Source organism: Pinus tabuliformis, chromosome Q, assembly GCF_031772625.1.
Source record: "Pinus tabuliformis cultivar Carrire ecotype Pingquan chromosome Q, CPIR1, whole genome shotgun sequence".
Taxonomy (NCBI): domain Eukaryota; kingdom Viridiplantae; phylum Streptophyta; class Pinopsida; order Pinales; family Pinaceae; genus Pinus; species Pinus tabuliformis.
The window spans coordinates 31,633,707-31,705,795 of NC_142296.1; the positions used below are offsets into that span (position 1 = coordinate 31,633,707).

A 72,089-nucleotide genomic window follows, 5' to 3' on the forward strand; every position below is an offset into this window, starting at 1 on the left:
TATCACATTCAAAAGAGTAAGGTTGGGAAGCATATAGAATATATATATATATATATATATATATATATATATATATATATATATATATATATATATATATATATATATATATATATATATATATATATATATATATGTATATCTATATATACATAGATATACATACATATATATATATACACTGTGATTGGGCATATATGAGATCATAATTTTCTCCCTTGAGAATAACCCCGTTATTTTTATTAGGAATGGTAGTAACCATGTCTTTAGAAATTAAGGGAAAGAGGTATTTCAAATGCTAATCCAATAGGATTTTATCTTTGACCTTTATATTACACAAGCTCCATTAATTCCACTCTGGGATATGACTTGTGATATGGCTAGATGTGATTTGGAAAAATTATAAGGGGATTTCCAATCCTATGTCAAGACACACTAGTAATTGGAAGAAGGTTTGGAAAAAAATAGTTAAGAATGCAACAGTATTATGTGAACTATTGCCTCATTGGTATACCACTTGATCAATGGTCTAGTGAGGGCTCTTTGGAGTAACCTAAGCCATTGATGCAGGAGGTTGATCAAAAATAAGGTGTTCGTCTTGAAAATAGACTATTGGTTAATTTATAACCAATTAGATGTGTCAAGCAGATTCTGTACGTGGCTTACTTATCCTGAGGGTCCCGTTTTTTCCTAAACACGTCGGTCCCATGTTAACTCTCCCTTTTTAAACAGGTGCTTCACTCTACGTCGTTGATCTCCTCTCTCCATATCTAACGATCATGGCTCACCCCGATCACTAACTAGCCCGTTGATTTTCTACCATTGATCTGTCCGTCTGATCCAACGATCGTCGCGTGATTTCACGTGGACTCAAGCACGATCTTTATCACTTCGGAGGCATGCGATAAAAGGTGTTTTCTCTCTCCTCCGGTTGTGACGTGTCGAGCGCTAAAACTAATTGTGCAAACTCGAAATATTACCGCTTACCACTTGAAAGGCACGCGATATACAACTTCCCACTTTTCCAATACAACCCATGTGTATTAAATCAAACTTTAATAAAGCGCTTAATAAATGTTTAGCGCTTAATTCCAAGATTACCCATTAACACTAAATGACCACGATTAATGATAAACACATAAACACTGAGATTTACAATTAAAGCGTGAAAATAGAGGAAATACCCGGTTAGGTTTCAGAATGTAGATACATAGATGTAAACAAGATTCTGCACCAAGATTAACACACAGTTGCACACTGAATCAATTTATTCAATATAGTAGAAGTTACAGAGTCTTGGCCCTCTTGGCTCAATTACAACAATTTATTTGACCTCTGTCTCAATCTCAAAACCCTATCTATCACTCAAACTCTCGCTTCTCACTCAATTCTCAATCATCCCAGACGATCCCTCTCCATTACATTTTCTTCTCTTTTATGAGTCAAATCCTATTCTAATTGCACTAACAACTCGATCGCTATTTTAATCAATCTAACAATCAAATCTCTATTCTTAAGCTCTGTCACACACCTATGCTAACAACTTATCCCTTAGTCTAAAATAATACATTTTTCTAATTATTACAATAATGAAGTAAATATCATTTTCAAGAGATCCAACCCTTTTTTAAGAAGGGTTTTGGCGTAAATCACATGTAGAAAACATTTGTCGACACGTTTCGAACCAACCAGTGTGGTTCCTCGTCAGGACAAGTTGAAGAGTCAGATCAGGGTTGCATGTTAAATAGGGAGACCAGATCTTCCAAACAGCTAGGTGTGACCATCAACGGCTATATAAAAACGGCTAGATTTATAATATTATATTAAAATATTCTTATAATGTTAATCATGAGTTAATAAGTCAAAAGTTAATAAATAATAGTAATAATAAATAATATAATATTATAATCATAGTAAATAATTTTCTTCTTAATAAATAATTTATACATTTTAATATATTATATATTTGTATTTTATTCTATTTTATTTTATTTATATATTTCTATTTAGTTATTAAATTAATTAATTTAATTCTTTTTAATTAATTTATTCATTTAATATCCAATAGGGATAAGATATACTCAATCTAGATAAATAAGTCTAGAAATCTTAATTCCTACTCATATTATCAATACTAGGTTATTTAGGTAAGACACGTAAAGGGGGTGTTTTATAATAATATTGATTTAATATAACTAATAATCAAATGAAATTAATAAATTATTATTGAATATGAGTTAATATATATATATCTATATATATATATATATATATATATATATATGGGGAGGGCAGGGAACTCAATCCATAGGACAACAAAACTGAATGGAGACCTCAATGACGAAGTCTTTGCTCAGGTGAGTGAAGACTCTGAAAGTGTATTGTTACAATCAGGGCCCAAGCTACATGATAAATAGGCAACTACCAGTATCTCTAAATTGAAACATGAAAAAAAACCCTTGGTCATGTTTCTAATATTGGCATCATGCCAACTTTATGGCTCCTATGTCTCATGAATATAGGCTTGAATCATATTCTTATAAAGGATATAATGAACAAAGTATCCTACTAAAGTATCATGCCTTAGTCCCGAGAGGCATCTTGATATTTAACATTAGAAATCTTAATAGGATCAAAGCAGGAGTATTACCTCATGGAAGATCTTCAAAATGAATTGGAAAAACCTCTTGGGAACCTTTTTTTCCACAATTACTGCAACAAAATGTTAATTCATGGGAATTTTGACCATTATGAGGCCCCAGCCTCTCCTGTAGGAAAGGCGCCAAGTATTGACTATGTGCTGAATGTTAGATAGATTTACATCATGCAATACATAACTACATCCTATAGTAAAAATGGCCAGAGTTTGACAAGCCCCGAGATCATGGGATTTGCATGTTCCTCATTGCCTTTTAGATTTACTCCATTTGCATGAAGGATTGATGAACTTCATGCTTCATAGCTGCCACAAGGGCATAAATATTCATGGGTGGCCTAGACAGTGTTAGGTAGATCTGCACTTCCAAGCTTCCATCCTCTTAAATAGATGTTCTCGCTAGCTCCCTCAGACATCTATAGATCATTTGAGGAGTAACAATTCAATGTCAAACTTGCAAGCTGAGTGAATGCGATATGGGCACATCTTTGAATTTGCTAGAAGATATAATTTGGCTATTGGAAGAAGAGGAAAGTCATGCTTTAATCATTGATCTCTTGGCTTAGCGAAAGATTACAGCTATTTCCAATTCGTCAGAACATCTCCTTGAACCTCTGGGCATATTGGGTTTGCAACATTGCCAATGTGATATTTTTGAAGGCTGATCAATATTGTGGTTAATCCACTGGGGTATGGAACTTTGAAAGCTGGTGAAATGGATCAGGGAGCAGTGCAACTTAGTCGTTCCAATATATAGTAAAGTCAACTAGTGGATCTAGGGATGTTAGTACAAGCCAGGATTGATAATATTAAGATATTAATGTTATGGTATTAGTAATAAAAATATTAGAACGAGAGACAAATTCTAAATTCAAGAAGGTCAAGAATAAGACAATTAATAAAATAAATTAACCATAGGATAAACCCTAGGAGGATAGAAAAGTCATGGCTCAATGGAGAAGGATACAGGATAATACGGGGAAATACGGGGAAACCAAGAAAGCTAGAAAAGGTCAAAAAAGGGTGGGGGGGGGGGGGAAGGGGAAGGCATGACTAGGAAGAAAGGGCAGGGATCCAGCAACTACTGATCTTCCAACCGTCATCTCTATTGACCCTAAGGACATGAAGGGTGTCTACATTATTCCTTGTTCTTGTGGGACCCCCTATATTGGGGAAACAGGGTGCTCTATCAATCAAAGGATCAATGAACATGCAGCTGACCTAAGGCATGGGAGAACCAAGTCTTCAACATTAGCAGAGCATGCAGAAAAGACCAAGCATCATGTTTGTATTGAAGAGGCCAAGGTTATTGCCAAGGTTGCGCAATTCCATCACCGTAAATTCAGGGAAGCTATTGAAATTGAAAGAAGGCCAAACAATCTCAATAGAGATGACGACTGGAAGATCAGTAGTTGTTGGATCCCTACCCTTTCTTCCTAGTCATGCCTTCCCCTTCCACCCCTCCCCTTTTTTGACCTTTTCTAGCTTTCTAGGTTTCCCCGTATTATCCCGTATCCTTCTCCATTGAGCCATGACTTTTCTATCCTCCTAGGGTTTCTCCTGTGGTTAATTTATTTTATTAATTGTCCTGTTCTTGACCTTCTTGAATTTAGAATTTGTCTCTCGTTCTAATATTTTTATTACTAATACCATAACATTAATATCTTAATATTATCAATCCTGGCTTGTACTAACATCCCTAGATCCATTAGATGACTTTACTAATAATTTTGATATTAAGCTTTTACCCTTACCTTAATAATTCCAATTTTATTTATTTATTTATTTATTATTTATTATTTTTATTTATTTTTTATTTTTTATTTTTTATTTTTTAACTAATATTCAATAATAATTTATTAATTCCATTCGATTATTAGTTATATTAAATCAATATTATTATAAAACACCCCCTTTGCGTGTCTTACCTGAATATAAAATGAATAGGAATTAAGATTTCTAGACTTATTTACCTAGATTGAGTATATCTTATCCCTATTGGATATTAAATGAATAAATTAATTAAAAAGAATTAAATTAATTAATTTAATAACTAAATAGAAATATATAAATAAAATAGAATAAAATAAAATACTATATTAAAATATATAAATTATTTATTAAGAAGAAAATTATTTACTATGATTATAATATTATATTATTTATTATTACTATTAGTTATTAACTTTTGACTTATTAACTCATGATTAACATTATAAGAATATTTTAATATAATATTACAAATCTAGCCGTTTTTATATAGCCGTTGATGGTCACACCTAGCCGTTTGGAAGATTTGCTCTCCCTATTTAATATGCAACCATGATCTGACTCTTCAACTTGTCCTAACGATGAACCACACTGGTTGGTTCGAAACGCGTCGACAAATGTTTTCTACATGTGATTTACGCCGAAACCCTTCTTAAAACTGTTATGGATCACAAAAGCCTCAATTTAACAATAGATCCAACCCTCTCTACCAAAACTAACTTTTTACCACTCAGGTCAATGAAATTTAACTCATTTAGCCACAACATGTGAACAAACAAATTGCTGGCTAAGTCTAGATGCTCCTCCATCAGACTCCTGGGGAAGAAAAGAATCATTCCTCAGACATTTCAAGGTTTATTCCATATTTCTGCAACTCTACTGTTGTTAACCAACTAGCATCCTCCACTGGTTGTCCTTTCCATTTGATTAGATATGGGAAATAAACCTGTCCTCTGGTTCTTTTGGATACTCTTTTCTCGAAAACAGCTTCCACCTCTTTCTTAACTGTCTTTGGCATTTGTTCTTCCCAGTTCAAAGTTTGAACTTCATATTTTGTAGCTTCCTTCTGTAGCTCTCTGGTTCTTTGGATGGATACAAATCTGCAACATTGAAGATAGGTGATATTCCAATTCCTTCTGGCAATTCAATTTCATAAGCATTACTTGAAAACTTTCTTACAATTCTACATGGTCCTATCTTTTTCATTTTTAGTTTATTGTAAGTCTTAGAAGGAAATCTTTCTTTTCTCAAATACACCATCACTAAATCTCCCACTTGGAATTCTTTCTCTCTTCTTTTCATATCATCTATTTGTGTTTATTTGCCACTGCTTTCCTGCAATCTACCTTTGACATCTTCTTGTAGTCTTTGCATCTGCTTTGCAAACTCTTCAGCTTTTGCACTTCTTGTATCCTGTTTACCCAAATTTCTGAGCTCATACACACCTCTTCAATTCATCCCAAAAACAATCTGAAATGGACTCATTCTAGTACTTTGGTTTGGAGTGTCATTATAAGCAAACTTAGCCTGAGCTAGTGCTAAATCCCATTGCTTAGGATTTTGATACACTAAACTTCTCAATATGTTCCCCAAGCTTTTGTTTACCACTTCAGTCTGTCCATCTATTTGAGGATGGTATGCTGAACTGAAACTGAGGTTAGCATATAGTTTCTTCCAAAGAGTTCACCAGAAATGCCCTACAAACTTTGTATCTCTATCAAACACAATACTTACAGGCAATCCATGTAATCTTACAATTTCTGAATAAAATAGATTAGCAATATGTGTTGCATCACTAGTCTTCTTACATGCAAGGAAATATGCCATCTTGGAAAATCTATCTACCACAACATAAATGGAATCATTCCCCCTTTGAGTTTTAGGTAACCCCAAAACAAAATCCATGCTAACTGCATCCCATGGTTGGTCTAGTATTGGCAATGGCTGGTACCATCGTGTATTCTGGCTTCTCCCTTTAGCATGCTGAAATATCCTGCACTTCACAATAAATCTCTTAACATCAGTCTGCATCTTTGGCCAATAGTAAAAATCATTTACCTGAGCAAAGGTTTTGACTTGTCCAAAGTGACTAGATAATCCCCCACTGTGTTTCTCTTTTATTATGTTTTCCCTCATAGAACATTTGGGAATGCACAACTTGTTGCCTTTAAACAATAAACCTCATTGGATAAATAATCTATCCACTTACTTATATTATGAACTATTTGATTTTGTACAACTGCATAACTATCTTTGGAATTTGCATCATCTTTATACATATCAACCATTTCTTCAAATCCTACAACACCAACTCTTAATTCTTGCACAATGAAATTTACTCTGCTTAAAGGATCAACAACTTTGTTCAACTTAACACTTGTGTGTTTTGTCACAAAAGTAAAGCTCTGCAAAAACTCTACCCACTTGGCATGTTTCTGGTTCAATTTTGGCTGGTTGTTTATGAACTGTAATGCATGATTGTTAGAATACAACATAAACTCCTTTGGTAGCAAATAATGTCTCCATTTTTTTAAAGCTTGTACAACAGCATAAAATTCTTTATCATAAGAAGAATACTTCTTCTTAGCTTCATTTAATTTCTCACCAATGTATGCTATTGGTCTTTGTTCCTAACTCAAAATTGCTCCAATTTCAACTCCACTAGCGTCTGTTTCAAATTGAAATACTTTTTCAAAATCAAGTAAAGCTAAAACTGGTTTCTCTGTGATTTTCCTCTTCAACAACTTAAAATTCCTGTCTGCTACTTCTGTCCACTTGAATGGCTGATTAGTCTCCTTGATTGCTTCAAGAATTGGTGCACAAATCTGACTAAAACCTTTGATAAATTTCCTATAAAAACTTGCAAGACCATGAAAACTTCTTACCTCAAATATATTTCTTGGAATAGGTCAGTTCCAAATTTCTTAGACTTTCTTTGGATCCATTTTCAACCCTTCGTTAGAAACTACAAATCCCAAGTAAATTAATTCTTCTTTCATGAAACTACATTTCTTCAGATTTATCAATAGTTTCTCTTTCTGCAAAGTTCTTAAAACCAACTTAAGATGCTCTAGATTTTCTTCTTTACTTCTACTAAAAACTAGAATATCATCAAGATAAACAATAACAAACTTTCCTGCATATTCCTTCAAGACTTCATTCATCAATCTCATGAATGTGCTAGGTGCATTAGTGAGTCCAAAAGGCATCACTAACCACTCATACAACCCACTGTTTGTTTTAAATGTAGTCTTCCATTCATCTCCTTTTATAATTCTTATTTGATGATATCCACTCTTTAGATCTATTTTAGTAAAATACTTTGACCCACTCAAACAATCCATCAAATCATCCATGCATGGTAAAGGAAACCTATACTTGATAGTGATATTGTTTATGGCTCTGGAATCTGTACACATACGCCATTCACCTCCTTTCTTTGGATTGAGTATTGTTGGTACAACACATGGACTAAGACTCTCTCTCATTAGTCCCTTATCCATCAGTTCTTGCACTTGTTTTCCAACTTCTGCATTCTCTTGAGGAGTTAATCTATATGCTGCTTTGTTTGGCAAACTTGCTCCTGGTATTAGGTCAATATGATGACTAATACTCCTGATTGGTGGCAATGCATTTGGCAACTCATCCACAATAATATCAACAAAATCATTCAACAGAGTTTTGATTTCTTTAGGTAAATCATCTAAGTTTATGGAAGTCAAAATTACCTTAGGTCTCCCTATGACAAAAAAATGCATTTCTTCACCTTTTCCAACCGCTTGCAACCACTCCTTTCCACTCATCAGCATAACACTGTTTCCAGGTGCTCCTTTGTCAGCTTCATCCTTCAATGGTAGCAGTGTATGTTTATTTCCATCCTTCTCCAAAGTATAAGTATTTCTCCTCCCATCATGAATAGCTTTCCGATCAAACTGCCAAGTTCTTCCCATCAATACATAGCATACATCCATTGGCATTACATCACACAATATCACATCTTTATAAGTACCAATCTGTATCTCTACCTTGCATTGTTTTGTCACAATAATCTGATGTCCTTTTTGCAACCATGACACTTTGTAAGGAGTAGGGTGTACTGTCTTCACTAATCCTAGCTTGTCCACCATCTCTGTAGAAACAAGGTTATTAATGCTTCCACTGTCGATTATCACTTTACAACATTTAACTTTGGATTTGCATCTAGTTCTAAATAAAATATTCCTCTGAGATGGTTCTCCAGTCTCTTTCTCTGCCTTAAGCAATACCCTTTTCAACAACAGGGATTCTCCTACTTTAGGGGATTCTTCCTTTTATGTAATTTGAGGTGTTTCTTCCTCTGCCTCAACCACATTCACATTCCTCTAACTTTTTGCTCTATTATGAGGACAGTACCATGATCCATGTCCCCATTCTCCACGTGTAACACTGAATATCTCTTCCTCGACCTCTTCCTCTGGGTGCGAATCTTCCTTTATTAAAATCTCCTCCATGTGTTGGTCTACTACTTGAACTTCTTGCTTCACTCTGATGTTGCTGAAACCTTGGTCTGGTAGTTCCTCTACCTCTTATTGAACTTTTCCCTCTATTCCTCTGATTTTGTTTCCTCAACATCTTCTCTTCTGCCTTCAAACCTGCTTGATAGGCATCTTCAATGGTCTTGAGACTCAACAAGCTAATCTCATCCTATATGTCATATCTTAAGCCATTGATATATTTGGATGCCTTCTCCATGTCATCCTTTGCATGTCTTGCTCTAATACTCAATCTATAAAACTCTTCTGTATATTCTTTAACAAACATTCCTTTTTGCCTTAAATTCTGTAACTATTTGAAAAGATTTAACTGATAATCTTTTGGCATAAATTTAACTTTCATTTTACTCACCATTTTGTTGCATTGCTTGATATTGGACTTTCCTTTTCTTGTTTTGGATGTTTGTAGTTCATCCCACCAAATAGGCATGAGCCTTCAATCTGGTAACTGCAAATTTCACCTTCTTTTTGTCATCAACCTCCTTATAGTCAAAATATTTGTCCAATGAACTGATCCAATCCATCAGCTCTTCTACATTGAGACTCCCTTCATACACAGGAATTTCCACCTTTGGTTTTCCACCTACTTTAGCCAACATCTTGATAAATTTGGGAGTTTCGTTTTCCTCCTCTTCTTCTTCCTCAGAAAATTCTTCTGCAACACTGGAAACTCCGTCATTAGGTGCTCCCCTCTAAGCAGTCTCCATTGTGTCCATCCTTGTACGCAGACTCTAGATCTCCTCCAGCAAAACTGCATTTGCTTCAGGTCTTCCTCGACATATGCCAGCTCCCCTTCTCGGCAACATGTTTACTACAGTCAAACTCAATCTCTGTGCTCTGATACCAAAATGACGTAGGAGGTTGATAAAAAATAAGGTGGTCGTCTTGAAAATAGACTATTGGTTAATTTATAACCAATCAGATGTGTTCAAGCAGATTCTGTACGTGGCTTACTTTATCCTGAGGGTCCTGTTTTTTTCCTAAACACGTTGGTCCCACGTTGACTTTCCCTTTTTAAACAGGCGCTTCACTCTATGTTGTTGATCTCCTCTCTCCAGATCTAACGGTCATCGCTCACCCCGATCACTAACTAGCCCGTTGATTTTCTAACGTTGATTTGTTCGTTTGATCCAATGGTCGTCGCGTGATTTCGCGTGGACTCAAGCACGGTCTTTATCACTTCGAAGGCACACGATAAAAGATGTTTTCTCTCTCCTTCAGTTGCGACGTGTTGAGCGCTAAAGTTGATCACGCAGACTTGGAATATTACCACTTACCACTTGAAAGGCACGCGATATACTGCTTCTCGCTTTTCCAATACAACCCATGTGTATTAAATCAAACTTTAATAAAGTGCTTAATAAATGTTTAGCGCTTAATTCCAAGATTACCCATTAACACTAAATGACCGCGATTAACGATAAACAAATAAATGCTAAGATTTACAATTAAAGCGTGAAAACAGAGGAAATACCCGGTTAGGTTTCAGAACGTAGATACACAGATGTAAACGAGATTCTACACCAAGATTAACACACACTTGCACACTGAATCAATTTATTCAATATAATAGAAGTTACAGAGTCTTGACCCTCTTGGCTCAATTACAACAATTTATTTGACCTTTGTCTCAATCTCAAAACCCTATCTATCACTCAAACTCTCGCTTCTCACTCAATTCTCAATCATCCCAGCCGATCCCTCTACATTACATTTTCTTCTCTTTTATGAGTCAAATCTTATTCTAACTACACTAACAACTCAATCGCTACTTTAATCAATCTAACAATCAAATCTCTATTCTTAAGCTCTGTTACACACATATGCTAACAACTTATCCCTTAGTCTAAAATAATACAATTTTCTAATTATTACAATAATGAAGTAAAGATCACTTTCGAGAGAACCAACCCTCTACCAAAACTGACTTTTGACCACTCAGGTCAATGAAATTTAACTCATTTAGCCACAACATGTGAACAAACAAGATTCACATTGCTGGATAAGTCCAGATGCTCCTGCATCAACCATATAATATCATTAGTGATGTTGTTAGATGAACACCATAGATGAAAGGTCACGATGTGGTTGGTTGGACCTTCTCATAGTTGCGTCTCGAATTTTAGGATCTTAGAGGGAAGTTGGATTGGCCTGAGTGGCCAAGTAGAATAATGGGAGATTAAGTTATTAGTTAGCTTTGTTAAATCAAATAGATTTAGACATATGGAAAGTAAGGAATAAGGAGTATGGAGTGGAGGTGGAGGTGGTGGTGGTCAGGATATCCTTTTTCTTGACATTGGGAATAATTGGTGAGCACCCAAAATTGACAAGATTGAGTTCCAAAAAGAGATATTAAAGAAAACATGCTTATTAAAGATAATCCTAAAAAGAGTGTGAAAGATTTTTTTGATAACAAAATATACTAAAAAAATCCTCTAAACCTATAAAGACACATGAAACATTAAAAAAAATGTCATTACTCTTTAAATCTATTTCTTAAGATTCTTTTCTAATTCCTTAATTTAGTAAAGAACACCTTTTTCTTAACAAAATGACACTTCTTTGCTAAAAAGTAAACAAAAATGTATTAAATCTTAAATCTTAGGCTTAAATATTCATTAATCAAATTACAAAACTCTAAATGGAAAACTTTATTATAAAGGTCTTAAATAAACAAATTAAAAATAAAAGTAATTCTTATACGATTTCTTACTATTAATGAGAAACCTTCATGTTTTAAACAATTTTATTTAGTAGATATCCATTGTAATTAACTTTTAAGTTGAAGTGTTTTTAAATGGAAAATTATCAATCTTTAAAATAAATAATTGTAAATTTAATTAAAAATTTGTGATTTTTATTTAAAACTTGGTTTTTGCAAATTTTCTATTGAGACTTACTTTTGAATTTCTGGTTCAATTATTATCTTAAATAATTATAACTTTATGGGACTATGCACTAGGGTTGGAATTTGGATTTTTCTTTACCCGTCATACCAATTTTTTTTTATTATTATATGTTTTAGGTCTTTATGTTTCCCCTCAAGAAATGTTATCTTTAAAATTTTGCCCTTCAAGAATGATGTTCTCATAACAAATTAACCATTCGCCAATAAAAAGTTTATAAAAAAATTACCCTTCAATAACATAATTATGCTAAAAAATTTTCACATATTTATGACAAGCAAAAAAACAAATTTTCACACTTTGTATGATTTTAATTTTAATTTTAATTTTATTATTATTATTATTATTAATTTAATTTATTTTAATTGGTTCTTCATTAATTGGATATAGGTTTTTTATTATTATTTCTTTTAATCATTGTCAAAAAATTTCTTTATATAATTTACCAATGTAATGTTTAATATTCTTCTAATTTTTATTAATTTTAATTTCAATTTTATTATTTTTATATATTTTAACCATAGGGATGGAATAGTTAAAAATAATAAAGTTGAAAATGTTTATGATTGGCAAAATGCCCTATGATTTTGAATAGATAGATTAAGGTATAACCAAAGTAAATGGACCTATTAGTCATGAGAAGGAGAGGTTTGTTTTCCAGTTTTCGTGAATAATGAAACATTCTATTGTTGGAAGCAAAGAGCAACTATTCAATAGTTGTTCAATTCTTATCATTATTTTACTGCTTATGCAATTGAGATTAAATTTGTGGATGGTTAAGATTAATTGAGTATTGAGGCATCAATTCCATTATAAAAAAGTATAAGGATGCAAAAATCAATTCCCTTTCCCCTCAACAAATAGATTAGTAAGTCCTAGATTGAATTATTTTTCACCTCTTGTAGAGCCATGTATACTTTATTTTCATTATTATAGAATTTGCAACCATAGGTTACAACTATTTTGTATGACTTCTCTCAAAAAATGGTAATTATAAAATTGCTCAATCATTTTATGGCATGCTTTCAAATCTAATTAGTATTTTCAAATCTAATTAGTATTTTCAACTGTAGAGTATTTCCTAAAGGTAAAAATAAAATAGGCTAAAAAGTGTGAACACTAATCTCCAATCCAAGTTCCAACAAGCATCCATTTCAATATGTTGTGAACCTTCAATTCTATTGGAACCCAAATTTAAAACCACCCAACACCCAAATGGATTTTCTCATTCTTGAATTGAATTATTTCCATTATTTGTGTCACAAGTTCCTGTCCCAAAATAGAGAAAATATGCTAATGAGGAAAAGTTACTTCAAATAACTTTTTAGAAAGCAACTAAAAAACTGCACATGCATTCCATTATGGTTCAAAACAATATAGAGATTTATTAATACATCACAAAGAAAAAATTCAAACTACACACATAATATCTCTCGTAATAAAAAATGAAAGTTCCCTTCTCCTAAATTATCAAACACCAAGAAATTTGACTAATAATTGAATTTATATATGTGACCTGACTGAATTAAAAACTTTCCCTATAATAGCAATAACCTATGATAACCTGTGAGTATCTGGTAACACAACTGCATTCTATATCCTTGAAATGCATTTGGCATAACAAGTGTGAAAAACTCTACTTTGTGCTCCATTTCCAGATCTACCCTACTTATAAATTTATCTTTGTCCAATCCATAAACTTATTGAAAAACTCTACTTTGTGCTCCATTTCCAGATCTACCGCACTTATAAAGTTATCTTTGTCTAATCCATAAGCTTATTGAAAAACTCTACTTTGTGCTCCATTTCCAGATCTACCATACCTATAAAGTTATCTTAAGTTATCTTTGGGTCAAATCCAGAAGGGGCTTTGGGTCTTGTAACCATTTTTATATATCTTAAACCCTTCATAAACAACCGACTGCTCAATGAAAATCAATAACACTTCAATCTCAATTCATTGGGCTTAGGCTTCACTGGTTTTCACTGTATTGAATCTTGCTGACAGGTTGCCTCTTCTTAGTGATGTCCCAGGGGACGAGAGAAAATTAGTCCTCTATTCTCAGAGAAAGATTAACATAATAATGATAATATAATTATTTCCATTATTTACTTTAATTTTTCTTGGAGTGTGATTTATTTTTAAGTTTGACATGGATTTTCATGTCTTGGATTTCTTTTTTTCAATCTTTCCAGGTTCATTGTTTTTTTCAGAAGAAAAAGCATTATATTATATTGAGGGAATATATACATCATAGATCTGAACCATGGATGATCATCTGAACAAAGAGACAGTGATAGAAGATCTATTGATCTGAAGGATTTGAGCATGGATCGCCTGTGAAAAAGCTAATGATCAAAATGTAAAGTGACTGAGAATGAGGGGGGAACCCAAAAGGGGCTGCAAGCAAGGCAGCCATGATATGGACAAAAAACCCGCAGCGAAACAGCATCAGCGGACAGGGGAAAAGAGAGCGGAGAAAAGAGACAGAACATATAAAGAGGAGAGGGAGGAATCTTCAAAAAAAAAATTGTACCTCCATTTCCAGAGGCTCCATAGAGCGATGGGAAGGATAGGACGAAGGGAGGAGCGATGGGAAGGATAGGACGAAGGGAGGCAATCTGTCTTCCCCACCAGGCAAACGCTGCCTCAACTGAAATGAAACAGAGGGGCGGGAAAGAGAAGAGCAGAGCAAGATCTGACCAGATTTGTTGAGAAACAGGACATTTGAAAAACAGGTGAAAATTGGATTCCTCGTCCATCTTGCAGAGGGCGCATCTACTAGGCCCATGCCAAGAGCGCTTTCGCAAGGACTCCCAAGTCAGATTTTTGTTTGAGAACACCAACCACGCGAATAAGGTCACTTTGAGAGGGCAGCCAAGATTCCACCAGAGGGAAAACGCTTGCTGATCATTCTGTTTGATGCTGTAAGATCCATGTAAATCTCCTTGACAATTGCATGAGAGGAGGAAGGAGATAATGACCAGACCAAATGGTCATCATCTGCTGAACGCACCAAGCCGCCCTGGAGGAGAGAGGATTTTAAAAGGTTCCAATGAGGAAAAAGATCCAAAGGAATGCCGACATCGGGAGCGTCCAAGAGCACTGGAGAGGAGCCATTCCAGTGATTTATAACTCGGTCCCATGAAAACATTCCGGCCCTGTGAAGATGAAAAAGGATTGAAGAAGGAACAGCTGAAGAACCCCTGAAACCTGCAAAAGAATTAATGCCCAGCAGAATCTTTCGGCCTGTGTGGATTTGCCATTTGAGGTTGCTGAGGAAGTAAAGCTGGAGCCTTTTGAAACTGAGCCATATTGCGGACCCGCGCTGCAAACCAATTGATTGAAGCCTGAACCAATACTCAATGCCGCGACCAAGAACCAAGAAGGTATTTCTGACGGACAATATCGCTCCAGGGTCATTGTTACCATGCATTTAATTCATTAAGTTACGTTGTGTTTTAATTAACTCACAATTACGTTATGTTTTACAGTAAAGTTTATCAATCGTGTTTTGTATGAAAGATTGATGAAAGTTTATCAGTCCTTTGAAATGGGTTGGTCAACCATAACCTAATTAGAACTTCCAATTTTGATCTAAACCTTAAGATTCAAGAGTCAACAATACTATGTGTCAACAATGCCATGTGTAAAGGAATACCTACATGCTACTCGTATCACAACAGTGAACAATGAAAACGTCTTATAGATGCCCAGTGTCGATTGTTCTTAACGTCTTATAGATGCGCAGTGTGATTGTCCTTGCGCGACGCGAGGAATTTAAGCAACAACGCTTTCAATCATGTTTGGACAGGACGCCCACCACCTTTCTTTGATCAATTGTGTTTTGACCAATTTTCAAATATCTTGGAACACACTTCAAGAATATTGTAGGCACTGAGTTTATTATATCATGGACCCAGTACTTACTGACTGAAGGCAATAGCTGGATGGAGCATGTAGAACAGCCATATTTCTTCAAGCATCAGCGTTTCAAACTTATGCACCTACTCCACAGTCCACTACTGAATGCTGCAAAGATCAGTAACACTACGGTATTAGTTAGCAGGAGCACCGACTGCAGTAACAATCACCAATCACGAAAGTGGGGTATTACTTACTCAGAATTTACCAAGTGCCAAGAAGGATCAATTTCTCTCTTGAGGGGTGTACACCTCTTTTAGAGTGAAAAGCGATTTGATCCCTCTAGATGTTTGGTAGATCCATAGTAGAGATGGATCTACGCTGGTTTAACTAAAAGAGAATAAAGACATAATTACATTGAACATAAATATCAACCTTTGATTTGTGTATACAATTAAGAATATTATAAAATATTCGGTGGAGGTTAAATTCCTACCATCCACATAATAATTATTTATAATTAAATTAAAATTTTAATGGCCTTATTCCAAAATAGACATGATATATCTAAATCCTCTATCCTCACTGTTACTAAAAATATTTTGTGCATATTTCATAGACAAAGAACACTTTTAGGGATGTGAAATTTATATCATATAAATAGATCCATTTTAATTAAGGATTTACTAAATGATGAGAGGAATCAAATTTCTTGAGGTGCAAACTTCCCTACAAATTTTGTATTCAAAAATAAATTTGAATCTTGAGAAATTTAATCCTTCTTAACAATTGGTAAATTAAAAATTAAAATAAATCTATGCTTATGTAATAAAATTAAGATTAGGTGTTCTCATGGGATATTTTTTTTAATAAATATGTTATTATATTTTTAAATAAAAATTAAAATAGAATTTAAATTTTTTTATGGTTACATGTTTCTAAACATGACACCTGCAAGAACTAGGGTTTCCAACTCGATGAAGCCAACATGACTCTACCATTGTTAATTGGTGAAGCTTCACTCAATACTAACCTTCCATCTTTTTCCTTTTCATTTCCATTTCATTCATAAAAAACTATTCCTACTCATGGTTGACTTGTTAAATTCCATTGACCAAAGTCCAACAAGTCAAATGAAGACTCCATTGTATAGAATCCCAAGTCAAATAAAGAAATAAAATTTAGAGTTGAAGAGAAACTAAAAAAATCAAAAGATAAGTAATGTTAGATTTATTCCACCTCACTAAAAATCCATTAACCTTAATTCATATGCTTAATAAAGCATATCTAAGAAAAAGGAATAAGAATTCTTTGGAAGAAAGAAAATACAAAGAAAAGGTGTAGTAAAACAAAGTGACGAGGTAAAAATAAGTTAAATACTTTGTCGCCTAAAGGTGTTGTAGATTTGATGGTGGAAGATGGGGAGATTTTGACCATTTGGAAAGGTTCAATTCCCATGAGTGCCTATCTTGAAGCCATGGGAAAACCTTGAGGTAATGGTCAAATGTGTGGTTGATTGCAACCAGAGAGATTCTATTAGTGATCGATGCACACATAAGTTGATCAAAGCCCTTCTATCAGTGATTCATTCACACATAAGTTGATCAATGCCCACTATCATGTATTAAAGAGTCAAACCCTACTAACATTATTGGATTTTGAGGGTTTTGTTTTGTAAGTTTGAAATTGTAGTAGTTGGGAGGAGACACAGAAAAAAAGTAGGATGTTGAAGGTTGTGTGGCCTAGGCTGATAAACCTTGGGTGATTTTGATGGTTTATCTACCCCTAGGTCACAATTTATTAGACCATAAAGTAGTCTCACAAGTCATGGCCATGCTAGCAAAAAAAACAAAAAAATTAGTTTCTTTAAAGATTATTATGGAATTAATAAAGACTCCTAAATTTTAAAGTTAGTTGGACAAGGTATAAGGCCTTCATAATGTTAAACATAAATTTTAGGGTGAATACATGAAGAGTATAAATAACTCAAAATTTGCAGCTGCTAATGAAATCGCACTAAAATCAATAGACACAAATTTTGTATACTAATTATGCGAAAGGAAAACTAACAATAGAAAAACATGCAATCATTCAAACATAATGAACATAGTATTCATTGGGGAACCCAACTGGGAAAACCCTCCTCTGTTTGTATTATATCAGATGAGAATCTATTACAATGACAACTTCAATCGTTGAAGCTCTATCTGCATTTCAATAAATATCTCCTCTTGAGTCTACTCTGGAAAATACTTGGCATGCACTAACTATGTCTGCACTCGTGTTTCCTACACTTGCTCTGTATGCACTTGTGTTGCCTACACTCGCTCTGCCTGCACTCACGTTGTCTGCATTCGCTCCTATTTCCTTGCACAATTATGAGGAAATTAGCTCATCTACTACATTCAAACTCTGTGCACTCAACGATATATAACAATAAATACAATTATGCCTTTTCCATTTGAATTGCATGCATGACTAGGGCTATTTTTAGTAAATTAACTAGTTAACTAAAAGATCATTGAGTTAAAAATAGTTACAAATACTCAAATGAACTCATATTGACTCTATTTTAGCCTAGAGCTCATATAACTGAGTTTCACTAAATATAACTCCACTATATTGCTAGATCTTAGCAATCAACTTATGCACAACTCTACTTCTTTCCCACAAACTCGAATTGACTACTTAACTGAGTGACTTGATTAATGTCACTCCGGCTAACTCTCTATAGTAGAATTAGAATTTCTCCATTTCACTAAGGCACAAGTCAAATGAAGTCTTTTATTGCTACAATTTAACATGAAATTTCTCCTTCCTCTTAGATAAATGATCCTTTACCTATTTTAACTTAATGATTCATTTATGATCATTTAAACCCCACAACTAAAAAACTTTTAATAAAATTATAAACCTTTGATTTCCAACCCGAGTTAATTTGCCCTTTTCCCTTTTACAACCATAATTTTCCTCTCTTTTTTTTAAACTATTCTTCGTATATGATTCATTTTTATTTTATTAAATTAAAAATAACATATTTTCCTTCTTTATTTTTTTAATCCATCCCCTTCATGGTATTTCATTAACTATTTTATCTAATTGACTACTTTATGATGATGATGATGATGATAGTGGTTACCGTCCACTGAGACCAAATTGGTCTATCGGACCTATAATATTTTTAGTTTTTAATTGTCTGGCTCCTCGTCTTTCTTGGCGAGATTGGTGTTGTAGCTTTCTTTTTTTTCTCTACGGTCTTCCAACTTCCTTTATCTTGCATCTCCTTCATCTCTTCTGGTTCTTGGGACATTGGTGTCTTAGCTTCGCGATCTATTGTGTTCATCCTTTTGAAGATAGTCGGAGAAGAAGTTTGGTCTAGGAGATCTGCTTGGCTGTTAAATGAAGATTTATTTTGTATGGTATTTGAATCTTCATCACTGTTGATGCTTGAGGGGTCGTCGAGTGCACTTTTTTGTTGTTGGGCAGGGCTTTCTCCATGCTTGTCGTGAGAGTTGTTTCTGTCTTGCCCAATTTCTTGTGATTCAGAGTTTTCTCTAGAGTATTCTTCTTTGATGACAGTGTAGTGTTCTTTTTGTGCTCCTTCCCACCAAGTAGATCTGTGGTGGTTTTTTCTACCAGGATTTTTCTGGGAGGCTTTTGGGCAATTTTTGGCTAGATGGCCTGTCTCAAAGCAGGATCGACATCGGAAGAGGACACTTTCATAATCGAGTTTCTGGTTCCATACATAATCTTTACTTGTTAGGTTTATTTCCGCTGGGAATCCGGCACTGAAGTCCATTTCCACACAAATGCGTGCATAGGTGGTTCTGGCATATTCCTCTGTTTCTGGGCACCTGCAGTAAAATTTCCCAATTGCATTTCCAATGGCTTTTAGCGAGGAGAGATTCCAGAGATGCAAGGGTAAGCTTGGCAATCTCACCCAAACTGGTGCTGAGGTTATCACTGCTGTTGAGGGATCGAAAGTTGGGTACCATGGCTTCATGAATAGGCCTGATTTTTCCCAAAACCAAGGGCCGGAATCTAGAATGCATTGTCTGCTTTCAGGATTTTCAAAATCTATTATAAAGAAATCTCTAGCACAGGGGTAGATATTAATTTCATCAGAAATGGCAGGCTTCCATACCTCCGAGATCCACTTGTGGAGAGCTGTTAGCCGCTGCCAAAAACCATTGAACCGACAAATTAGGGCAGTTTCAGAAAACTTCAAAGCCTCATCGAGTGAGGCCTGGACCACCTGGATAGTGGGCGTTGGGGCTTCAGTGACAATATGGGCAGGAGCTTGCCCTCCAGAAGCAGACGGCACTGAGCCAGCAGCTATTTTCACGAAGGTGGGAGCCATATTTTACTTCCCTGTAGAACCCAGCCGTAGAGGAATAAGGTAGAAGATTAGATCTAGATCTAGTCGGAAAAGATTAAATATAGATCTAGAACACTGCCCCAGAGTTAGATCTAGATCTAGTCTCACTAAAACTGGAAAAAAAAAAAGAAGAAAGAAGAAACAATGGAGCTACGGCACCCTAGCCCCTCAACTCCCTTCTCAACAAAAGTGGCACCAACGGCGGCAACTAAAACTCCAGTCACCGTTACGACCCACCGAAGTGCTGTGGCCCTAGAGCCCAGCCGCAGAGAAATATGTGGAATAGATCTGAGGAAGAGAACCGAAAAGGATTTTTTTCAACGGTTGAAATTCTTTCATAATTTCACTATTTAATTTTTTTATTTCTCGTTAGGCCAAATAGTTAAACGTTTTCAATATTTATTATTATTAACATTTATTTTATTAACTTTTTATAATAACTATTTCAATTTTCAAGCAACTATTTGGAAACTTTTATCTTTTAATTTATTTTTTTCTAATTTATTAACTTTAAAAGCAATGATATACAACAAAATAACACTTCTTCCTTTTATAAAAATCATTAATGCGATAAATCTTAACTCTTACTCTTTAAAGATTTATTAAGTAAAACTACAAAACTCTACATAGGAAACTTATTTAAGAAAACATAGGAAACTTATTCATGAACTTCTTAAGCAAGGACATCAAAAGAAAGGTAATTGTTGTACATTTTTTAAAAATTAATAACGATTTTTTTTAAACAATTTTATTGATTGAATATCGATTATAATTAATTTTTAATTTGAATTCTATTTTAATAGAAAATTATCAATATTTAAAATAAATAATTGTATATTTAATTAGAAATTTGATTTATTTATATTATTTAAAAATTTTCCAATAAGTTTTGTAAATTTAGAGTTCAATTATAATTAGTGGAAGATTTCTTATTTCAATTTAAGGTAAATGAGGATTTGTTGATTTTTTTTTAATTGAACGCCTAGATTGATTCATAAGGGAATATGCACAATATATGTTTTGTCCAAATGCTTATCAACTGTTGTAGCGTGTTAGAGAGTTTGTTAAATTGCACTGACTTTTGATAAATTTAAAAAGTTTGAAGTCTAAACGTCCACCATTTTCTTAAAAATTTTCAAAATATACATAATTTAAAATAAAATAATTGATATCTTAATTATAAAAGATAAAAACTCTTCTAACACTTTTTTTATTAAATTTTAAATTTTTACATTTACATATTTCTAAATTTCATTAAAAATATAAAAAAACCAACTAGAATTTTAAATATTTTTAAATTTCATTAAAAATATAAAAAAGCAATTCGAATTTTAAATATTGTATTTGAAAAAAATAAAAAATTAAAAACTTAGAATTCAAATATTATGATTAAAATTTTAAATACAAAGATTTTTTTTTCATCTTTATAATACAATTTAAATAATAAAAAAATATAATTTAATCAATAATTTTATTATATTCAAAATAATTTTAAAATATAATATTTACACTTATGAGTTTTTCAATAAAATGTTTCGAACCATAAAATTGTAAGCAAAATATCCCTATAAATGTCACAAGTCACAGAATTTCAAGCAAGTCACTAAAGATGCCGTGCCCTAAACACTCATTCGATGTAATAAAATTAAGGTGAGGAGTTCATATTGTATTATTATCATGCATTGCCTTAAACACGCATTGGATGTAATAAAATCAAGGAGAAGAGTTCAAATATTGTATCGTTATTATGCATTATTATTGGCATTTATTGTATTGTTATTATGTTTCTAAACTTATTATAATAAAAATAAACCAGAGTTTGAATTTTGTAAGGTTAGTAGTAGTTGTTGTTCTTTTTTTTTCAATCAATTAAGTGTATAAATTTAGGTTAGTAGTAGTTGTTTTTTTTTTCAATCAATTAAGTGTATAAATTTAAAATATTTGTATATATATAAATTTAAAATATTTGTATATATTTATTCGTTTAAGTAGTCTACCCAGCAGAGGAATTGCCCGGTTTCCATGGCCGACGGCAATTCGGGCGAGCTCTGCCCAGCTCCGCCACCCTCCGCATTAATGCCCACGACTGACAGATATATGACAGACATTCCCATTTCCATCGCGTTTTGCCGCCGGGGAGTTAATTCACCATGGAATTTGAATTTCTCCGCCTGGGATTAACTTCAACTTCTCGGGTTAAGGTTCTTCAGAGATTCAAATGGATAAACCATGTTGCAGGTCCTCTGTCTTGTGTCTTCTTACTGTGTTTTTGATGCTATGTTTTTCAGAGATTCAAATGGATAAACCATGTTGCAGGTCCTCTGTCTTGTGTCTTCTTACTGTGTTTTTGATGCTATGTTCCGGGTTCGAATCCCACTGCGCTCAGGAGATAACAGCTCCTGCTCCAATGCTTGAATCAGAAAAAGAAGCCCTGTTTTCAGTATTGGGTTCTCTGGTAGGAAGTGACTCGAATGTGAGTGGGATTTATCCAGATCCTTGTGGTACCACACCTATTCAGGGATCTTCATGCGATCAATTCGGCGATTTCTGGTTCGTTACAGTATTAAATCTTGGCGCCATTTATGATAACTCGCTGAAATGCAGCGAGACCGCCAGCATTCATCCTGCACTTTTCAGCCTGGGGCACTTGAAAACTCTCTCATTCTACATGTGCTTCAATTGGGCTCCACAGATAATGCCTTCTCGAGGGTGGAAAAATCTGAGCAACTCTATCCAGAGCCTCACATTTCGCAGCAATGAGGCCGTGGTTGGAGAGCTCCCGTCTGAGCTATGTGAGCTGGGAAACTTAGAAAATCTGGTTGTGAAAGAAAATAACATGAAGGGTCCATTGCCAGAGGAGCTGGGGAGATTGTATAAACTGAAAAAGCTCCTTGTCAGTCGGAATCAGTTCTGTGGCCAAATTCCAACTTCGATTGGCAACTTGGAGAATCTGCTAATCCTGGACCTGAGTTTCAATAAGTTGAATGGTACTTTGCCTTCTGAAATTGGGGGCTTAAAATCTCTAATGAAAATGGATTTGAGCGATAATGTTATTTAAACCAGGGTTTATTCTCTACTAATCAGGATTTCAAAATGTCGGCAACCAAGAAAGCTGTTGACAGGCTTCTTATGGAATGTGTTGATAAATCCGCAATCCACTCTGTTCACTTGATCTGACCAACAAAGGGTGCAGATGAAGACCAAGAACTACAGAGGCGGTTGTATCTAGTACCAAAGCTCTTTTAGTAAATATAAAACCCTAGAATGTTTTTTCAGTTCTTATTCCTAAGAAGCTCACAGCAGCACAGTGATAAAGATTACAAACATCTTAAATAGAGAATGATTCATGAACACTTCCTGCATATCGGGTGTGAATAAACCTAGAAAATGATATACAATTAGCTCATTAAATGGTTTATCCTTTCTTGATACACTTTCTTCTCCAGTTTTACGCATTTAATATGATAAATTCATTGCATTGTGATTAGAAGGCCTGGTAGTTCTTAGTAAGGGATGGTACCAGACTCTAAGAGTGCCTAGGGTTAACAAAATGCCAGTGAATGCTTTTTAACATTGAATGGCCTTCATTCATCCAAGGTGAGCAAGTGGATGGCATCATTTTTTTGTATCTTCAATCTATACCGTTATTGATGCAGGAGGATCCTTAGCAGAATTCAACGATAAGTTGCTCCAAAGGAGCAGTTTGGAAGTCATTGGGGGAACTCAGAAAATTTTCCAAGTACCAAAATTTATGTGTGCACTCTGATCTGCACTAATAGGCCAGATGAGCTACGTCAGAGACCGTAAAATCTCAGTCAATTGGAATCCAGTTGAATGCCTACTCGGGTCTGTGCTAACATATGAGACACCTAACGGTTGATGACAATTTTGCTGGAAACACAAAGCTAATCAGCAGATGGAAGGAATTTGTTATATCAAATCAGAGAGGCAGATGGAGGTTCATGACTACCATGATAGCCAACATAAGTGGAAAAGGATGAACAGGAACAGTTGGAGATTGAAGAACATATGAAGGACGGAAAATCAGATTCAGGAAATGGCCGAAACTGTGGCCTATAGAGTCCAGTCTTCGGAGATACGATTAGCTGTCTGAGAGAAGAAAAGGATGGTGATAGAATAGCTGCAGAGTATAGACAGCTGAGAGAGGCTATGGGGACCAGAGAAGCAGAGAGTAGACAGTGAGGTCTGAGATTCTGTAGAACTTTCTGCAGTGTGAGTTAATATAGTGATTGAATCCAGAGTTGAATACTATTCCTGTGAAGTTTATTGTATTCACAAATCTTCTGAAATTAACACAAAGACAGAATTTTGCTCCCAATTTGTGTATAGAGGCATTGTTTGCACTTTTATTCTCATAAATTTTGAAGAAGGTTTTTGCCGTGTAACTCTGTATGGCTCAGTGACTGATATTTGTGGCATGTGGAGTTCGGTGTCTCCCCAAATAATTAAGACAGAAACTAATGAAAACTACACTAAGATGAAAAGCTGAAATTAGAGATCTCTAATCAGAGCATATACGTGTACAATACTCTTAAATTCAACCAATGCATTAAAACCACTTCTCCACTTATATGTCCAAGCAATCATCAGACAGGCAGTAGAAACTTACCTTTTGTTGCATGTAGACTGGATGGAAACCGGATTAGAATGTTACAGGAGCAAAACTTAGCAATATTACATAATTTTTTAATAAAAGAGCACACAGAAGTTTCATGGCAATCTTAAAAGTCGTATCTTATAGTGCCTCTGATGGGTCACATATGAAGCATACAGATCTGCAGATGATGGATATTAACCATAGATATTCCAGTAATCATACGTACATTTTGATTACTTTGCACTTCTCTTGCTGCTGTAGTTAAGGAAAATATCCATAAGGATAGCAACATTCTACTAATTGGTTTCATATCTGAAATCTGTAGCCGGTGAAAACATATTCAATGGATTGTTCATGTCTGCAATGGTAATATATTGCAGGAAGCAACAGGAGCACTTACCTAAACCTCGTTTTGAGTTCCAGTTTGAACTTTGACATGCTGCTTCAAAGTGTCATGCTTGAGACTAGAACCTATTGAGAAAACTATTTTCTGCTTTTTTAATAAATATAGATGAGCTCAGAGAATGAATTATAGTAGCTAACCTCAACAAGCTTTCAAAGGTCCACAACAGACAGTGAGCACTGTCCTGCAGACCTGAATAGTCATATCAGTTCGAATTTTACTTTCAGCACTCTACAACAGCACAAGCTGCTCCATTTTGTACACAAGGTAAATCAGGCCCTCGCTGCCATTCCTGTAATTTGGTATTATAAATGAGAACCAACCCCTCTTTCAATCCTCGTACATTCCTCCCACTCCTCAACAGATCATCAATAGACCCTCCAACTTGAATAATATAAACCAAACCCCCCATGGTAACACAGCTGAATTTCAATACATTGTCCATCCTTAGAGGAGATGGAATGGGAGGCTGCTTAATCCTAGTCCAAGAATCAGTATCTGTAACATAATTCCAGAATGATAACTCGACTGCATGACTCGACAACATATAGATACAGGATCCAACCACCGTACAAGCAATCACACAACCACCCATAGGCAACGCCTTGGTCTTAAGCCAAGTATTCGTCTTTGGGTCGAAAGAATCCATAGAACTCACATAAGCATAAGGGTGTATAGAGAGTCCATTCATATTGCCAAACTTAAGCCCACCAATAACATAGAAGATGCCATTAACAAGTTCATGAAAATCCAGAAGCAAGTTTATGAACATTTTCTTCTATGATTGTCCTTGAAGCAAGTTTATGCATATAGTGATAGCAATTTAATGAGAGCTCTTGCCAGATTTTGTTTGGGGGCAATATATTACCAAACCTAACATGCAAAAGCCTCACGATTTCATATAAATTGGCGCTGCAATTTGTAACATGAACTTGACTTCCCAGATCATGCCCGGGAAGTAGGTAAGAGATCTCATCCTTTAATGTAATAGAAATTCCATTTCTGAACAGTATAGTAGATGATTGTACAGGTTGCATAATGTAGAATTGTAAGCAGTACAGGTGACAACATAAATGAGCTATGTTCAGCTATCACATAAAAGAAAAATTCTTGAACCTCAGTAATTCTGACATATACAAAGATCCTCATGTCTTTCATAAACATTTATCATTTATCACCCAAAGATAGCTGCAGAGTCTACCCTAGATTGGTGGAGTGCTATTACTCTACCCTTTGTCTCCAATATATATACCAAGGGTACCTAGTCTCAGGGCCATCATATCTTGTCTTGTATTGTATTTATTGTAAAAGGAGTTTCTACCCTCGAAGTGGATTGTATGCATTGACTTCTTATAAGATGAGACCTGGTGCAGTTCCTAGGTGACTTTGGCAGACTAGATTTTAGCATCTAAGTCAAAGAAACTCTAGCAGGGCCTTGGTTCACTGGTGTGGTTGACAATATTGAGCCATCCACCGAGCTCCATTCTTTCTGTGGTCTGCCCCATTCTAATGACATGTCAAAAGGAATGAGGCCAGGTGCCTTCCTTTTCAATTAGTAATGCATAAAGAAAACCAGGACAACAGACAAAGTAGAAAGATTGAAGACTTCTGGTATTAGGTCTGAACTGTTTGAGAGCAAGTGAAAGTTATGACTTCTAAAGAAACTTTTAATTGAGTCCAAAAGCTGGGAATTAAGTTGAGGGAGGAGTATCTGCCAATCAACACTTGGGGCATTGATTATTTCTTGATTGAACTAGGGGGGAGTAATGGTGTCCTCATGATACAGTCACCTTTCCAACGGCCACAATGGGATTTGAAATTGTTAGAATTTGAAAGAAACAATTGTGATTCATCAGTTTCTTGCCTGTACTAGGGATTCATTGGCCTTGGATGTTACGAAAGCTTCCCCAGGATAACCCAGTTTGGCCCTCTTATCCCAGGCCATTACGCTTAAGACATTCTTTGGGTCTGCATTGGTACCTTGACAATCGAGATACCAGTACTAAGTTTTCATATTACAGATATGATTGCAAACCAGCAAAAGTTTGCAGGTGAGCAAACGACTGGACCGTTGCTCTCCGAGTGTGGGATAAAACGTTTGGACTTTTGGGTGTTTCCCCTGCTAGTATTGACATTGCTAATCTCTACAATCAGTCCACTACTCTACTGGATACAAATTTTTCAAGAGAGCAGTCTATATCTGGATAAGAGGCTCAAATGGGAGTCAGTTTCTATTCTGGATAAGAGGCTCAAATGGGAGTCAGTTTCTATTCATAATTTTATTGCAGTAAAAACAGAGGCAAGGATATGCTATTCTTGGCATTTTCTTTTATGCTTGTCTATGATTTGTTCATAATCTTATTCCCCAATAAAGGACTACATAGATAACATTTGCATTTTAATTTTGTGAATCTGTTTGGCTGGTTTCATTGATAATTTTACTCCCTGGTAAGAGAGTACATGGCATCTTTTCCTTGGATTCTGTGATTGAGGTAGTAAATTTTTGTCCCTCGCTATATTTTTTTTGTTTTGTTTTTGAGGTATTTTGCATTCTACATTTGTGATTTGGTTAGTTGGGAATTTTCTTCAAAAATTAATTGAGTTTTAAAAATCGGTATTTTCCGCTTTCTGATTTGGTTGGTTTTGGTTTTCAAATTCACTCCATATTTGTTTACGGTTTATTGCATAAAAGCCTAAAAACAGAGTATAATGGTAAACATGGCTCTTTTTTCTTTTTGGCTTATTTTATTAGCAAGTTTTGCAATATAAAATATGCATGCCATTGATATTTGGCCATTATATTGTTCAAGGTACCTGAAGGACTAAGTCAACATGTAGAGCCATCAAGGAAAGCACAGGCTAACTGGTATGCCTATCATCTTTTTACAAATGACAGATTAATTTTACAAATGATTTTTTTTTCAGACTTGCAAAATAATTTAAACTCTGCTTTTATATTTTCATGGAGCACACTTTGAGAAAATAGACCTGGCTTTATTCTTGCACATCCAAGAGAGTTTTTTTGTATTGTGGGTCATTATGACCAACAATATCCAAGGCTTTAGGGTTCAGATTCCAGAAATATATATTACTACTAGTTTCTTCCAAGGGGCACATTAGGGGAAATATATTCCGAAAGGTACTTCTTCTTCCCATATATATAGTCTAATAATTCCCATGTTTCACCAGCCTGAGAATTTGTGATATCATGGGTTTGTTTTCCATTTAACAGAAGCACGAAGTGTTTTGTTCTGTGCAACAACTGCATACGTTCCCAGGGGCACATTAGGGGAAATATATTCCGAAAGGTACTTCTTCTTCCCATATATATAGTCTAATAATTCCCATGTTTCACCAGCCTGAGAATTTGTGATATCATGGGTTTGTTTTCTATTTAACAGAAGCATGAAGTGTTTTGTTCTGTGCAACAACTGCATACGTTCCCAGAAACGATACTAATCAGATTCATAGAATTGGTGGAGAGGACAATCGAGATACCAGTACTAAGTTTTCATATTACAGATATGATTGCCTACCAGCAAAAGTTTGCAGGTGAGCAAACGACTGGACCGTTGCTCTCCGAGTGTGGATAAAATGTTTGGACTTTTGGGTGTTTCCCCTGCTAGTATTGACATTGCTAATCTCTACAATCAGTCCACTACTCTACTGGATACAATTTTTTCAAGAGAGCAGTCTATGTCTGGATAAGAGGCTTTGAAAGATATCAAACAAGGCCTACACCAAGAGAAAGAAAGTCTGGAAAACTTTGAAAAATATGTGACAAAGATGATTAATGAGTGCACCATTTCTTCAAATGTTTTCTGAGAAGGAAGCAGTTTCAAAAAATGGTGGCAAGAATATAAGCAAATGCAACCAGTTGAATGGAAATTAAGCTCTCCATCGTATGAGATAATGGAAAAAACTTGTTGGAAGAGTCCAATGTACAAACTTCGCAAATGTATTTTTATTTAGATTTTACAGATGGGGGATTTCATGTGACAGTGAGTTGAGATGAGTGCATAAATTCTGTAGGTAGACCGTAGAAATGTATTTTTAATTAGATTTTTCAAATGGGGAATTTCATGACACTACGAATTCTAATTCACAGGTACTCAATAGATATAAGGCTCGAACAGATCTATGGTGGTGACAAATGTTTATGAAAAACATGAGGATCTTCGTATATTAAGTTAAAGCAATTTCTTTTAAGGAAATAGTTGAACACGGTACCTTTGTGTTGTCACTGTCACATGTACTACTTACAATTCAACACTATGTAACCTGTACAACCATCAATTATCCTGTTCTGTTACATTAGAAGATGAGATCTCTTACCTACTTCCCTTGCAAGGTTCAGGAAGTCATGTTCTTGTTACAAATTGCAGGGTCAATTTATATGAAATTGCGAGGCTTTTTCATGTGCTATTTGGTAATGTATTGGCCCCAAACAGAATCTGACAAGAGCTCTTATTAAATTGCTAAGACTATATACAAGGACAATCAGAGAATGAATCCCTAATATCATAGGGAACGAGTGCCTCTCTGGTCCAAAAACGTTCGGATTATCTACCTGCCTACTTGAATTCTATGATCTAGATACTTGCACTCACTTAAATAAGGTGACTGTACTTCAATAAAACCCTGCTTTGAAAAAAAGGATGCAGTGATGCAGCATCATTTGAGTTCTGGAAAGAGTTGAAGTCTGCTTCAGTAGTGTCCACAGGAATGCCCTTATTGCCCGTGAACAGGTTTATGGGGCAAAAACTGTCTAACAAACTGAACTAAAAATTATCAATGGTCATTCAAACAACTTCAATTCTATGATCCGGATACTTGTACTATCTTAAACAAAGTGGCCATACTCCAATGAAACCCTGCTAAAACAAATTGATGTAATCTAAGCAAAAAAGTACTTTAGATAAACTTACAAACCTTTTAACCAAGGAATACAATGCTTCAATTATTGTTGTTCACCTCAGATTTTTGCAGTTCTGTACACTCAGAGAAAATGCACTTTGCCCGGATGGGTTATGGCCATAGGGAACTTGACATCCCCCAACTCTGTTTCTCAGAATTCCAAGTTGCCTGATTCTCCCCCAACTCTGTTTCAATGACATGGCCAATTTGGAATTTAAAGCAATGGTCAATTCCCGTTTTACAGTAGGGTTAGGGTTTACTGTTACAGACTGACAATCTCTTAAAATATGGCTGATTCTTCACATTTATATCAAACACTGTCCTCACTTTTCCACCAAAATGCCATGGCCAGTTTGGAATTTAAAGCCATGGTCAATTCATATATTAGCAAGTCTTTTCCTGAAAAAATATGCAAAATAAGGTCAGACAGGTAACATGTACTCGCAGTAACTGAGTCAAATCATCACCAAATGACTGATTGGGTCAAATATTACTTAGAGAAACACAAAAAGATGAAACAGATTTTGTATCCCCGAACTTTTTTTTATATTTTATATTTCTTAATATAACGAACGATAACAAAAAGGAACACAGGTATCCTGATGTAGTATACACATAAAATTATATATCCGTCCTTCAAAATAAGGGCTGTCTGTTTTTTATCTATGGCTGTTGAGCCATTAGAGTGCCTACATACAGTAATAACAGCAGTACAGAAACATATTCAACATCATATCTCTTTATGCCTGGGCTTACAAAACTAGTTGGAGAAGATGGGTGGCTTGCTGCCTTTGATGATTCGGAGCTGCAAGAACTGACACCATGGAGGAATTATTATACCAACGCCTTCATAGCAAAGCCCCAGGCTATTATTCCACAGGGCCAGGCGCCTTCCCAATCCCCTGCAAAAGATATCAGGAAAAGCCACTGTGCCTGATAAATTATTTCCATTGAAATATAATGTATTCAAGGAAGGAATCTCCGCCAAATTCGATGGGATTTCCCCGGTGAAAGATTGCCATTGAGAGCAATATATCGCAATTGCTTGGATGAACCCAGAGACTCTGCTAATCTTCCATCCTATCTTGAGGTCGAGAAATCGAAACTCATTAGCTTTGGCCGCTTATCCCATGCTAGAGAAATATTGCCCCCAATAGGATTGGTTCCTAGATAAAGCTCCTGCAAATTACTCATGTCCGTCAATGTCTGTGGAAGATTGCCATCATATCTTGAGCTTTTCCATCAGCAGTGCTTGCTTTTCGGTGTATGAATTTGATTTCCTGTATGAAAATTGACCAGCGATGTCATCAGATTCGTTCCCAGATCTCTGCTGTACTGTAAGAGGAAGGAGCCGACCGTTATAGAATAGATCATCGGCTGGGCAGACGTGCGCCCTGGAAGGGCTGGAATTAGGGCCGAACTCGAAATCCTCCTGGTCCGAACGTCCCGCGTTCGAATCCCGCCGCTCTCGCAATCCAGTATTGCCCCATTCACATGCTGCTTCTTCTACTCCCTGTGTAATCGGCAGGTCGCAAAAGGAGAGCGCCTCCACCTCCTCGTCAGATACAGTGTTCGAATCCGCATACTCATCTGCGACGGACCAGATTAGAGATTCTTCGAACCGATCTCCCAATGCCATAGGTATGCCGATTAGATGAAATTTAAGCAATACAAGTAGATATTTAAGGCTGTCTACGATATTGCAGCCATGAATGCACGACCAAAGCACTAAAAGGGAAGGCCCTTTGTTATATTTCCTGATCCCATGGGTGTTGGAAACACGGAGATTTAAAACCCTAAAATTTCTGCAAATAATCGATCTTCATTCCAAGAAAGGACGTTCAAAGAAAACATAAACGTAAGATATAGACACAAACGCAGATACTCAGAAAAATCTTTCATCCTAAGCGATCCGCATGAAGATCCCTGAATTGTTGTGGTACCACAAGGATCTGGATAAATCCCACTCACATTCGAGTCACTTCCTACTAGAGAACCCAATACTGAAAACAGGGCTTCTTTTTTCTGATTCAAGTAAGAAGACACAAGACAGAGTACCTGCAACATGGTTTCTCCATTTGAATCTCTGAAGAACCCGAGAAGTTGAAGTTAAACCCAGCCGGAGGAATTCAAATTCCATGGTGAATTAACTCCCCCGCAAGACGCGATGGAAATCAGAATGTCAGATATATGTCAGTCGTGGACATTAATGCGGAGGGTGGTGGCGCTGGGCAGAGCTCCGCGGAGAGAGGAGGAATTGCTGGCGACCGGAGCCGGATGTTTTTCCGGGCGGCGATAAAACCGGGCAATTCCTCCGCTTGGGTAGATTACTCTATTCGTTTAATTGAAATTAATATTTTTTTTTGTTTGTTAAGGGATGGTATGTTTTAAGATTGTACTAATTCTTAATATGATTGCATTTTTGCTTACAAAGTTTTGAATCCGTGATTTTCACATGCAAAGTGCCTTAACAGTATAGTGCATCACCATCTATTCTACACTCTGTGATCATCTCATTAAAATTATTAATAATATGTATTAATTTTTTATTTTATTTTTTAAATATGGAGTTTCAATTTATGTTATTATTTTTTTAATTTATTATTTTAAAAATAAGATAAAAATTCAAATATTATATGATTAATATGTTTTTTTAGTTTAATTAATATCTACAAAGTTACAATGTTTAATTAAACTAGGAATAGATTTAGAATATTGAAGTGGCTACTTTATTTCAAATGTGTGTATATATTTTTAAACTTAATTTATGGAGGTTATAAATTTTTTCCTCTCCTTTTTCTAGGGGTTTTATTAGTAAAGTAATGTTGAATTTTAACCTGTATTATGATTATGGTTTATTGTTATTGTTTTAACTTTATTGTAGATCACGAGGATAAAACAACAATGGCACTTACCTAGGGTGATGGAAATTTTTTAAAATTTTTTAAGGCAATTGATTCCATACTCACAAAGTGAAATGCAATTTCCTTTGATTAAGGAAGTCTTGTCAATTATAGTATGCAATTGGATCATGATTAACTAGTAAAATGAGAATCTTGTAAAAAAAAGATTACAAACCTACTTAAGAAGAATGATGAATTGGATGAGAAAGAAAATCTTGTTATTATTGGTGACAACATGTTGCTTTAAAGTTGAAGAAACCATGAATCAATGCAAGGAACTCACAACACATACATAAAAGTTTATGTAGAGGAAGTGTCTTCGGTATGCCTTTTAGAGTGAATATAAGGTACAAAGAGGAACATAAATAACACTCAAAGATTGTCCTACTTAAAGTTTAATCAACTCTTGTGGCTAGGATACAAATTTCACTTTTGATAATGGAAGAGGTGGAGATATTTTCTCTTGAGAAACTAGTGATGGAATCTTTTAGGAACACATAAAAATGATTATGGATAAGGTTGTATGTAGTTTCAAGACATCACAAATAAAGGAAGGGTATTTTAAGTGAACACCATCAAATGGTTAGTTGCTAGTGAAACCAATGAAAGAGTATCCTTGGAAGTTAGTTATCCAACATGAATATTTCTTTCAAGGCTATATACTGAATAGTAAAACAACGATGTCTTTGGATAGACCTTGGGCAACAAAATTCTACATGAGTTTCTTTACATTTAAAGTTGAGGCATGTAGATTTTCTAAAACATCTTCAACTAGTGAAGTTATTCAATTTTTTCATCTAGCTAGAACAACTTAAGCTTTCAAAATGAGAGGTAAACAATTTGTGATCAATTGCAAATATTATTGATATGTTCCCCCTTTGGGATGAATACTTTTAGAGCCACCCTCTCATAGGTGTGATGTTGTTGCTGATGTGATTTCTCTTGCTAATGTCATTTGGACTCAAAATTTTTCTTCTAGTTCTCCTTTAGATATATGATGACCTTGCCACACATCACCCCACATTTTTTGGATGTCTCATCAGTGGTGTATTAGTTAGTTTTTCTTACACCTTAGATGACATATGAATTTGCAAACAATATGCTCTGATTTCATGCACATGGTCACAATACTTTGGTTTATCACTTCACTTGTTGTGCTATGTTCTTGCATATGGATTTGATACTTAGACATGGTGTTATAACTTCTTACCTAATTGTGACGATTGTAAAAATTAAGTGTGATCTAATAATACTTCATAATAACAACAATTTTATTATATTCTTTTTCATACCATGAGGGACATAATTTTCCTTTAGATAAGTGTCATCAAGTCTTGGGTTAGATTGTACTGCTAGATATCTAGTTGATGTAGCATATTTCGTATCCTAACCATACCTAAAAAATTCCATATTTTCTTTTTCACTAGCGTTATGCGGAATTTTCACGATTGTTGGACAAAGGTGAATTCCTTAGATCTAGTGGTCTATTACTAGAACAATAGAAGACAAAAAGCATGAAGTTTTCCTTAGAGAAATTAGACTATGCGAACGAATCTTACCTAGAATCTGTAGCAAAATTTCCTTTCCTCCTCGCTTGTAAGCTCCAATTCTAGCTCCAAGTGTTATAATTAGAATCCGCACACACGACTAAAACAAGCAAACGATCCACAACATCCATGTAGAATATTATAAAATCTATATTCAATGAATTAGCATGGCATTTAAATACATGAGTGCAAACATAACACAACAAATATAGGAAAACGAGGTACTCTTTGTGTTGACAAATATAGGTGAGAGTTTACAACCATAAATAGTAGTTGACTTTGTAGATGTCTCCCCAAGTTGACTTGTCCTTCCTTGTCACAAAGAACACCTCAACATCAACCCTAATGCATGAATATGGTGACTTCTTTAGGCTCAAAGCAACAACATAAGGGTACTATCAATCTCCAAAAGCCAACCCTGATGCTATGGAAGGTAGTAAATTTATAGGATGAGTGTGGTAGTTTAGGATTTACCATTATGGGCTTGAGATACACATATGATGGGAGGATGAGCTTAAGGGATAAGAGATAAGGTCTCCAAGATAGGATCAGATAGGAATTCGAGCTCTCTATCCATGGTAAATAGTTAAAACTACCTTGGAAGCTTCTTGAAGAGGAATCTTCAGAAATATTTTTTATTTTTCCCAGATTTCTAGAATCAATGCACCTGCAGAAGGGAACAACAAGTTCTGACCAACACTAGTGAACAAGCATGCAACATGCGTTGAACGTAGGTGACCAGTCATGCAAGGAGTGTTGGGGCTAAAAACAATGTTTTTGAGCAATTTGTCCCAAAAACTCAAACTTTTTGGAGAAGTGATGCTTAGGGATTTATGAAGGGATGATGAAAAAATGTTCAAGGATGTTGATTGATCCAGTTTGTAGGCCTATTGACCAAATGTGACAAAATGGTCTGTAACAGATTTCCCCCAAAGTTACAAAGTTAGAAGCAATGGTTGAGGACTAAAGTGCTTTACCTTATGATGAGTTCGAATCAAGAATAATTGGTCGAGATCATCATCTATTACAATACATTTTTATTATGATATCATTGTTGAGGGAAACATACCCATGCTCAACATATGAGCCATTTTACATGTACAATGATCAAATAATCTCGTCCACTAATGACAAAGTGTGGACCCATGCTTGGATAATCTTCTATATGATCATAGCCATTGTACTTTTGTGATCTTGTATGAATCTTGAAATCTCAACCCCACTGGATGGAACTAGATATGGGGTCTTCTATCTCGTTCACCCGATCATTCGATGTAAGAGACTGACCATGTGAATAAATGAGCTGGAGTCAAACATGGTAGACACCATCTGATTACCGATTATTTATGTAAGAAATTAATAGACGTGAGAGAAACCACAAATGATGTTAATGGTTCTTAAGGTACCAAAGTACAATCTGTATGGTGTGAATAAAGGAGTTGAAATCGAACACCACACAAAATATTCCAGTTGGAGGCCAATGATAAGGACATGTCGTCGAAAGCAAGGAAACTTGTCATTGATGTATGCAAACTCCAAGGTACCAAAGAGAGTTTTTAAGTCAACTTCCTGGATAATGAGCTGATGTCGACAGAAGTAAACCGTCATAGGAGGGCCTTGATGTATCCCTCATCAACAACATGAAACAAGTGTCAAGATTTGAGGTAACTGAATGAATTCTCTTGGACATATCGACGACACTTAATGGAGTGGACAAAAGTGAGCCAAAATCGAATGCATAGGCTTTTAACATGGTATGATTAACTAAAGAGGAAAGCATATTTCCCTACCCAACAGTCACGTAGATGAAATGAAAGAGTGTCATGTTCAAGAGCGACTCACTGCCATTAATAGGTTAAGTACTATGTTTTCCCAATTTTCCCAACCATTTATGGTTAGTACCTCTTTATTTTTGACAAGCTTGAGGAGGTGTTGTAGTGGTTACAACCACCCTCCAAAATTTTTCCTTTGCTTTGTTTTGGAGCCTCCCTCCTCAAAATATTAGTAGCTTGTCTTGCACTGCTCATGTACTTGTGTTTTCATTTAAGTTTATCTTTTGTTCTGCAACTTGTGTTTGCTTACTTACTTTGCTGACTAACCACAAGCTGATCCCATGACTTGGTTTTCATCCGGTTCTTGCGATGTCTTGGAAAATTGCGTAGTCCTAGAGGGTAGCCTGCCTTACTCATAGGAATTGTACATAGTAGCCCAGAAGCCTGCCTTGCTCTCAAGAATTACGCAGAGCAACCCAATAGCATACCTTGCTCTCAAGAATTGCATAAAGCTGCTCGGTAGTCAACCTTGCTCTCCAGAATTGCATAGAACATCCTGACAATGAGCTTAGGCTCCAAAATGTGCAGACCCAACTGACAGCTTGTCTTTAGATGGGAAACTACACAAAGCATGAGAGGCAGCCATAGCCACTCAACCTAGGAATTGTGCAAAAGAATTCCTTCAGTCGTTGTCCTATGCATGTGCGGGAAAGTTGCTTGGTTCCCTTCAAAACTGTGCAATTTCTCCATGCATGCATGGCATCCCTTCCTGAAAAGCAATAAGATAAAAGGAAAAGCATCCCTGAGAAGTAGGGATCTATCATAAGTTTCCCGAAGGTGACACATTGCTATCTTTAGAACTTTCTGCTAAGTGTCGTTGTTGTCCTTGATCTCAAGCATATGCGTCATGAACTCCATTTTCTCAAATCTATGTAATGGATGCCTCTAGAGCTCACTTATGCATTCAATCATCCAACTCTAGCTTCCCTAGGAGATCAAGGAGTCTTTAGAGCGTTGTCATCGCTTTTCGGGTTAAGTTTTTATTTTATCGCCTTTTGGTTCTTTTTCTGTCACTTTTTCCTGTTTAGCTTGTGAGAGTGTTTTTTCACTCATTTTGTTGAACGACCACTGGCATTTTAACTTTTTTTAACTTGTATAAGTGTTGTTCCAAGTTATAGATTTCCTTTCTCAAGTGTCGCATGGGTTTTCCCGTTTTTCACCAACGGTCATTATTGCGGCGACTCCCTTCACATGCTTCATGTTCCTTCAGTTTGATCCATTGTTGCACTCGTTTTACATATATACATCTACACCTAACCATATATGCACTCATCCTTGCATCATCTTTCAAATCTGTCTATTTTCACACTCCCCATGGATAGATCTGGGCTCCCCTTGCCTAGATCTCACATTCACTGGCATGCACTGCACAATCTGACAGCTTAAGGCCTCTACCTTGGTTTCTGGAACTACATAGAGCCTGTACTGGGATGGCTCCAACTGCACATTGCGTAGTTCTAGGAGCTAGTCTCCCATCTTTGTCACTGAGAATGCACAATTCACAGTCTCTCCCAGGCCCTGCCCCAGACTGAACTGCACATTGCGCAATTCCAGTCATCAAGATTCCACACTGACGGCTGAGATTGTGTAGTACGCAGTTCCAATAGTCATTCAGTCACCCTTGTCAGTCAAAACTGCACAATTCCTCTCATCAGATGCCCTGATTGCTTCTTGATCATGCTGTGAAGTTGGATTTGTAAGAGCTAATGTTTTCTTTCCATGAGTGTCTTTTCTATCCCATATGTACCACACTCACGAAGTGCTTCTCTCCAGCAGTCATTGTACCATAGCACCGAAGGGAGCTGGTTCAAGAGCGACCGCTGAAAGAAGTGTCGTGGAAGCAGTTGAGAAAGCGTTAATTTACTTGCCAATATATGTAGATGCTCAACACTAACATGGTAACAAGACCAACAACAATGGAAAAAGGAAACAATCTAGTATAGGAACAAGGAAAGAGGAAGTTGCTGACATAACAGAGGGAGAACAAAGTTTCAGAGTGAAACCATGTTCAATCTTCATGCAAATAGCTTTTACAACAGAAGCAAACGAAAGAAAAGGACACATACATCAGAGCGAAGAGCATAGCTTGTAGGTAGCAGAATTGAGATCGCTGCAAGCAAAACAAGAGTCAAAGGAAGAACAAGAGATGAGAAGTATAAATGGGAAGAAGAACAAAGGCAAGGCGCATTTACAAAGCAAACAATGCCCATACAGGTTGATAAGTTGAAATAGCCAGTGGTTGAGGAAGAGAGTGAACATATGCAGGTTCCCTCACCAAAGCTAAGCACAAGAACCAAGTCTGGTCAGAGGTCGACTGGTACATGGAGTGGTTGATGCACAAAGCCACCAGTGATGAATTGTAGCTGAGCGCGGACAACATGCAGAAGTACACTCGTGGTCCAACCACTCTCAGGAAAGTGCAGCGCATACTTCAAGATGAGACAGACACGTGTTCCAAGACCATATGCCAAGATGCCATGGAGGCAAGAGTTCGCTTTTAGCAAGACAACATCAAGCAGTTTGGGGAATTCACAACGCAACACCAAGTTGTTGGTTTTTGGTAGCATCGGATGTGCTCTAGCCTTGAAATTTGGTGGAGAGGCTAAGGAACATGAGATATCCAAGGGCCATAAATCATTTGGAGAAATTCCACCCGGATGAGGAGTTATTAAAATAATTAATATTTTTAATGGGTTCCTAAGTCTAAACTTAGGAAAATTAAAATATTAATGGGTATTAATAAAGATAAGGGTGAGAAGATTCTAAGAGATGGGGATCAACTCTTTTTTTGTTTGTTTGTTTTTTTGTTTGTTTGTTTTGTTTTGTTTGTTTGTTTTTGTTTTTTTGTTTGTTTTTTGTTTTTGTTTTTGTTTTTTGTTTTTGTTTTGTTTTTGTTTTTTTGTTTTGTTTTGTTTGTTTGTTTGTTTTGTTTTTTTTTTTTTTTTGTTTGTTTGTTTTGTTTTGTTTTGTTTTGTTTTTTTGTTTTTTTGTTTTTTGTTTTTTGTTTTTTGTTTTTTCTTGGTCGTTGATTAGAGACTTAATCTCGGCCATTGATTCAACAACATGAAAAGTATAAGAGAAGACTTGAGGATCATTTGGAGACACACCAACAAATACTCAATATCTCAAGGAAAATCGATTCTCAAAGAGAAGGAGATCGATTTTAAAGGGAGAGTTGCAGGGTGGAGGAAGAGGAGGGCATCAACAACAGTCAGTGACTGAGGAGGAGGTAACGCAGGGACATAGAGAGACAGTGGAGAGGGAGACGCAGTGATCACACAGGGCTGTCGCAGAGGGCCTAAAAGCCACACAAAGTGGCGCAGAAGTGACGCAAAAGTGGGAGAAGGGTCTCCAAGGTGTCAGAAAGTTTCCAGGGGAAAGTCTCAGGTGTTTTCTCTCAGTTTCTCTGTAAAGTAATTCCTTGCAAAACCGATTGTTGCTGAAGATTAATAAAACTCTCATCTGTTGCACTGATTTTCCCACATTGGGTTTTTCCGGGGACAATTGTCCAAAAACGACTGTGTTGATGTGATTGGTTCTTGTGTATGGATTTTCTCTGTGTAATTATGTGATAACTACAATATAATTTATTTTAATATTTGCTGAATGGATTTTGTAAATAACTTATTATGAAGAATAAGTAGGTGAAATAAATCAATAGTTGCAGTAGAATTCCAGGTTAGAAATTTTCACATGGTATCAAAGCAAAGATCCGACAACAGGAGAGAAGATTCGGCTATGGGTCAAGAGCATGATGCAGAGACATCAACTCAAAGGGTCTCACATATATTTCTAGAAGATAGCACAAAGGACATGGATCACGATTATTCTATGTTAGCTTCCAGACTGGAAGAAGAAGTCACTTACTTAGCAAGCTCTGCCTCCTCTGAGGTTTGGTACATAGATAGTGGAGCTTCCTGGAATATGACAGGAATTCGAGAATGTTTTTAGTTTATCAGGAAGAAAGGATGATTTTTCAGATCACCATGAGAAATAAGGCAAAGTGTACCCCCGTAGAAGAGGTATTGTAGTCTTTCAAATTGAAGGAGGAGAGCGGCTTCGAGCAACCAATGTGTTGCATGTGCCAGGATTGGGGATGAACTCACTCTCCATATCTCAACTTCAAAACAAGGGCTATGAAATTTTCTTCATTAAGGAGAAAGTATATTTCAAACACCCGAGTTGGAAAAAGAAGGCCTAGATTGGAATCAGAAATCACAAGCTGTATAGATTACAGCTAGAATCTCTAATGGCACTAATAGGAAACAATGGGGATAAATATTTGAATGAACTATGGCACGGGATGATGGGACACTTACACCATGGGGCTATGGGAATTCTCATGAAAATAGTATCAAGAGTTCCAGAACTAAGTACTGAATGAGATGATGTATGCAGAGGGCGCGCTTTAGGAAAGTATGCCAAAGCAGTGTTTTCCAGAAGTAACAACAGAGCTAAGAGTGTTCTAGGATTGATACACTCAGGGATATCCGGGCAGTGTCCACAAAATCTCTTAGTGGTGCTAAATACTTTGTCACCTTCATTGATGACCATTCTAGGAAGACTTGGATCTACTTTCTAAAAACCAAGGATGAGGTTTTTGGTCGATTCAAAGAGTTCAAGGATCTAGTGGAGAATCTGACAGGAAAGAAGATAAAAGTGTTGCGCTCAGACAATGGTGGAGAGTGTGTTGACAAGGACTTCACAGATTTTTGTGCTAGGGAAGGCAACAAAAGAGAGTGGACAACTCCATACAATCCGGAGTAGAATGGAGTAGTAGAACAAAAAAACAGGACTATTGTGGAAGCAGCTAGGGAAATGCTGTATGATCATGATATGCCTAAATTCCTGTGGGCAGAAGCATGCAGCATGATAGTTTATGTCCAGAATAGGGCTCCGCACAAGGCATTGGGAAAAATCACTCAAGAAAAGGTCTTCACTGGAGAGACACCTAAAGTCAATCATTTCAGGATATTTGGGTGTTTGGCGTATTGTCATATACCCAAAGAAAAGAGAAAGAAATTAGATAAAATGACTGAGAAAGGATATCTTGTGGGATATAGCGAGAATGCTAAGGAACATAGTGTCTATATTCCAGGGAGTAGGAAGGTAGTAGTTTGGCGGGATGTAAAGTTCATGGAGGATAGAGCTTTTAGGAAATCTCGAGAAATGCTTTCCCAGGAGCAGTCAAAAGATGATCCGTTGGCCCAACCACTTTGACCAACAGAAACTAGTACCAATAATTCTCCTAAAGGCACAGCTTCAAAATAGGAGGAATATCAGGAAGAGGAAGAGCTGATAGATGTACCCACCACCAGCGGAAGAACGAGCTGAGAACTCTGACAGATTCTACGGGATGTAGAGGACTTCATTGGTGCACCCATGAATGATAAAAGGGAGTGAAGACAACTAGACAGATACTAGGCCCTAGTAGCTCAGGTTGGGGAACCTTCTAGTTTTCAGGAGGCTATTCAACATCAAGTATGAGTGGATGCCATGGTGGAGGAATACAATTCTATAATGGTCAATGATGTCTGAGAAGTGGTACCTAGGCCTTAGGACAGGTCAGTGGTAGGTTCGAGATGGATCTACAAAGTCAAATATGTTGCAGACGACAGTGTGGAGAAATACAAAGCTAGGTTTTTGGTTAAGGGGTATGCTCAAAAGGAAGGGACAGACTACAACGAAACCTTCCCCCAGTAGTCAGGTATACTTCTATTAGAACCGTGGTATCCCTTTTAGCACAAATGGGGTGGGAGATTCACCAGATGGATGTCAAGGCGACATTCTTGAACGGGGTGATAAAAGAGGATGTATACATTGAACAATTAGAGGATTTTGAGACACATGAGAAGAAATTTCATGTATGTAGATTAAAGAAAGCCTTGTATGGGCTTAAACAAGCACCTAGAGCATGGTACGGTCAAATTGATTGCTACTTGCAGAAGATGGGGTTCGTCAAGAGTGACGCATATCCTAATCTCTACTATCTTGTCGTAGAAAATGAGCCTCTACTCCTGGTATTATATGCAGATGATATTTTCCTAACATGATCATCCATGCTCATCAAAGACTGCAAGAAGAACCTAGCCACAGAATTCGACACGAAGGATTTGGGACAGATGCATTATTTCTTGGGTTGGAAGTTTGGCAGCAGAAGGGTGAGATATTCCTTGGACAAGGGAGATATGATAGAGATCTTGGAGAGATTCAGGATACATTATTGTAGACCTATGGCTACTCCAATGATCACCAACTGGAAGAAGATTGATGCATCAGAAGAAAAAGACGTTGATCCCACCTTGTACAGGCAGCTTATAGGGTCCCTAATGTATCTGGTCAATACTAGGATAGACATTTGTTATGTTGTCAACACCCTTAGTCAGTTCATGGTGGAAACCAAGAGGGCGCACTGGGCAGTAGCCAAACATGTTCTCAGGTATATGCAAGGAACAGTTGAGCATGGACTATTGTCCACCCAAGGCAATGGCATTAGGCTAAGTGGGTTCACTGACGTAGATTGGGCTTGAAGTTTAGTAGATAGGAAGACTACAACTGGGTACTATTTTAACATTGGATAAGGAATGACCTCCTGGTGTAGTAAAAAACATAAATTCGTGGCTTTGAGCTCAGCTAAAGCATAATATATGGCAGCTAGCACAACTTCGTGCGAAGCCATATAGCTTAGGAAATTGCTTGTGAATCTATTTAGGAGAAGGATGGAAGTGACCAGGATTTTGTGTGATAATCAGAGTTGCCTCAAGCTCTCTGAAAATCTAGTATTTCATGATCGGTCGAAGCACATTGATATCAGGTGTCACTTTGTCAGAGACTCTGTCCAGTGAGGGGCAATTTAGTTGAGGTATACTCCTATAGGAGAACAGGTGGTAGACATCCTCACCAAGGCTTTAGGAATTTTATTTATTTTTTTATTTTTTTTATTTAAGGGAGAAGATGGGGATGGTGAAGAATCCATTTCAGTAGTAGAAATGGATAGGTATCGGGAGTTGCATTGCAACAGTTAGCAGTGGTAGTGCTATGAGTAACATGATGCAACATGTTGAGAGGGAGTTGCAATACAGATGTAGCGGTGGTAGTGGCAGTGTCATGGGCAGCAGTATAGGAAGCAACAGTGCAATAGATGTGGGGTGACAGCCCAAGCATCAGCACAGAGGACCGATGTAGAGGATCAGTGCGATGCTTCTATGGTGAAGCATTACTAGAGCACATTCCTCGCTAAGAGGGAGTGTTGATTTGTGGTAGCATCGGATGTGCTCTAGCCTTGAAATTCGGTGGAGAAGCAAAGACACATGAGATCTCCAAGACCCAGAAATAGTTTGGAGAAATTCCACCCAGATGAGGAGTTATTAAAATAATTAATATTTTTAATGGGTTCCTAAGTCTAAACTTAGGAAAATTAAAATATTAATGGATATTAATAAATATAAGGGTGAGAAGCTTCTATGAGATGAGAATCAAGTCTGTTTTAATATTGGCCGTTGATTAGAGAATTAATCACGACCGTTGATTCACCAACAAGAAAAATATAAGAGAATACTTGAGGACATTTGGAGACACATCGGGAGATACTCAGTATCTCAAGGAAAATCGATTCTCAAAGAGAAGGAGATCGATTTTAGAGGGAGAGTTGTAGGGTGGAGGAAGAGGAGGGAATCAACAATAGTCAGTGACTAAGGAGGAGGTAACACAGGGACATAGAGAGACAATGCAGAGGGAGACACAGTCCACGGGAAACGCAACCATGATGTAGGGTTGACGCAGAGGGACGCAAAGCCATGTAGAGTGACGCAAAAGTGACACAGAAGTGGGAGAAGGGTCTCCAAGGTGTCAGAAAGTTTCTAGGGGAAAGTATCAAGTGTTTTCTCTTAGTTTCTCTATAAATCATTCCTTGTAAAAGCGATTGTTGCTGAAGATTAATAAAACCCTCATTTGCTGCACCGATTTTCCCACATTGGGTTTTTCCGGGGACAATTGTCGAAAAACAACTGTGTTGATGTGATTGGTTCTTGTGTATGGATTTTCTCTGTGTAATTATGTGATAACTATAGTAGAATTTATTTTAATATTTGCTGAAGGGATTTCATAAATAACTTATTGTGAAGAATAAGTAGGTGAAATAAATCAGTAACTGCAGTAGAATTTCAAGTTAGAAATTTTCACACAAGCTTGGCATTAATACATGACCGAGAAACATCAAGTGGGTGTTGCCAAGTTGGTCTTTCCCCAAACCTCGGATTCATAGTTTGTTGTCTTGTTAGGCTGTCTCTAGCCTATTTTGTCTCACATGGGTACATGTGGAAAATGTATATTATTGTAAACATGTTGTAAGTGAAATTCCAAGTGTTACTAGTGGAATGTGAACAATCACTATGTATTATGAAGATTCATGAGGGTAGTCCAAGAGTCACAAAGGGGAATGTCAGGGGTCACCCCTTGTTATAAATAGAACCTCATAACTCATAGAACGAGCTTTTGGGAGCCAAGATTTTGGCTAGGCATTGCTTATAGAAGGTTTGGAAAGTATTGTTACGAGCCTTGGCTTCTCCATAGCATAAAGCGAGTACATATCTTTGGAGGAGCAGGCGATGTTGACTGTAATGTTCCACTATTGGGGCTAGTGGTTGCCAATGGTGTATGTATGGATGAAAATTTCACTTTAATAATATATAATAGAGCCAACGCGTTTTCATGCATATGTTGTTATTATATTTGGATTAATATGGTTGCTTTAGCAATGTATGTTATTTAACTTACGCATTTGTGTATGAACTATTTTATATGCAATTGTATGAATCTTGTTGTAATCGTGTTGTTGGTTTAACCTGTCACTTTGGATTGTGGACTATTCTGCTTTCCATCTTGTGATGTCATTCAACTTGTGTGTTCCTTTCAGGCTGCGTACTATTACAGACTTCTAAGGGACACACTTCCTTTTCCCCTCCATGTGTTAGAACCCCCATGCATCTCACTTCACTCGCTGCAAGGTCAAACACTTTCTTTCGACAAAGATATGATACTTACCGCTGCGCACTATCATAGTTAAGGAATTGCTTTACGACCCACTGCTGGGACTCCTAATCCAAACGGTTTGAGGTCTAGTTGGGACTTCTTACTGGGGAGATCCCATGACATGTTGGCGGGTCCAACACCATCAACATTTCTGGCACTAGAAGGAGGGCCAGATGACAAGCTGAGTCCTCAAAGTCTATTTTGAATCTCTGCATATCTTTCATGACTTAAACTACAATTCAAACTCCGACCTGTCTATCTCACAGACGTGATTTTGAAGTATCATAGGATCTTTTTAATGACTTGTCATGTTCCACATATGATGGTGAAGGAGGAGAAGATTTGCGTAGTCACGGTGTTGCCTTCATGGGTTTCTATGAAAGGAATGAAATCCATGAGGGTCACATTGCTTGCTTGTTGTTTGCCTTCACATTTCGAGGCCATGCGCTGCAATGGTGTGTCACATTGACAACAACCTCCATCTGTTTATTTTTGGGTAGCATTGGATGTGCTCTAGCTCTGAAATTTCATGGAGGGGCTAGAACGCAGGAGATCTCCAAGACCTAGAAATTAGTTGGTGAAATTTCACCTGGATTGTATTTTATTAAAATAACTAATATTTTTAATGGTGTTCCTAAGTCTAAACTTAGGAAAATTAAAATATTAATGGGTATTAATGAAAATATGGGTGAGAAGGCTCTAAGAGACGAGGATCGAGTATAATTTAATATTATCCATTGAATAGAGATTAGATCACAATCTTTGATATCTCAACAAAAAAAAGTATAAAGGAAGACTTGACAGTCATTTGGAGATACACCAGGAAAATACTCAGTAACCCGAGGGAAATCGATTCTCAAGGAGTAAGAGTTTGATTTAAGAGGGAGAGTTGCAGGGTGAAGGAAGAGGATGGCATCGACATCAGTTAGAGATTGAGGAGGAGGTGACACAGTGCATTATAGGGACAACTCTGAGAGGCAGCGCAACAAGGGATGCAGTCCTCACACAGAGATGACACAAAGGTGACACAGTGAATGTTGGAGGGTCTCTTGGGTGTCATAATTTCTCCAAAGGGAGGAGGAAAATTATCTCAGGTGTTTTCTTAGAGGTTTCTCTATGTTCTACAAAATCATTCCTTGTAAAGAGATTGTTGATGAAGAATAATAAATAAACCCTCATCTGCTGCACTATTTTTCCCACACTGGGTTTTTTCGGGGACTATTGTCCAAAAATAATTGTGTTGATGTGATTGATTCTTGTGCTTGTATTTCACTGTTCTTTTCTCTATGCTATTATGTGACAACTGCAGTAGAATTTACTTCGATTTTTACTGAAGGGTTTTGTAAATAACTTATTGTGGAAACTAAGTAGGAGAAATAAGCTAGTTACTGCAATAGAATTTCATGTTAGAAATTTTCACATGGTATCAGAGCAGAGATTGGGAAATAGGATTAGAGAATCTGCAATGAGTTGAGAGCATGATGCTGGAGAAGCAACTCAAAAGGACTCACACAGTTCTAACGAGAAAGAGGAAAGCACGAATAATATGGATCTTGACTATTCTATGTTAGCTTCCAGACTGGAAGAAGAAGTCGCTTGCTTGGCAAGTTCTGCTTCCTCTGAGGTTTGGTATATTGATAGTGGAGCTTCTACGCACATGAAAGGAATACGAGAATGTTTCTCGAGCTATCAAGAAGAAAAGATGAACTTCCAAACCACTATGGGAAATAAGTCAAAATGTACCCCCGTAGGAAGAGGTACTGTAGTTTTTCAAACAAAAGTAGGGGATCAACTTTGAGGTACCAATGTGCTACATGTGCCTGGATTGGGGGTGAACTTACTCTTTGTATCTCAGTTACAAAACAAGAGCTATGATGTTTTCTTCATTGGGAAGAAAGTATATGTCAAACATCCAAGTTGGAAGAAGAAGGCCCAAATTAGAGTCAGAAGTAATAGAATGTATAAGTTATAGCTAGAATCTCCAATGGCATTGATAGGCAGCAGTGGGGAAATTTTTTTAAATGAACTATGGCACAGGAGGATGGGGCACTTACACCATGGGGCTCTAAGAATTCTAAGAAGAATTGTCACATGAGTTCCAAAATTAAGTACCAAATGAGATGATGTATGTAGAGGTTGCGTACTAGGCAAGTATGCCAAAACGACTTATTCCAGAAGTAACAGTAGGGAAAAGAGTGTTCTGGGATTGATACACTTAGATATCTGTGGACCCATGTCCACAAAATCTCTTAGTGGTGCTGAATACTTCGTTACCTTCATTGATGACCATTCCAGGAAGACTTGGATCTACTTTCTAAAAACCAAGGATGAGGTTTTTGATCGATTCAAATATTTTCAAGCTCTGGTTGAGAATCTGACAGGGAAGAGGATAAAAATGTTATGCTCAGAAAATGGTGGAGAATACATTGATAAGGACTTCACTGATTTCTCCACAAAGGAAGGCATCAGAAGAGAATGGACAACTCCATATAATTTGGAGTAGAATGGAGTAGCAGAGAGGAAGAACATGACTATTATTGAAGCAACAAGGGAAATGTTGTATGATCATGATATGCCCAAATTTCTATGGGAAGAAGCATGCAACACAACAATATATGTCCAGAACATGAATCCTCATAGGGAATTAGGTAAGATTACTTCGGAGAGTGTCTTCACTGACAAGAAGCCTGAGGTGAGTCATTTAATAATATTTGGGAGTTTGGCATACTGCCATATACCTGAAGAAAATAGGAATAAGTTGGATCAAACAGTAGAAAAAGAATATCTTGTGGGATATAGTGAGAATGCTAAGGCATATAGAATCAATCTTCCAGGAAATAGGAAGATCATAGTACGATGGGATGTAAATTTCATCAAGGACATAGCTTTTAGGAAATCTCGAGAAATTCCTCCGAAGAGCCCTTAAAGGATGATCCATTGGTCTAGCCTATTTGACCAATAGAAACAAGCACAAATATTTCTCCAAAAGGAAAGAATCCAGAGGTATCACATCGGGTGGAGTCTCGGGAGGAGGAGAAAATAGACATACCCACTACCAGTGGAAGAATGAGACAGGAACTTCAACAGATACTACGAGATGCAAAGGATTTCATTGGAGCTCCTAGGAACGAGAAAAAGGAGCATATATAACCAAATAGATACCAAGCCTTGGTGGCTTAGGTTGGAGAACCCTATAGTTTTCAAGCAGTCATTCATAATCAAGTATGGGTAGATGCTATGGTGGAGGAATATAGTTCCATAATGGTCAATGATGTCTGGGAAGTGATACCTAGGCCTTAGGGCAAGTCAGTTGTAGGTTCGAGATGGATCTACAAGGTAAAATATGTTGCAGATGGCAGTGTGGAAAATACAAATCTAGGTGTGTGGCTAAGGGGTATGCTTAGAAGGAAGGGATAGACTATGAAGAAACCTTCGCCCCTGTAGCCAGGTATACTTTTATTAGATCTATGATATCCCTTGTAGAACAGATGGGGTAGGAGATTCACCAGATGGATGTCAAGATTGCATTCTTGAATGAGGTGATAGAAGAAGAAGTATACATTGAACAACCAGAGGGTTTTGAGACATATGAGAAGAAAACTCATGTATATAGGTTGAAGAAAGCCTTGTATGGGCTTAAACAAGAAACTAGAGCATGGTACGGTCGAATTGATGGTTACTTGCAGAAGATGGGATTTGTCAAGAGTGACGCAGAGCCCAACCTCTACTATCTAATTGTAGAGAATAAGCCTCTAATTTTGGTATTATATCTAGATGACATTTTCCTAATAGGTTCATCCAGGATCATGAAATATTGCAAGGAAAACCTAGCTACAGAATTTGACATGCAGGATTTGAGATAGATGCATTATTTTCTGGGGTTGGAAGTTTGGTAGTAGAAGGATGGAATTTTCCTTGGACAAGGGAGATATGTTACAAAATTTTTGAAAAGGTTTAGAATGAAAGACTATAGACCTATGACTTCTCTAATGATTACCAAATGGAAGAAGATTGATGTGCCTGAAGATAAAGAAGTCGATCCCACCTTGTACAGACAACTCATAGGATCCCTGATGTATTTGGTAAATACCAAGCCATTGATCCAAAAATGGATCCTGGATAAACCTCTAAGTCTAAAAGACTTCATATAAGAGGTAAAAGGTGCCAAATGGCACAAATCCTTTGTAAATCAGAGGAAAATGGAAATCACAGGCTGCTCTTAGAAATAGTCTCATTGCAGAGATCTCCTCATTCTGAATCCAACACAACTTGAATGGGCGAAAACGGACTTCAGATGAAGGATTTATCATAAAAATAAGTTCCCTTTTTGTTCTTTGGGAAAGAGGCAAAAACCTGAAGAAAACAACGAAAATGAGGCCTATCGGAGGCTTAAACCAATAATGAACAGGAACCGTCGGATCTGGCCGATCAACGGTCCAGATCTAATCGGTAATCGCAATCGGCGGTGGCAGTCGGTGGATATCGACACATGGTATATGTTTAGTGCGATTGTGATATCGCAATCGGCGGTTACAATGGAGCGCATATTAAACGGCCGGGGTATGTGTGATGTGCGACTGCGACAAGTCGCATCGGCGAAACACCAAAGGGAAGGCTTACGGAGACCGGAGACTGGGCGACTTGCGATTGCGATATCGCAATATCGCATCGGCGCATTACAGAGGAGCGGCTATATGTTATATATATATATATATATATATATATATATATGCGATGCAATTTTTCGGACCCAATAAGATTATAAACAATATTCCATATGTTTTGAGATCCGCCCAACGACAGTCTTGTGTGTATTTTCAATATTTTTAATGCAATTCTAAAATACAAAGGGGCAGGCCCTTGTGACATGCGATGGCGACTTACGGGCGGACCCGATAGGAATATAGTGCGCAATTATGGAAATCTGAAGTCCGGTGAACAGTGTTCTCTGTGGATTTTTCCTGTGTTTGGTATGTTTTCCTGTGTAAGCCGAGAATGGCTATATTGAGGGATTTCAAGCACTGATAGACCCTTCCATTATAGAATAGGTGGCATCCATCCCTGAGGGCGTTTAGCAATGATTGCTAACGCTTAGAGAAGGGATTTGAGCGGACTGTGGCTAGAAGACAGAGAGCCCGAGAGGGAAGATGAACCAACAACGCCGATTTGGCTTAAAAAGCCATAGAACGACAGAGACAGGTTGTTGATGGTTGCTGAGTTGTAGTTGGTGGTTTTTAGGGCTTTGTTTTTAAAATAAAGAGCAAGCCAAGCCAAAGCAGGAAGCTAAGGCAAAAGAGGCAGCGCAGAAGCAAAAGAGCAGCCAAGGGAGTCACTTGGAAGCCAAGTGAAAAGCCAAGAGAGCTGTAACTTGATAGAGGGTAGAAAGAAGCCAGAGCGAAGAGTCAGAGAGCCAGAGCTAGAGCCAAAGAGCCAGAGTCAACGCCAAGAGCCTAAACCAAGAGCCAAAGAGCCAAAGTTAGAGCCAAGAGCTAGAACCAAGAGCCAAGAGCCAGAGCCAAGAGCCAGAGCTTCAAGAGCCAGGGGATAAAATGGTGTCTGAACCCACTGTTTTTGTGTAAAACAACAGGAGTTAAGCCAAGAGCTTGTAAAAAATACTTACACCATAATCCCAGAGAGCCTAGTTGAGTTGACTAGATCTCACAGAGATGTGGCCCAAGAGTTGTGGGTGAACTCTTAATTAAATTGTTGTTTTTGTGTGATTGTTTATTGCTGCATTGTTCACTGTTATATGTATTTATATATCAATTTTAGCACATTAATTTATAGCACATGAACAATTAAAAATCAATACAAGCATACACCATTGTTTTCAAGCATTTGTTAATTCCTCATTGGTTAATCATTAAGACTTGGGAATATTTAGGCTTTGAAAGTGGGAGAGGTTCTTGTAAGTTGGACAAGAAGCCTAAGTTCCCCATTTTCAGATCAGGTGGTATCGGAGCCTAAGTTTGGTTAACAACACCTTTAAGAAAGTTATATCAGAATGCTTAATTGACAAAGCAAAGACTGCTTGTCTGAAAGGTGTTTGAATAGCAAGAGGTTGAGTGTATGCTTGTTTTGCAGACTGACTACTTCTAAGTTTGTAGAGGTCAAGGGAAAGTTGTTTCTAGCTTAGTCCAGGAAGGACAAATGCGAAGGAGGGTTGAAGGCATTCTTCTACCCCAAGGACCTCAAGGCAGTCCTTAAAGCACAAGAGGTTTGTTGCAAAAGGTTGCTGAAATAAGCTCTTTATTAATCTTGTTTGAAGTTCTTTGTTCATTGGCATAATGAAAACTTCTTCAAGTGTATCCTCGAATTCTTCCTTCTTCATCACAAGACACTTCGATGGAGACTTGAAGCAGGAATTGTCCACCATGATGGATATGGTGAGAGAAATGTATGAGGATGGAAGGAAGAGAAACAAACTTAGAGAGCAATTGAATTCCGTGGAGGAAGAGAAGTAGTTGCTTTCTGACAAATTGCAGGAAATGGAGAGGAAACTTCATATTGCAAATATGAACCTGAAAAGGATGCATGAGTTGGAGACACAGCTCTTTATTGCCCAAGAGGCCTTGGTCAAGTATCGGCTTGAAGAAGAGGTAAACCATTCCAGTTTGTCTTCAAATTCTTCTGAGAATGCTTATATTGGTTCTTTTGGAAAATATACTAAAGGCATAGGTTCCAAGCTAATGTCCAAAATGGGCTATGAATGAAAAGGCTTGGGTAGACATGCACAAGGTATTGTTGAGCCAATAATGATTGAGGAAAGGCCTAAGTATTTGGGTCTTGGCTATGGACAAGCTTATGGAGAAAGTTCCAAGGCTGCCATGAAGGCCATTGAAACAACTCCAAGGAGGGGTTGCATTATAGAGTGTGAAGATTGTATTCAGGAGGAATGCAATAGCTTGAAACATCAATTGCAGGATGCAGGTGTTCAGAGGCACACACTTGAACCAGAGAGTTGGGGAGACTCTAACAACCTTGAAGAGATTGATGGTGTTCCAAAGGGAGCCACTTCTTCATTTGCTTCACCTCCTCATGAAGGCAATAAAGGTGAAAGAGGCAGGTATAAATTTGGTTCTAAACATTTTCCTTTGGATTGTGCAAAACATGATAAATTTCCACATATGTATGGAAAAAGAATTGCATGTTACTTTTGTGGTTTGGATAACCATCATGTTTCTAGATGTTGGAAGAGAATGGCGACACACATGAAACTTTTGAAGGAAAGGAAGCAAGAAGCCAAAGGTCCATTGGACAAGGCAAATCATGCTGTCAAGAGGATGCACATGCAGTGCACTTACTGCCATAAGCAAGGACATCTTGCTGCAAAATGTTGGACTCTGAATCTAGCAATGCTTCCACAAAAGCTGAAGAAAGTGGAAAGAGAAGATGGCAGAAATGGAAGTGAAGATTCCATGAATGATGTGTCTCAGAATGATTCACATGATGATGCTGATGTGCAGACAAAGGTAGTACCTTTGGAAGGGATTGGTAAGCAACGGTTAGAGTTCTTATTTGATTAAGATTGCATGTCTATTGATGCATCTACATTATATTTCAATTCAACTTCGAAAGTATAGTGTGCTTAAGTGAAAGTTGAGGGATGAAATGCATGCATGAGCATGAGATGCATGAACATAGGGATGTTGATGATTTCCTTATTTTTGAACATGTATGTGTAATTAACTTGCAGGGTTGATTGCTTTGTCATGCATGTGATGCAATGTTGACTTGGAAGAAGTTAACTTGGTCTCCAAATGGAGATAATGATGAAGTGTTTCATCTTTTGAAAAAGAGTCCTAATGGTCTTTTTCTACATGCTTGACTTAAAGAGTCATTTGTTTAAAGGCATGTTTTGTGGGCTTGTTACCTAGTCCATCATTTGTATGCAGATGTAAGACATGGAGGTGTTCACAAGCTGTGAAATCTGTTTCTTTTGCTGAAGCAAGAGTTTAGGCCGTCCAGTTGTTGTTTGTATGCCTGTTGTTGTTAACAGTTGTTGTTGGCAGCTTTTCAAACAGGGACAAATGAATTTTTTGTGGAGCAGATGTACTTCACATTTGTTTGAGCCACCTTGGATCAATGGTCAAGGCAAAGAAGTTCAAACCACCTTCTATTACCAGTTCAATAGAAGTTCTGCAGAATGGCAAGGAGGAAGACAGTTCTTCCCAGGAAGACCAGCCCATCCAAGAAGGGAAGTGGTCAAAAACTTTGGTTCAGAGGCACTATGCAAAGGCAAGTGTAGGGAGGCTGAAAGAAGAGGGTGAGTCATTCTCATTTACTATTCAGATCAGTATATCAGTCTTTTGGAGACCAAAAGGTTCTCTTAGTGGGAAGGCGTGATCTAAAAATGGATCCTGGATAAAACTCTAAGTCTAAAAGACTTCATATAAGAGGTAAAAAGTGCCAAACGGCACAAATCCTTTGTAAATAAGAGGAAAATGAAAATCGCAAGCTGCTCTTGGAAATAGTCTCATTTTTAAAATAGAGGAGGAATGACTTGTTATAGAGTTTTATGAACCCAACATTTTGGACTACCAAGCGAGTCCATCATTAGAGGATGCGTCAATAGATATTCTAAAGATATTAATGATGTATCCATGAGCTATAATTTATGGTATATATATATAGGTTATGAAAGAACTAATCTAAGAAATTAGGTCGGCCATTATCCAATTAGTTTGTTAATATTCATATTTTTATTATTATTATTTATTTATTATTATTATTATTAATTAATTAATTCTTTATTAATTAATTTGTTTAATTAATTCCCTATAATTTTATATATAATTCCTATTGTTAATTTATACTTATTTTAATTTGAGTTATTACGACTATATGCTTAATTTAAATTCATATGTTACTATAATATTATGCATGCGAGTGCATGGTTCAACGGCGACGCTAACGGCTTACACGCTCCCCGCCCAGTTTCGATCCCCAATTTGCGATGCTGTTGTGCAACGATTATGTGTATTTGATGATTGATTCAACGATTATGTGTATTTGATGATTGATTGATTGATGTGATGTATATATATGTAACAATTTGTACAGATTGGCCTAATATAATGATTCTTCAGGGGACTAGCCACCCCCTTTTAAAATAATATTATAATTAATAAACTATGATTTTAGTTTATTTTAATATTATCAAATGATTAGTTATGAAATAGCCAATTATTTATTTATATGTTTATATTTGTTTTTGTTTTATTGTTTAAGGAGGATGTTAGATAATGTTTCCTTGTTGTTTTGATTTATATTTTATTAATATTTTAATGAGAGAGGAGGGATTAAATTATTAAAAGGGATATGAGTTAATTATTGATTCTTTAAGATTTCAAGTAAAGGTTTCCAGGTGTTGCTTAGTTTTAATCCATCATCTCGGTTCAAGTTGTTCTTCCTTTTTTCTATTTCAATGGCTTCTTTGATTTTCCTTTTAAGATAGTGGTCTTCTTTTCTAACTAGTTTGACTTCTTCCATGCAGATGTAATGAGAGGAAGAGTGAACATGTTCTGCTAAGGCCGATTTTGAGGTCCTTTCTCTTCTTAAGTCGGCAGTGTGTTCTTTAATTCTGATGTTAAGAGACCTACCTGTTTCACCTATGTATTCTTTTCCGCATGAGCAAGGAATAACATAAACACCTTTTTGAAGGTTAGGGTTTATGGGATCCTTGACTGAGTTGAATAATTGTCTGATGGTGTTGGCAGGGGTGAAGGCTACATTAATGTTGTGTTTATTAAGAATTTTAGTAATTTTATCAGTGGTGCCTTTTATGTACGGAAGGGAGACCTTAGGAGTTGATAAATTTTGATCTTTGATATCATTATTATTCTTGTTTAGGGATAGGTGCATGGCTTTCTTAATGGTATTCCTATTATAGCCATTTAATTCAAACACTTTGTGAAGATGGTTGAGTTCATCATTTAAATGGTCAGGGTCAGATATTCTGGCCGCCCTAGTGGTTAAGGTCCTAATGATGCCAATCTTCTGTTTAGGGTGGTGATGAGAATTTGCATGTAGATATCGTTCTATATGGGTTTTCTTGCTATAGACTTGGAAACCAAGTGATGCTTCTTTTTGGTTAGAAGGATATCAAGAAAGGGAAGCTAGTTGTTATTTTCAATTTCAATAGTGAATTTTATATGGTCAGAAAGGCTATTTAAGTGATTGAGGAATAGGTCAAGTTTTTCTTTTCCATGACTCCATTTGGCAAATATGTCATCGACAAACCTTTTCCATTCTTCAGGGTGTATGGAAACGACCTAAGAGCCTTATGTTGGAAGTGCTCCATAAAGATGTTGGCCACTATGGGGGATAGAGGGGAGCTCATAGCCACACCATGGGTTTGTTCATAAATTTTACTTTTGAAATTGAAGTAGGAGGATTTTAAGAAAAGCTCCAGAAGATCCACAATTTCTTTATCCATGATGTTTCTCATGATATTAATAGCTTCATCAATAGGAATCATAGTATAAAGGGATACAATATCAAAGCTAACCATAAGATCTTTGTCCTTCATTTCTATGTTATTAATCCATTGAACAAAAGAATACAAGTCTTTAATATAGGAAGGGGTATTACCAGACAGGGGTCTAAGTTTTTTGGCTAGGTGTTTCGCCAGAAGGTAAGTAGGGGAACCTATGGTATTGACTATAGGTCTGAGAGGTATGTTAGGTTTATGGACTTTAGGAGCACCATAAATTCTAGGAATAATGGAACTATTAGGGATGATTTTCTTTTTGTGATGTCATCTAGAGATGATTCTTTGATTTTCATAATTACTTCGCGCATAATTTTCTCACTGGGATATTTATTTATGATTTTATAACAACCATTGTTATTTAGATGTTCTTCCATTTTATTGTCATAATCAGTTCTCTTCATGATTACAGTTGCGTTTCCCTTATCAGCCTTTAGGATGACTATGTTTTTATTTTTTCTGAGGTTGTTTAAGGCTCTTTTTTCTTCTAAGGATATGTTAGATGTAGGAGGTTTAGAAGTTATAAGAATTTTAGCAATATCTTGTCTGATTTCTTCACTTTTTGCTATATCTAGGTTTTTAATAGCTACTTCAATATTACTGATGACCTCCTCCACAAGTATTTTATTAGGGGTTATAGCAAAATTTAGACCTTTTTTCAGGATGGATTCAGTTGCATGATCTAGGTGGATATCTGATAAGTTAATGACTTGGGCATTATCTAATTTCAGACTTTGATTGGGATGTATGGTTTGAGTTTCTGAATGAGAGAAGCCAGTAGATGGGCTGCTGTTCTAGCGAGGGAAGCTGGAATTTTTGCAGGTTTGTTGACAGGCTCCCAGAATATATTTGCCCTTATTTTTGTCATAGTCTCATTGCAGAGATCTCCTCATTCTGAATCCAACGCAACTTGAATGGGCGAAAACTGACTTCAGATGAAGGAGTTATCATAAAAAGAAGTTCCCTTTTTGTTCTTTGGGAAAGAGGCAAAAACCTGAAGAAAACAGCGAAAATGAGGCCTATCGGAGGCTTAAACCGATAATGAACAGGAACCGTTGGATCTGGCCAATCAACAATCCATATTTGATTGGCAATCGCAATTGGCAGTGGCAGTCGGCGGATATCGACACATGGTATATGTTTAGTGCGATTGCAATATCGCAATCGACAGTTATAGTGGAGCACATATTAAATGGCTGGGATATGTTCGATGTGAGACTGCGACAAGTTGCATCGCCGAAACACCAAAGGGAAGGCCTACGGAGACCGAAGACCGGGTGATTTGCGATTGCAATATTGCAATATCGCATTGGCGCATTACAGAGGAGTGGCTGTATGTTATATATATATATATATGCGATGCGATTTTTCAGACCCGATAAGATTATAAAAGATATTCCATATGTTCTGAGACCTGCCCAATGACAATCTTGTGTGTAATTTCAATATTTTTAATGCAATTCTAAAATACAAAGGGGCAGGCCCTTGCGACATGCGATGGCGACTTACGGGTGGACCCGATAGGAATATAGTGGGTAATTATGGAAATCTGAAATCCATTGAACAGTGTTCTCTATGGATTTTTCCCGTGTTTGGTATGTTTTCTTGTGTAAGCCGAGAATGGCTATATTGAGGGATTTCAAGCGCCGATACACCCTTCCATTACGGAATAGGTGGCATCCATCCCTGAGGTCATTTAGTAATGATTGCTAATGCTCAGAGAAGGGATTTGAGTGGACTGTGGCTGGAATACAAAGAGCCGAAGAGGGAAGATGAACCAACAACGCCGATTTGGCTTAAAAAGCCACAGAACAACAGAGACAAGTTGTTGATGGCTGCTGAGTTGTAGTTGGTGGTTTTTGGGGCTTTTTTGTTAAAACAGAGAGTAAGCCAAGCCAAATCAAGAAGCTAAGGCAAAAGAGGCAACGTAGAAGCCAAAGAGGCAGCGCAAAAGCAAAAGAGTAGCCAAGGGAGTCACTTGGAAGCCAAGTGAAAAGCCAAGAGAGTTGTAACTTGATAGAGGGAAAAAAGAAGCTAGAGCGAAGAGTCAGAGAGCCAGAGACAGAGCCAAAGAGCCAGAGTCAGAGCCAAGAGCGAGAACCAAGAGCCAGAACCAAGAGCCAGAACCAAGATCCAAAGAGCCAAAGTTAGAGCCAAGAGCTAGAACCAAGAGCCAAGAGCCAGAGCCAAGAGCCAGAGCCAAGAGCCAGAGCTTCAAGAGCCAAGGGATAAAATGGTGTCTGAACCAACTATTTTTGACAGGAGTTAAGCCAAGAGCTTGTAAAAAAGACTTACACCATAATCCCAAAGAGCCTAGCTAAGTTGACTAAAGCTCACGGAGATGTAGCCCAAGAGTTGTGGGTGAACTCCTAATTAAATTGTTGTTTCTGTGTGATTGTTTATTGCTACATTTTTCACTGTTATATGCATTTATATATCAGCTTTAGCAAATTAATTTACAACACATGAACAGTTAAAAATCAATACAAGCATACACCATTGTTTTCAAGCATTTCTTAATTCTGCATTGGTTAATCATTAAGACTTGGGAATATTTAAGCTTTGAAAGTGGGAGAGGTTCTTGTAAGTTGGACAAGAAGCCTAAGTGCCCCATTTTCAGATCAACCATACATTTGTTACGATGTCAACACCCTCAATCAGTTCATGGTGGAACCAAAGAGGGTGAACTGGGCAGCAACTAAGCATGTTCTCAAATATATATGAGAAATAATCGAGCATGGATTAATGTACACCTGAGGTAATGACATTAGGATAAGTGGGTTCATTGACGCAGATTGGGCTGGAAGTTCAGTAGATCGGAAAAGTACCACTGGGTACTATTTTAACATTGGATCAGGAATGACCTCTTGGTGTAGCAGGAAACAAAAATCAGTAGCTCTGAGCTTAGCTGAAGCTGAATATATGGCAGCTAGCACATCATCATGTGAAGCCATATGGCTTAGGAAGTTGCTTGTGAATCTATTCAGGAGAGGATGGAAGCGTCCAATATTTTGTGTGATAATCATAGTTGCATCAAGCTCTACGAGAATCTAGTTTTTGATGATCGGTCGAAGCACATTGACATCAGGTGTCACTTTATCAGAGACTGTGTCCACTAAGGGGTAGTACAGTTACAGTACACTACGATAGGAGAACATATGGTAGAAATTATCACCAAGGCTCTAGGAAGAACAAATTTTGTTTATTTCAGGGAGAAGATCGTGATGATTGAGAATTTGTTTCATTAGCATAAGCAGATAGTGTAGGGAGTTGCAGTGGAATAGTTAGCAGTGGCAGTGCTATGGGCAACATGGTGCAACATATTGAGAGGGAGTTGCAGTATAGATGTAGTAGTGACAATGGTAGTGTCATGGGCAATAGTACAGGTTGCAACAGTTCAGTGGATGAGGGGCAACAGGCTGAGCATCAATAGTGTAGAGGACCGGTGTCGTGGATTACTGTGATACTTCTGCTGGGAAGTATTGCTAGAGCACATTCCTCAATAATAGGGGGTGTTGATTTTTGGGTAGCATCGGATGTGATCTAGCTCCGAAATTTTTTGGAGGGGATAGAACACATGAGATCTCCAAGACCCAAAAATCGTTTGTTGAAATTCCACCTGGATTGTATTTTATTAAAATAATTAATATTTTTAATGGGGTTCCTAAGTCTAAACTTAGGAAAATTAAAATATTAATGGGTATTAATGAAAATATGTGTGAGAAGATTATAAGAGATGAGGATCAAGTCTAATTTAATCTTAGCCATTGATTAGAGATTAGATCACAGATGTTGATATATCAACAAGAAAAGTATAAAGGAAGACTTGAGAGTCATTTGGAGATAAACTGGGTAAATACTCAATAACCTGAGGGAAATCGATTCTTGAGGAGTAAGAGTTTGATTTCAGAGGGAGAGTTGCAGGGTGAAGGAAGGGGAGGGAATCAAAATTAGTCATAGACCGAGGAGGAGGTGATGCAGTGAATCAGAGGGACATCTATGAGAGGCAGCGCGGCAAGGGACACAATCCTCACGCATAGATGACGCATAGGTGACACAGTGAAGGTTGGAGGGTCTCTAGGGTGTCATAATTTCTCCAAAGGGAGGAGGAAAATTATCTCATGTTTTTTCTCAAAGCTTTCTCTATGTTCTGCAAAATCATTTCTTGTAAAGAGATTGTTACTGAAGAATAATAAATAAACCCTCATCTGTTGCACTAGTTTTCCTGCATTGGGTTTTTCCAGGGACTATTGTCCAAAAATAACTGTGTTGATGTGATTGATTCTTGTGCTTGTATTTCACTGTTCTTTTCTCTATGCTATTATGTGACAACTGCAGTAGAATTTACTTTGATGTTTACTGAAGGGTTTTGTAAATAACGTATTGTGGAAAATAAGTAGGAGAAATAAATCCATTACTGCAATAGAATTTCATGTTAGAAATTTTCACACCATCCAATCTTATGATCAGATGATCAGAAAGTTGGCCCGTGATTTCCATCATTATGATAAAAAAGTACTCAATAAAAAAATTCTGGAATTACGAAAAGCACCTGATGAATCTATTTTACAATTTTGGAAACGTTCCCAAAATCTCGCTTTTCAAATCCGAGAAGATGAAATTGATTGGAAATTTCTCAATGAAAGATTTCAGTATCTTCTTCACATATTTGAAAATATGCATATGTTAGAATATTTTGAACCCCTCCCAACATACCTCGGTGTTAGAGATTGCAAAACCCAAGACATATAAGGATGTTGTCACAAGTGACACTTCATCCGCTTCTTATTAAACAACTCTAGCTCCGCAGTGCGAGGTGGGAGAAGTTGCGAACCCATCTGTTGAACTGTCACATCCTCCCACCCCACTTGCTCTGGATATCTATGCAGATTTGGATTGCAAGCTTGTTGGTTGTCACGTGAACTTGTTCTCTCAACCTCCGTTCTCTCATTCTGTTGATACTCCAGATTGAACTGTGTTGTGTTCTCCCATTCCCGACTCCACACTTGTTGTTCACGAGGATCATGTTGTTTACGGAGTTGGGGTTGAGGAGCCAACCTGCACTGTCACTTAGGATGAGTATGTGTGGGAATCTGAAGAATAACATGCGGTGAAGGATGACCTCCTTCTGCCCACACCTCATCTGTTATTCCCTGACATATTTGGTGATTCTTCTATTTTTTATTTGGCTTGTGAAAATCCATCCTAGAATGTTTTTACTTCCCATCATTCACATAACACACTGGATGTCAGTACGTCATTGAATAGTGGAGAGGACACATCTTTCTTTCTGAATCCTCCCAATCTATCATCTTTTCTTTTTGAAAACTCAGAGGGTGAATATTCTTGTTTCTCATCAACCCCTCTATATGATTCATTAAATCATGAGGATGATGATGAACACATTTGATTTTTTTTCGTGGTTGTCATGATCTCTTCACTCCTTCATTCTACCACACTGTCGATTTAGTCACTGTTGATGTTTCTAAGCCATCGGTCTTTGACGATATACCCGCTAATGAAGTGGAAACCCCTCAAGCTGTCGAGGTACTTCAGCCCATGTTGATGGTTATGTAAGGTCCTCACTGTGTTGAGGACAATTCCAATTTTGATTAGAAATCTGTTGAAACACTCCATGCTCCTCATCGCTCTCATGTTTTCATTGAATATCAATCTAGTTCACAGATTTCACATCCTCCACCTGAATCACATGATCCCATTGCTCATGCATTGGAGGAATCATACACAATGAGCACTCTTGCAAAACCTAAGTTTTCTTCCTTTTTCATGTTTGCTCATTTGTCACAGTCAAAAGAGTGTACATACTCATCGTCTATGCATAATGTGTTGCAACACAATGGTATGTTCACAGAATGTTTGTCTTGCGCGTTTACTCTTTTCTTTTCTGTGGACGCATTTAAACTTCAAGCGTGTTGGTATTCATTGTTTAATCCTTTTTGTTTGTTGGTTTACTTGAATATCTTTCTAGTTGACTATGCCTTCACCAACATGGGTCACCCAATGCGCCGGTGGCTACATTGGAAATATCACTTTACGTGAGTAGGCCCATGCACTGTTTAGTTTAGGAGTAGGAGTAGAGTTTTATTTCTTGTTTTCTTTACTTGCATGTTTACTTTACTTTCATGTTTTGCTTTCATTACTCTTTTCCTTTGCTTGTTTTCTTGTTATGCACCCATAGGATTAGCTTCACATGAAACCGTGTTTGGCTCTTGAGACAAGAAAGGTGAAGTACAAGAGGACTTGTACAACTATCAACAATTGGTTATATGTTGTCCTCTCTCTTTATGAAGAGCTTGTTGTCTTCAGTCAATGATACCCTAATGGAAAATATGTTCTGTTCAGCATGAAGTCTTGGCAAAAACGTAACGCTTGCACTTTTAACTGGTACCACCTACTCTAATCAGTTTTTCTATTCGGTTAACCCTTGTCATCTTAGTCAAGTAGAGTAAGGTGAGGGGGAAAACCTTAACAAGTATGTCAGAGGTATATGTAACATACTTCTCTAAAGGGACAACCTCTTCTACTTTCAATAATTTGGGATCCCTCTTCTGCCTCATGAAATAAATAAGTGCATATGCACAATTATCGAAAAACGAATAAAATAAAATAAAGGTGAAAGAAGAGAAAGGCTTCCTACGTAGAGAGGTGATGCAAGTAACTTCGTCGGGGTACTGACCAGGCTTGCTGGCGCAAAGCGATGCTTGTATTCCTGCGTGACTATGTCGGGGTACTATCCAGGCCTACTAGCAGCAAAGCAACACCAGAGTTGAAACTAAAACTTTGATAGTTATATTACTTGTGCATCAATATACCCCTCTTCCCCAATCGAAACAACTCAGTTGACTTGGTTTGGTATGTGTGTTGACCGATCAAGAGAATGGCAGGGACTATATCTTTAACACAAGCTAGTGTAGAAGCTATGACGATCAAATAATCGAACAATACTTCCAGAGGAGTTAGACTTTCTTTATACAAAACAAGGTCCATACAGAGAGATGGAGTTCTACCAGTGTGTCGCCAATGTTGTAGTGGCTAAAACCACCCTCCAAATTTTTTCCTTCGCTTTGTTTTGGAGCCTCCCTCCTCAAAATATTAGTAGCTTGTCTTGCACTGCTTAGGTACTTGTGTTTTCATTTAAGTTTATATTTCGCTTTACAGGTTGTGTTTGCTTACTTGCTTTGTTGACTAACCACAAGCTGACCCTGTGACTTGGCTTCCATCTGATTCTTGTGCTGTGTTTGAAAACTGCGCAGTCCTAGAGGGAAACCTGCCTTGCTCTCAGGAATTTCACAGAGTAGCCTAGTAGCGTGCCTTGCTCTCAAGAATTGCATAGAGTAGCCCAACAACCTGCCTTTCTCTCAATATTTGCGCAGAGCTACCCGGTAGTCAGCCTTGCTCTTCAGAATTTCACAAAACATCTTGGTAGTGAGCTTAGGCTCCAAACTACACAAACCTAGCTAAAAAATTGTCTTCAACTGGGAAACTGTGCAAAGCATGAGAGGTAGCTAGAGCTACTCAGCCCCGAAATTGAGCAGAACCATTCCTTTAGTTGTTGTCCGATGCATGTGCTGGCAAGTTGCTTGGTTCCCCCAAGAAATACGCAATTTCTCCATGTGTGTGTGGCGGCCCTTCTCGAAAAGAAAGAAGCTAAAAGGAAAAGTATCCCTATGAAGTAGGGATCTATAATAAGTTTCCCGAAGGTGACACATTGTTATCGTTAGAACTTTCTCCTAAGTGTCATTTTTGTCCTTAATCTCAAGCATACACGTCATGAACTTAGTTTGCTCAAATATATGTAATGGACGCCTCTAGAGCTCACTTATGCATTCAACCATCCAACTATAGCTTCCTTAGGAGATCAAGGAGCCTTCAGAGCGTTGTCATCACTTTTTGGGGTGAGTTTTGCTTTTTTCGCCTTTTGTTGCTTTTTCTGTTGCTTTTGCCTATTTAGCTTGTGAGAGTGATGTTTCACTCATTTTGTTGAACGACCACGGACGTTTTAACTTGTTTTAACTTATAGAAGTGTTGTTCCAGTTATAGATTGCCTTTCTCAAGTGTCACATGAGTTTTCCCGTTTTTCACCAATGGTCGTCGTTGCGGCGTCTCCCTTCACATGCTTCGTGTTCCTTCAGTATGATCCATTAATGCACTTGTTTTACATGTATACATCTGCAATTAACCATATCTGCACTCATCCTTGCATCCTATTTTAGATCTTCCCGTTTTCACACTCTCCATGGACAGATCTAGGCTTCGCTTACCCGGATCTCACACTCACTTGCTTGCACTGTGCAATCTAGCAACTCAAGGCCTCTGCCTTGGATTTTGGAATTGCGCAGAGCCTATCCTAGGCTGGCTCCAACTATGCACTGCGTAGTTCCAGGACCCATTCTCCCAGCTTAGTCACTGAGACTACGCAATGCGCAGTCTCTCCTAGGCCTTGCTTCAGACTGAACTATGCATTGCGTAGTTCCAGTCATCAAGCTTCAACATTGACTGTTGATACTGTGCAATGCACAATTCCAACAGTCAGTCATTCGCTCATGTCATTCAAAACTGCATAATTCCTCTCATCAAATGTCGTGATTTCTACTTGATCACGCTGTGAATTTGGATTTGTAAGAACTAATGTTTTCTTTCCATGAGTGTCCTTTCTGTCCCACAGGTACCACACTCATGAAGCGCTTCTCTCCAATAGTCCTTGTACCATAGCATCAAAGAGAGCTTCTTCAAGAGCAACCACTAAAAGAAGTAATGGGGAAGCAATTGGGAAAGCGCTGATTTACTTGCCAATATATGCATATGCTCAACACTAACATGGAAGCAAGACCAACAACAATGGGAGAAGGAAACAATCCATTAGAGGAATAGGCAAAGAGGAAGTTGTTGACATAACAGAAGGAGAAGAAAGATGCAGAGTGAAACCACGGTCAATCTTCATGCACGTAGCTTTGAAAACAGAAACAAAAGGAAGCAGAGGACATGGGCAACAAAACGAAGAGAAGAGCTTGCGAGTAGTAGAACTGAGATCACAACAAGAAGAACAAGAGTCAGAGGAAGAACAAGAGCTAAGAAGCATAAATGGGAAGAAGAAAAAGGGAAAGGCACAATGACAGAGCAAACAATGCCCATATAGGTTGATAAGTAGGAACAACCATCATTTGAGGGAGAGATTGAATAGATGCAGGTTCCCTCACCAAATCTAAGCACGAGAACCAAGTCCGGTCAGAGGTCGATAGGTGCATGGAGCAATTGATGCACAAGGCCACCAGTAATGACTAGCAGCTGAGCGCGGTCAACATGTAGAATTACATCGGTGGTCCAACCACACTCAAGACAGTGCATCACATCAAGATGGAAGAGACACATGTTTGAAGACCACATGCCCGGATGCCATGGACGCAAGAGTCCACTTTCAACAAGACAATATCAAGCAGTTTGGGGCGATCACAAAACAACACCAAGATTGGAATCAATACATGACTGAGAAGCATCAAGTGGGTGTTGCTGAGTTAGTCTTTCCCCAAACCTCAGAGTCATAGTGTGTTGTCTTGTTAGGTTGTCTCTAGCCTATTTTGTCTCACATGGGTACATGTGGAAAATTTATATTATTGTAAACATGTTGTAAGTGAAATTCCAAGTGTCACTAGTGGAATGTGAACAGTCACTATGTAATGTGAAGAGTCATGAGGGTAGTCCAAGAGTCACAAAGGGGAATGTCAAGGGTCACCCCACCCTTTGTTATAAATAGAACCTCATAACTCATAGAACGAGATTTTGGGAGCCAAGATTTTGGCTAGGCATTGCTTAGAGAAGGCTTGGAGAGTATTGTGACAAGCCTTGGCTTCTCCATAGTGTAGAACGAGTACATCTCTTTGGAGGAGCAGGTGTGATCTAGGTGGATATTGGTGGCCACCCGCCAATTCCACTTGGACCCCCACCATTGTTTCTTTTAGTTTGCAGTTTCCTTAATTGTAGCACAATTTACAATTTTTAGGATTTTTTCGTGTCCTGAACTTTCGGAGCTGTTTTGAGGCCCTAAACGATGTTTTTTGGGAAAATTGGGAGCAACATGGGTCCATGGACTGGTGTTTCTCATTCAAAAGTTGTAGTCCTCGGATATATATTTCTAAGGAGATATTTTGTGCGTCAAACAGAGACTGTATGCCAACGCCACGACCCCGGGAAGTTGATGTACCAATTTGCCCAAAACGTGGCCCATAGTTTGGCGCTTCATCTCCTAGGGTTAGATTTTTGGATGTTTAGGGTTTTCCATTGTTTCTCAACAATAAATAGGCCTTCGAGCCTCATTGTAAGACAGTTCAGAGGCATGTAGGTGCCACATCTCTCCGCAAAGATAAACTACCATCGCCCGAGCTAGTTTATTTTCATTTATGTTTGTAAGCATATTTCAGTATTTTACATTAATGAAATGAAGTATTATTTCTATCGCATCTCTGTATTTATGGTTATCTCTATAATTTGTTGCATTCCTATTTAAATCCGAATCAGTGGTATCAGAGCGGTCTGCTCTTTCTTTGTTTTTCTTTGCATGTCGCCAACGAGGTTGGGATATAAGGAGTTAGGGATTGAACTGGTTGAACCTTTGCAAGACCAACCTTGCAAATCTCGATGAACTCACATGGAAGATGAAAAGAAAGATGAGGGGGTAGGAGATCCTATCAAAATCTTGCTCGAAGAGGCCCTCAAGCGACAAAGGAACGTGATGATGGACAACTTTTCCCAGATCCTTCAGCGGCTGCCCAGGGGCGACACATCTACTTCCAATAGCTACTATGGAAGCACCACACCCTTTAAGGTACAAGTTAAATTGACATTCCCATATTTAAGGGTCAGATAGATGCAGACGCTATAGATAAATGGTTAAATCTGCTAGAAGGGTACTTTTCTGTTCATGATTTTTCTGGCCGAGAAAAGATTACTTTCGCTCTTCTCAAAGTCGCCCCACACGTCAAGGACTGGTGGGAAATCTACTGCGAATAGAAGGATGAAAGTACGACCTCACTGTTTTCAGTCGCACCCACTTGGAATTCATTTCAGAATGCCATCAATGAGCAGTACTACCTTGTCAGAATCTATGAGGATAAATACATAAAGTAGACCACACTGCGGCAGGGAAGGGACCAAGACGTGCCAGAGTTTACCAATATTTTTCATACCCTTCGCACAAAGTTGGGTATCAAGGATTCTAAGCTTCTTTTGGTACTCAAATATTGCGGCTGCCTACACAGGTACATCTAGGACGAGATGGAGTTCTTGGACATCTCCTCGCTTAGCACGACGTACCAATACATTGTCAAGATCGAGCATAAATTTAAACAGAAGAAACGGGACTTTGGATCTGCAAATCCGAAGCAAGGGAAAGGCACCCCAAAACCTCTGAACAAAGGACAAAGCCAAGGCAGGGTGGCCTAGGAAAACCTGCCAAAGCCACAAGCAAAGAACAACAATGCGAAGACAAAGAAGGACACGGGAAAGTGGTGTGAGTTTCATAAGAGCTCCACTCACAACACAAGTGAGTGTCGAGCAAAGCAGTCACTGGTGGCTGAGCTAAAGTCTTCGGAATCATATGCATTTTTTGACTCTGAGTCAGAACCCGATAAGGGAAATGACAAAGGGAATCAAATTATCGATGTGGAGCCCAATGCCACCGTTGCCACCACGAAGATCCAGAAGAAGGAACCCGAAGATCCAGAGGAGGAGGAGCACCTCTTCCACTCCCAAATTTGGGTAAAGGGCTTCCCACTATAGTTCATTGTTGACAGCGGTTTAAAAAAGAACCTCATTTCGGCAGAGGTCATGAAGCGGCTGGGCTTACCGACCACAACACATCCACAATTGTACACCATTGGGTGGCCTCACCAAGGACGGGATCTTTGCGTGAGCCAGCAATGTCATCTTCCATACAACATCAATCCCTTCATAAATTAGGTATTATGTGACGTTGATCCCCTTGATGTTGTGATGTATTATTAGGCCAACCATACTTGTGGAAGTGACATGTTGTGTATGATTCAAGGCCTCTTGCTGTTATTGTTACTTTGGGAAATAAGTTGTACAGGATACCAGAGGTAGCACCGCCTACTGCCATATCTTTGGTTACTGCAAAACAATGCAATAAGCTTATTTCCAAAACCAAGAATTTTTTTTCCTGATGATACATCATCAAGGAAAGAAGAAGATGGTGGCCATGACCTCTAGACAGAGCCCCTCTGCACGAAAATTACAGATGGACAAGGTCGTGGATGAGTATGAGGATATCATCACCTCCCCTGCAAGGGTTCCTCTACACTATCAAGTCAAGCACTCCATTGATCTAACCCTAGGTGCGCTACTAGCCAATGGACCAATCTATCGATGCTCCGTTATAGAGAATGATGAAATCAAGAGGAAGATTCAGGAGTTGTTGCAGAAAGGTCACATCTGACCGAGTTCATCGCCCTGTGGGAGCCCGATCGTTTTGGTATAAAAGAAGGATGGGACTTGGAGACTCTGTATTGACTATCGGGCGCTGAACAAGATCATTGTCCGGAATAGGTATCTGATCCCACGGATTGATGACCTTCTAGACCAACTGAAGGGGGAAAATATTTCAGCAAGATCGATTTGAAGTCCAAATATCACCAGGTGCCAATCGAACTCTTCGATGTGTGGAAGACTGACTTCAAAGCCAAGGAGGGCCTTTTCAAATGCTTGGTTATGCCTTTCGGGTTGACGAGTTCTCCTGCAACCTTCATGAGGCTAATGGATGAAATCTTGCTGCCATTCACCAACTCATTTGTAGTGGTATACTTGGATGACATCCTGATCTTTATCTAGAGTTGGGAAGAGCACCTCCACCACATCTGACAGGTTCTCCAAACATTACAACAACACAAGTTATGTGCCAATTTGGAGAAATGCACTTTTGGTATGACCCAAGTTCAATATCTGGGACACATTATTGATGAACAGGGCGTGCATGTGGATCTAGCCAAGATCCACATCATTTGGGATTGGCCATCTCCAACCACTCTGAAAGAGATCCGCAACTTTCTAAGTCTTGCCAACTTCTACCGCAGGTTCTTGTTGGGATTTTCTCATATCACTTAGCCCTTGAGTCAAGTCACCAAGGGAGGAGCGAAAGCAAAATTATTTTGGTATAAATCTCAACAGAAGGCATTCACAGAGTTGAAACATCGCCTCTACTCGGCACCAGTGCTCGCATTACCAGACTTGCAACAACCATTTGAGATCGAGACAGATGCCTCTGACTATGCTATTGGGGTAGTCCTTACTCAACACGGGCATCCAATGGGAGTTTGAAAGTATCCCAATTATGACAAAGAGATGTATTCCATTGTGCAGGCCTACCAACAATGGAAGCATTAAATTTTAGGGAAGGAAACGGTCATTCAAACAGACCACCGGCCCCTGCAGTTCATACAGACCCAAGGGAAGTTGCAGAATGATCGCCATCAGAAGTGGTCCACATACCTACAACAATTCCATTTGAATATCAAGTATAAGAAGGGAAACACCAATAATGTTGTAGATTGCCTCAGTTGACCACCAATCATGGCATTAACCACCGTGCTCAACTCTTTTGGGCACAATACTTCTGATTGGCCATTCCTCTACAAAAGCGACCTAGAGTTTCGCCACACATACGAGACACTCTTGGAGGGTTAGCATGTTCTAGATTTTCACCTCCAGGATGCCCTATTATGCCACCTTGGTCACCTTTGTGTTCCTTCAAGTGAGCGTGCCAAGATGATTTGGGAACCACACTACAGTCGGGTTGCTGGGCATTTCAGGGTCGAGAAAATGGTGGCAATACTGCAGAAGTATTTCTATTGGCCTAATCTTCGACAGGATGTGAGGAAGCACATCGGATCCTCCACTGCCTGTGCCATTGCCAAACCAACCATCAAGAAGTAAGGCCTCTATACTCTGCTTCCTACCCCTAGTCGACCTTGGGAATACATTTCCATGGATTACATGTCGGGCTTTCCTTCTACTAAGCATGGAAACGATTGTGTTTTTGTGGTCGTTGACAGATTCTTGAAGATGGCCATTATGGCAGTCTGCAAGAAGAATATCATAGTAGAAGCCACTGTTAAACTCTTCTTTGAATGAGTGTGGGTACACTTTGGAATCCCATAGTCTATCATCTCAGATTGGGACAATAGGTTCCTTAAGTTAGTACATTTTGGTCCAATCTCTATTCGATGCTAGACACCAAACTCACTAAGTCCACAGCTTTCCATCCCCAAACTGATGGCCAAAAAGAGGTTGTTAACAGGATGATTGTACACATTCTGCGCATGTACAACTCAAAGCATCCATGCACATGGGATGAGAGCCTCCCCTATGTTCAACATAGCTATAATCGGGGTCTCCACAACTCGACTGGCCACAACCCTTTTCAGGTGGGCTTGGGATTCCAGCCACTATGTCCCATTGATGTGGCCATGCAATTTGCAGCTACTCAGGAAGATTCAGCTCGTGTCCAGTCCGAAACAGATAAGGCAAACAACTTCATTGATCACATCCAACATATTCGCCAATAGGTCCACAACATTATGGAGAAATCAAATTCCAAGTATAGGCAGTGACATGATCAACATCGGGTGCCACACAAGTTTCAGGTGGGCGACAAAGTTTGGTTGCATTTGGAAAAGGAACGCCTTATCGGAGCCTATCGGAAACTCAGACTACTCTGATATGATCCTTACACCATTACCAAGGCTTTGGGAGATAATTCATTTGAGCTGAACATTCCCCCATTCCTTGGCCAACACCTCGTGTTCAATGTGGACTGCCTTCGGCCATACTTTCCACCATTACTAGACACATACAACATTGCAGAACAGCTCACACTAACAAAGTTAAATCCAAATTGCATGGAACAAGCTGCAACTGATCTGATCATGGACATGCAGATCAAGCACACTTGCCAACAGAAGATCCAACTGTATCGAGTTGTCAAAGAAGGCCAACTCCTTCACTAGGGCAATTGGCTCACCAAGGACCAATTTCGGCAGAAGTTTCCTCATCTCATGGAGGAACTCAACGCAATGTGGACCATTGCTTCCTAAGGGGGGAGGAATGATCGAGGTGGATATTGGTGGCCACTTGCCAATTCCGCTTGGACCCCCACCATTGTTTATTTCAGTTTTTCAATTTCCTTAATTGTAGCACAATTACTATTTTTAGCAGTTTTTTCAGGTCTTGAACTTCTGAAACCGTTTTGAGGCCCTAAACGAAGTTTTTTGGGAAACATGGGAGCAACATGGGTCCATGGACTATTTTTTCTCATTCCAAAGTTGTAGTCCTTATATATATCTTTCTAATGAGGTATTGTGCGCATCAAACAGAGATCGTATGCCAAAGTTACGACCCCGGGAAGTTGATATACCAATTTACCCAAAACGGGGCCCATAGTTTGGTGCTTCATCTCCTAGGGTTAGGTTTTTGGATGTTTAGGGTTTTTCATTGTTTCTCAACAATAAATAGGCCTTCGAGCCTCACTGTAAGATAGTTTAGAGGCATGTAGCCGCCACATCTCTCCTCAAAGATCAGCTACCATTGCCCGAGCTAGTTTATTTCCATTTCTGTTTGTAAGCATATTTCAGTGTCTTACATTAATGAAATGAAGTATTATTTCTGCTACATCTTTGTATTTCTGGTTATCTCTGTAATTTTTTGTGTTCCTATTTAAATCCGGATGACGCTGGTTTTGCCTGTAATGTTCCACTATTGGGGCTAATGGTTGTCAATGGTGTATGTATTGATGGAATTTTCACTTTAATAATATATAACAGAGCCAACATGTTTTCATGCATATGCTGTTATTATAGTTGGACTATTATGGTTTCTTTAGCAATGTATGTTATTTAACTTATGCATTTGTGTATGAACTATTTTGTATGCAATTGTATGAATCTTGTTGTAATCATGTTGTTGGTTTAACCTGCCACTTTGGATTGTGGACTATTCTACTTTCCAGCTTGTGATGTCATTCAACTCGTGTGTTCCTTTCAGGTTGCGTAATATTACAGGATTCTAAGGGACACACTTCCTTTTCCCCTCTGTGTGTTAGAACCCCCATGCATCTCACTTGACTCACTGCAAGGTCACACACTTGCTTCCGACAAAGATATCATACTTACCTCTGTGCGCTATCGTAGTCAAGGCATTACTTTACTACCCACTG

General features: G+C 37.8%; 1 protein-coding gene and 1 pseudogene across 1 annotated transcript; one reads left to right on the plus strand and one right to left on the minus strand.

Moving 5' to 3' along the window:
- The first annotated feature begins 22,126 nt into the window (after positions 1-22,126).
- Positions 22,127-24,454, plus strand: LOC149218125 (piriformospora indica-insensitive protein 2-like). The gene is made up of 2 exons (XM_089382347.1): positions 22,127-22,345; positions 22,424-24,454. Exons 1-2 carry the CDS (start codon positions 22,326-22,328, stop codon positions 23,163-23,165), a joined length of 762 nt encoding a protein of 253 aa, XP_089238473.1. The 5' UTR covers positions 22,127-22,325; the 3' UTR covers positions 23,166-24,454.
- An 897-nt stretch (positions 24,455-25,351) lies between these two features.
- On the minus strand, positions 25,352-25,900 carry LOC149218126 (F-box/kelch-repeat protein At5g26960 pseudogene; annotated as a pseudogene).
- Between the last annotated feature and the right edge of the window lie 46,189 nt (positions 25,901-72,089).

Coding starts and splice junctions, on each gene's coding strand:
- LOC149218125 (XM_089382347.1), top strand. CDS start 22,326: ATGGATAAACCATGTTGCAG. Junction 22,346..22,423: donor ATGGATAAACCATGTTGCAG/GTCCTCTGTCTT, acceptor ACCATGTTGCAG/GTCCTCTGTCTTGTGTCTTC.